At 45.1% G+C, this 72089-nt stretch overlaps 1 protein-coding gene across 2 annotated transcripts; it reads right to left on the bottom strand.

Annotated features, from left to right (window-relative positions):
* Nucleotides 1-25817: 25817 nt before the first annotated feature.
* dag1 (dystroglycan 1) lies at nucleotides 25818-61375 on the bottom strand. 2 transcript variants are annotated; one of them, XM_046385224.1, is made up of 5 exons: nucleotides 61052-61375; nucleotides 60669-60920; nucleotides 41264-42025; nucleotides 30067-30528; nucleotides 25818-29952 (listed from the first exon to the last, which is right to left on the bottom strand). In XM_046385224.1, exons 3-5 carry the CDS (start codon nucleotides 41684-41686, stop codon nucleotides 28126-28128), a joined length of 2712 nt encoding a protein of 903 aa, XP_046241180.1. In that variant the 5' UTR covers nucleotides 41687-42025; nucleotides 60669-60920; nucleotides 61052-61375; the 3' UTR covers nucleotides 25818-28125. The 2 variants fall into 2 exon arrangements, with proteins under 2 accessions (XP_046241180.1, XP_046241178.1); XM_046385222.1 differs by having other exon boundaries at nucleotides 60669-61375.
* Between the last annotated feature and the right edge of the window lie 10714 nt (nucleotides 61376-72089).

Genomic DNA, 72089 nt, shown 5'->3' with positions numbered 1-72089 from the left:
CTTATAAGATCATCAGTCTGCAAAAGTACACTTTCAAGTATACAACAAGTACAGTCATCTATATACAACTAGTGTATTACTTATATACTTCTAGTCCACATTTTAGTCTACTGAAGTATACTTAAAGTATATCACAAGTACACTCTTCTATATACTGCCATTGTACGAGGTTAAAAAAACTGAAACTGTTAATGCTGTCACGATTAAAACAAAATGTGCTGATGATGCTGTGTACATAACACCATTGCCAAACCCTTATGAAAGGGACTAGAACTTGATCAATAAAGTTAAGTCAAATGTTTCTCTGGTTTTCTGTATGTTTTTAAGGTACACAAAGATAATGCAATTGATCTCACTTACTAGTTACTGTGAATTTTAAAACTGCAGCACTATATCACACTGCCTTGAACATGTAAGTTTATAACAGGGGTAACACCTCAAAGCAAATGTGTGTAGTGAAAAACATTTTTATTCTGCTAACTTAAATGTAAGCATGAGTCAATGACTTGACTTTATTCTGTACTTGGATCAAGATATACTAAATATTAGTACTTTGTGGCAGAAAGAAGTAAAAAGTATGCTACAGTACAAGTATATGCTTTAGTATTAAAGTATAAGTTTAAGTATTAATGTACTTAGTCTTAGACTTTTCTTTATACTTATGAGTATAAGTCAAGTATACTTCACTATACTATTCTTAAGTATATAAAATATAGTATATAAAAAGTAAACTTCAAGTATACTGCGTCAGTTTGAGTATAAAAGAAGTATACTCGTACTACACTTGGATAAAGTACTTCTTGCTAAGGGATGTCCATGGGGTTGAGTTTTAATTCACTGTGAAACGTCAGAACGGCAGCCACACGTCTCTGAACTCTACAGCGGCTTTTAAATGGACTGTGTTTGCAACATTTCAAAACACATCTGCTGGACGATGATGATGATGATGATGATGATGACGATGGCGGCCTGGCTCCTGGACAACAGCACATACCAGTAGAAATATAATTCCAAGTTTTTCAGGTCTCAGCATCAGTCATCACAGCTTCGTTCTGAATTCACCGTGTAGTCATTTAACACAGATGCATTTACTTACTCCTTGGTGTCTTGAAAATAGTACAAATCAGTTCATCAAACCAGTTGGGAGCGTCTCAGCACCTGCCCGGCTACTGACAGGGTGCGTTTGTTTTTATCTCCTCGCCTCCACAGGCTGCTCTGGGAGATTCACTTGGATTAAAGGAAGAAAACGCTGGATTTCCAGGAAAAGCCAAGAGGACGTGACAAACAGAGTAAATCCATCCATCTTCTATTCCACTTTATCCATCAGGGTCACGGGCGTCTGGAGCCAATCCCAGCTGTCTATGGGCGAGAGGCGGGGTCACTCTGCGATGAAGAGCAGCCAGTTAACCTGATGTGCATGTGCAATTTCCTCATCTGTGATTCTGACCTTCATCAGAACCATAAAGTGCATCTTAATGCCTCTGTTGAAGCCTGTTAGGTCTATTGAATAGATTTGGCGATTTGGTGTTTATATGCATGAGGATGAAAGCTCCCGATGGCAGAGAAAGTTGTTCTCTATTTAACTCAGTGTTGATGCGTAGAAGGAAATGCTCCCAGCTGTTTGTCAGACCTGTCATATGGACTGATTATGCAGCTGTGGTCTCTCTGTGAACTGCTGTACATACACCAACAGGAGTCTGAAGGTTTGTTGAACGAACAACACATTAAACAAACACTGTGGGCGTCTTAAGCTTCTGTTGTTTAAGAGACACATTGTGCAGGCTCAGCTGCATCAAAGCACAAGGCTCTGTTTGTTACACATGCTGAGGCTCCAGGATGACTTCAGGGAAAGTGATCTTGTTCCTGGGAAGCACCAGAGCTCATATAAGAAGCGTAACTTCTCCTTCTCTGTCCCCCTTTGGCTTCTGGATGTGCCCACGTCCATCAACGAGAACCACGGGGGCTGTAAAAGATTTTCCGCTCTGTCTTTTTCTGCCCTCTTTCAAAGGGTGACAGCAAACACAGATGCTGTAAAGGCAGCAGAACAAGAGAAGGTGGTAGTTTAAAAGTGGAAAGAAAAGAGGTGCATGAGTTAAGAAAGGAAGGGGAGGAATAAAGAATCAATAACTAATAATAAGAAATGTGAAGGGAAAGGACGGACATGGAGGACACAGAAAGAAGGAATCTGCGGTATGAAGTAAAGGAGGACCATCTAGCACAGTAAATTGAACCCACTGAACACATGGTTTGGTGTTTTTATCCAAATCTGGAGCAGATGAATCGATGCTAAGGTGTTTATTCCTGGAAATCAGAGAGGACACCAGGAAACAATTTTCTGATCATTTTCTGGTGTTTGATCTTTGATCAAAAGCTGCTGAAGATAATCCTCGAAAATAGCAATAATCTCTGGAACTGATGCTGGCCTCACAGAAATGTTTCAGCAAAGGGTGATAGCAGCACAGCTTTACCAAACTGCAAGTCCAGCTAACTGAGTTCTGGATAAAAACTGCAATGCTGCCTGTGAAAACAAGCTTTGCATGCTTAGCACTGGCTCTTGACCAAACTGAGATTAAAAATACACTTTCAACCACAGAACATAATTTGCAAAGTTTGTTGTGTAAAAACAATTATGGGAAACAGCGAGCATGGCTCTGTCCAGCGGTAACAAAATCCCCAAAGCTCAGTAATGAACAAGTTTTATTTGATTCATTTCGTTCATGTACGCATGATGGGAAAATACAACAAAGCATTCCTGTAAGGTTTCACACTGACTGGTTTTTGCTTTTCACTGGTCCACTGGACTCCAGTGCAGTAACGAGAAACAGGTTGAATCTGATTGTCCAAATTGTCTTCCTTGCTCTTGACTGCTCAAATCAAATCGGCTAACACATGATGTCTGAGTCTTACAGTCTGTCAGCATAGGACAGGTCAGTTCAACACACACACACATTTGACCAGGTGTGAATCACATCAAGCATAATTTACATGATGGGTCAGTCGTATAATATTTTGTTTGTTACGACATTTTCTGCAAATAGTCAACAAAAATCAGCCTGAGCGAGCTGATGATACATGATGATACGAACACACACACAGGGAGTCCATGTGATGTTGTGGCTGCTCCTTGTGGTTTAGATTCATGTGTTTAATAGAAAATAATGTTAAATAGAAAACCTTATTTTAATGTTTGCATCCCTGAAGAAAACCCATGTGTTTGTGTTCTTATCAGTCACAACTCAAAACTCAACAGCTGCAACAGCTGAGAGAGTGTGGGTGGTTTGCAGCAGATACCAAGAGACACATGACAAAGACTGAGACACACAGACAGGTAGGCAGACAGACAGACAGGCAGGCAAACAGGCAGAGGGCGGTTTGGAGGCTGAACAAGAGAAAATGAGCGAACTATCTGCTCTGCAGCAGCTGTTTAACATCTGCTGTGTGCCAATCAGAGCCCTGGGAGCACGAGGGCTGTCAAGCTGAAAGTGGGAGAGGAGAAGAAGAAGAAGAATGCTTGAAGTTGCCTGATGAGAATGTGAGTGGGATGGAGAGATGAGGAGAGATGGAGAGAGACAGCAGAAGAGAGGAAGAGAGAGGAAGACAAGGTCGTGATACTGTGAATGAAGAGAGAAAAACATTACTGAGACAGTTGCAAAGGGGAGAGAAGACTTAAGATGAGAGAGAGATGAGAGAACAGAAGTCTCCTGAGCAGTAAACTTAATTAAAGACCACACTTTGGTGAATGAGAGCAGAAGAGGAGTGAAGTGAGGGGGAATGGGCAGGAGGCCCAGAAAGGCTTTTGAAAACTAAGAAAAAGAGATACAGAGCCAAAACAAAGTTAAAAAGACTGTGAAAAGTTCCATGGATTAAAGACACAACATCTGTACAGACTCAGGGAGCTCACGATGTTCACATCTGGTTTGAAATGCGTGAACAGGTAGGTGTGTGTGAGTCACCAGAGCTCAGACAGAACAAGGAGGGATTTCACATCAACGTCTATCTGAATCTGAAGTCATAATCACCTTCAGAATCATTAAAAAAACAGTCAAACTAATCAAGATTTTAACTTCATTTCATAAGTTTGTGCTGTCATTTGTCCATCTTTTCTGGAATTTATTTCAGACTGCATTCAGTTAGATTTAGAGTTTGGACTATCCAGTGATTCTTCTCACATAGCAAGTGCGGACCCTCATGAGCCACAACATCTGGGCGTTACAGGAGACACGTCCAGTAAGTTCACCCTCACCTGGAAGGCAGACAGATTCTCCACATTGTTGCAAATCCTGGAGGTGAAGAAGCTAACAGATTATCTGGAACTCAACTTTACATGCTGAGACTGCAGTGCAGAGGTGTGTTTTTCTGCACTCTGCGCACAGGAGGACTTTTGATGTTCTTATGGTAGTTCGCATAATGAAGTGGTCACCCTTTCAGCGGCTTCCCTCTGATCAGACAAGAAAAGAATGCTAAGATGTGTCTTGTCATTGAGGGAGAAAACAGTATGTACATCATGTTCTGATCTCTGTGGGTGGTGCATAAAGCAGGGTGACAAAAGTAAACATCCACCATCACACATCACCAGCCTCCTCCTGCCTGCCGTTCATCACACGCAGAGAAGACGTGGAAACAGTCGCCCACATGTTCTGTGATGCGTATCAACACAGGCCAGCAGTTTAACTGTAACAGGGCTGATGTTTCCTCACGGTGCCGCACAAGCTTTGCCCTCGTCCAACATTGGATGAGTGATCCAACAGGTTTTTACTGTTTCCCTAATAGTGTTTTCAGTGGTAACACACTGTTCCATCACTGCAGTTCGGAATAACATGAGGCACCTTTGAGATCAGTGGATTCAAAGTAGAATTGCTGGAAAAGAAGATACACTGACTGTAAACGATCACAGACAATCAGAAACGCAGCATTTGAGTCAGTTGAAATTTTTTAGGTGAATCACATATTCGTGTTTGTTCATGAGACAAAAGCCCACGTTGTTCCATTTAACATTAACAGTTAATCAGTTTGCTGCCTCAGATTAATTTACAACTTGTCATCATATTACACGTTTCTGATGATGCGTTAACTCAGCTTGTTGATAATCAGCTGGATAAATAAAATCCGATGATGCTGGCGAAGCTTCATTAGCTGAACTCACTTTCATTTAAAACAAACTGTCACATCCTGTTTGTACTTTGACAAAGCAGATGGCTGTCCACATTGAGTCAGGGTCTGCTCTGAGGTTTCTGCCTTCCAAAAGGCAGTCTTTCCCCCAGGTGCTTGCTTGTGGGGGAATGTTGGGTTCTCTGTATCACGAAATTTAATCAGACTTTGGTCTCGACCTGCTGTAATTGGAAAGTGTCATGAGAACTTTGTTGAGAATTGGCGCTATATAAATAAACTGAATTGAACTGAATTTAATCCGTTCAGTCAGCGTTGGTGAAGGATTTGTTGTTTCAGAGAAAACTGGAGCGTGAACCCAGGTGTTCCCATTTGCAGTGACGTATTAGCCCCGCCCACCTACCTGCAAGGCTACAAAGACGATCAGCAGTCTGTCTCCCGTCAGTGAAACCTCCTCAATTAACAACTCAACATATTTGTGTGTCAAGCACATCTGGAGAGAAACAAATCATAATTTCTTCTCAGCATAACAAGGTTTTAATGAACATATTTGCCAACTCACAAAATCTTCATGGAGGTCAGAATATGAATTACAGACTTGATGAAACTGAAGAGAATTTCTTTAATAAATGAGTTGCATCAAAAGAAGGAGCGCGTTTATGATATTTATGCAATCTTTTCTTGTAAAGAAGTTATATTTGAAATGCTTTAAGAGCCACGTGTGGAAATGTGGTGATGCAGCATCTGTTATGATTGTGAGGGCAGAACTTCTCCATAGTGATGGTCAGAATAAGGAAATTAACGTGTGCTCTGCTAGACTGCACAGGAAGAAGGATAAGGAAAATAAAATAAAAGCAGGTCATGAAGACCATGAGACACACTACCAGCTCAGTGAGTGCAGAGCTGAGCGGTGTTCAACAGGCTGCTCCATTGGTCTGTGACTGACAGACAAGTTTGACGGTGTCCTGTAGAGGACATTCTAACAGCACTTAGTGAGTGAATGAGAAGGAGGAGGACTCAAATGATTTAAGGTTTTAAATACAATACACAAATTTGGGAATAATCCAAAATTCTCAAAGGTCATTAACTGTTGCTGTTTCATCAGCCTGCCGCCAGTATGTAATGTAATAAGACACATGACACCTTCTGACCTCAGAAATGGGATTACAGGTGAGCGGTCTGCTGGATCGGTGATTCACTGCGCTACCTGGTCTTGTCTGTGCCATAGGAAAGACGAATGGATTGCAAAGTATACCAACAAAACGTGATGAAAACTCACTGTAGGAGCATCAGCTGGGCAGGAGTCAGTGTTTGCCCTGAGCCCAGACACGAGGAGCGCACGATGGTCCAGCTGTTTCCCCTCATTGTCTGCAGGTTGCGCAGCTGTAAGGAGCAACAGAGATCCACTCTGGGAAACACAACCCACCAAGTGCAGTTTTTTAACAAACATGTTCTGTGGTACGAAAAATGCCCTCCTTGACGTAACAGGCCATGTTGTGACGTCGCTGCCATGTTCTTTAAAGTATGTTCTGCTGTTAGGCTACAATATAGAGCAGAACTGAGTCTCTGTAATATTTAGTTGAGACAATATTACAGATCCCAGATGAAACTGACAGATGGGTGTGACTGAGAGGAAAAGGTAGACATTATCAAAAAGGATTTATCAGTATGCTGCACAGTTAGGCTGTTTCAGAGCTGATCCTAACTGCCACAAACCTCAGTCAGATGAAGGATCAGTGAGTCAGGACTAACATATTCAGTCCCTCTGCTCCAGCACTCTCTTTTGGTCACTCTCTTTCTTCAGCATTGTTTTCAGTCAATCTTCCTTACGTCTGTACTCCATTGTACTGAATTTAAAGTAACGAAGAAGAAGGGTGTCCACCTTCTGAGACGAGACTCTCCATCTGTGTGAGAAAAGTCTCTTACAACTTCATCACTTTTTGAAGATACACAGATGAAGCCCGACATCATTTCTGGGGGTTGAAATTATAGGCATTCAATCTGTTTTCCTTTCAAATTAGCTTTTAATGAGTATTAGAGCAAAAGGTATTTTCCTCTAAACCGGATAACCTGAATGAAACCATTTATCTGAATAACCATCTTGGTGACTCTGGGGGCACCAGCAGTTGCAAGACTGGCATGTTGTTGTTCTTAATTGAGGAAACTCCAGATTTTAATTAGGCAAAATTTTGCTGGGTTTGCACAATGTCTGCTCACCTGTGAGTCTAATTACATGATGTATCGCTCCAGGCAGTGTTCAACTTAAATACAGAAACACTGGGGGGTATATTAACAAATTCCATCAAGATTGTTCTATTTTGGTGTAGTACTTCATTAAAAGTATGTTTATGTCACAGTGCAAAGTCTGATAGGAGCAGGACAAGGATCAGTCAGAGAATCAGCTGTTTGTTCCTGTGCATGGATGTTCAGTGTCTCCATTCTGAGAATGAAGCAGGGTGAGGTTAAAAAAGGGACAGAAAAGAAGTTTCTAATGTCATTATTAAACTTCCCCTCCAAGTCCATTTGGAGTTTTTACCACATCACATGATTGTCACCAAATGGAGTGAGTCCAGTTGTACAAAAATGTAAATTTTCTGTTTTTTCACAGAGCACTTAAAATATGTTTCATCCATGATGGCTTAAAAGGCGAGATTTGGCAAAAGGTTAATTTAAATAAATCCAAAACTTTAGAATTGAATTGATTGAAGTGGCCACTCTGACTAAATGAGCTAAAAAAGAAAGCATAAAACAGTGTTTACTCTGTAAGCCATCAATGACATTTAAATGTCACTGTGAGATCTTAGAGATCTTCACTCTGCTCTGTGACCACTCCGTAAACAGACCTTTTCTACTGAGATATATTTGGTTTATTCTGCTGCAAACAGAGTCTCAGAATCCTTATTTACAGGCCGACCTTAAACTGTATTTCAGAACTGTTGCCAGAGATCTTTGAATGCGCAACAGGCACGTTTATGGACCACCACCACAAAACTAAAGGTGGAAACAATCTGCAATCTGCATCTGCAATCTGCATTGGCTTACTTAGCTTATTCTGAGTGCTTACACAGATGCACTTCATTAAAGTTCTCCTCATACTGATTTCCAAAGATTTAACTCAGGTGACTTGTGTGCTGCAGACTGATAACCTTTTCTTCCCATAAATGGCCACTTTCTGAAAGGATTTCTGCATACACGGCCATCCCAGAAACATCCTCAGAGAATATTAACACCAGCAGACTTCTCATTTCTATCAAGGTCAGAGTAGGGGAGAAACTTCGAGCCAAAGACAAACCCATGCGTTCCCTGAAGTTTTCTCCAACTGTTGTCGAGTTCCTCTAGAGCTACAGGCCTTTCAGAGTTTTTCAGCGACACATGCCAACATCTTTTGATGGCATGCCAGCATCGCTTAGCCCCAGCCTGGCTGTGACATTCCTCCTGGCAGAACAAGGCTGTGACTCTGGCGAGATTTTCAAACATTTCTCAAAGCCCCAATGAGCAAAATTATGGCTAATTAGTCACCAGACTGCCATGGTTTATTAGGAGTGACAATAGCACATCTCTAGCTGACAGCATGTCCCCCCCCCTCACTTCCCTGACTTTATCTGTCACTCACTGCCATCAGCAATGACATTACAGGAATGGAAGACATTATTGGAATAAATAATTCACCATCACATCTGTTATCCATTCATGGTAAACATTTCTCTCAGCACTGTGATGTGCAGTGCTCATCTGTCAGTGCTTTTGACAGTACGATCATTTCGCGCAGGGAAGCAGCCGTTCAGATGTGTAAGTTATTCTGTGCATTTCAAGTCTTTTCACAGCCGTTCAGCATGCTGTGCTCACCAGCAGCTTGGCCCCTTGGACAATTTGAGACTAGAATTTCTCTTATGAAGGGTGGGTAACAGCATTTACTTCAATTCACTTCCAACATTCTGGACTTTCTAATTTCTGGACTTTAAACTGTAATCACATCATTCTGGGGACCAAATGAACAACGGTAAACTAAGCCACAAAATGAAAGGTCTAACAGAAATCAATCAGTGTCAGAAAACTCCAGCTCCACCAGACAAATTCCTTTCCAGCAGAGACATCATGTGTTTCATAAAAGGAAATCCCACCTGCACACCACCCACGTCTTACTTCCATAGTTCTAATATAGTTACTCACTTCAGATGTCAAACTTTTGATTGTGAAGTACAGTCCAAATGTCAGGATGTGCACTGCCTTCATCTCTCTCTCTCTCTCTCTCTCTCTGCCTGTTTTTCTGTCCCTCCCTCACCCCATTCCTTTCTCCTCTAGGCACTTATAAAAACCATATTAGTTGGATGTGAGTTGCAGCAACGGCCTTTGGCGACATGCGTGGGGCTGAGGGACCTTAATTAAGAGGTCTATTTATATTTCTTCATGCTGGAATGGCAAAGCTGTGGCTTTCGGTTTTGACACAGCTCTGTCTGTCTATTTGAGTCATTGCCTGTCTATCCCCATCTGTCCTTCTGTCTCCATATTGTTCTGGAGGGCCTGACTGACCTTATGAGTAGCTGTAATGAGGAGGACAGCAGGACCGAGACTGGATGATATATTATGGCAGATTAAGTGTTACACTGAGAATTACGATCGAGATTCACGTGCCATTAAAAGTGTGGCAATGAGAATAGTCAAAATCACATCAGCAACAACAGGAAAGGGCTTCTAAAGTTTGTACAAAGTGTTCATGACTTTCATGTATTGTATTTACTATATGGCACTTTTAGGACATCATTCCAATTTTGTTGTACATGTGCAATGACATTAAAGACTACTCTATTCAATTCTATTCTATTCTATTTTATTGCATTCTATTTTATGGGGTTTTGGGCTTGATGGAAGTAAAGAACTGAATAAATACTTGGTTGTAGATTAGCTTGAATACTATGTTGCCATAGAATATAACAGCATCAGTGATGGTCCCCAGAGAAAGTATCCATGCAGCTCTGGTGATCCAGTGACTTCTTCAGTTTTGAGGGACATGTCTTGGAAAAAATTTCAGTTGATGCATTCCCTGTTATGCAGATGACACACAATTATATTTATGAATGAAACTGGATGAAGCCAATCAGCTAACCAAACTTCAGGTGTGTCTCAAAGACATAAAAACCTGGATGATTTGCAATTTTCTACTTCTAAGACAGACGAAACTGAAGTTATTTTGCTGGGCCCTAAACATCTTAGAAACAAAACAACTATTTAGTGCTACAGCTACCTTGGATGGCATGACCATCACCGTTTGTTCTTTTCCTTTTTCTTCTTCTTTGTATTTGTGAATTGCACCTGGGCAGGGTGTTCTCACCAACGCTGGTCTTTTTAAATGTCAGTGAGTGAGAAGGGACAGCATCGCAGACGGTGCAATATGCATTAAAAGACCTTTTCAATGACATGCACTCCTTAGCCTGTTCCAAAATCTATGTTCTCTAAATAACACAAAGGTGACTTGCTGAGCCTCTGGAAAACCTAACCTGGAAGAACCTGTGCTACCAAGGAATCCCAGCCTTTGAGAAGCAGCAGTGGTCATTGTTATCATGTGATCACGCTGTGCCCACATGACTGCAGTCTCTTCAACTGTCTCCATTGTCCTAGATCATGTTTACAGAACGTGCTGTGTGGTTGTGTCTATGTGTCTAGTGCTGATCAATCGCCACACTCCACCAACCAGACATATGACAACAACAGTACAAAAAGAGAATCCCACAACTTAGTTTTACTTCCAACACACAGTCAACTCAGGCGCATCTAATAAAAACAGAAGAGGTGCAAACAATTCATACATACAATACACTTGTGCGGTTTATAAACTGTGTTGCTCAGATTGGCTTGTGTGGTCTGTCACAGTGTATCCAGAAACACAAAAGAAAAATGTGAATATGAGATTTAATGAGATGCACAAAAAGTGTTTTTTGTGTTCACAGACTGCAAGAGACAAACAAAATATGAAAAACATAATTTCAGACATGAGAGTGCAGTATGGACTAAAGGAAAGTGAGAAACAGTTGGCGTATGCATCTATGTAATTCACCGTCACTTTCATGGGGCAGTGCCTGGTGTCCTCAGGCACTGACAGTACAAACTAAATGTACACGCATGACTGAGGATGTACACAATTAAACAAAAATGTCTACCCTAACCTTCTACAAATTAACATAAAATTGCTAATATACTTAAAGGAAAATTGCATAAAATTTCAGCATCTACATGTTTTATTAAGTGTGCCTTGGGGCCGTGCAGTTTGTTTATGTGGGCATGCATCACTGCTCCCCACAGGAACATAGAAACAGGCTGGGAAGAGCAGTGGAATCATTACATGCGCATGAGGTAAAGGCACAAGACCAAGGAAATCATGTAGAACTTTTCAAAACCTAAAGCTGTGTGGAGGATGTTCTCCCTGTGCCTGCGTGGGTTTTTTCCGGGTTCTCTGACTTCCTCCCACAGTCCCAGAAACATGCACATCAGGTTAACTGGCTGCTCTACATTGCCCTGAGTTGTGAGTGTGTGAGTGTCTGTCTTTGTGTGTTGGCCCTGCGATTGACTGGCGACCAGTCCAGGGTGAACCCGCCTCTCGCCCGTAGTTGGCTGGGATTGGCTCCAGGACCATGACCCCGATGGATAAGCGGGTATAGAAAATGGATGGATGGATGTTTGGTAAGAAATATATAATAATAAATATTTATAATAGATATTTAACCTCCCACAAAATAATGGAATTTGCACCATGTACAGTACATTGTTTGGGGTCTGTCCATCCATCCATCTTCTTCCGCTTTATCCGGGACCGGGTCGCGGGGGCAGCAGCTTGAGCAGGGATACCCAGACTTCCCTCTCCCCAGACACTTCCTCCAGCTCTTCCGGGTGGACCCCAAGGCGTTCCCAGGCCAGCTGAGTGACATAGTCCCTCCAGCGTGTCCTGGGTCTTCCTCGGGGCCTCCTCCCGGTGGGGCATGCCCGGAACACCTCTCCAGGAAGGCGTCCAGGGGGCATTCGGGACGAATGCCCGAGCCACCTCAACTGGCTCCTTTCGATGTGGAGGAGCAGCGGCTCTACTCCGAGCTCCTCCCAGGTAACGGAGCTCCTCACCCTATCCCTAAGGGAGCGCCTCGCCACCCTGCGGAGGGTGTTTCAGCCGCTTGTATCTGAGATCTCGTTCTTTCGGTCATGACCCAAAGTTCATGACCATAGGTGAGGGTAGGAACGTAGATCGACTGGTAAATTGAGAGCTTCACCTTGCGGCTCAGCTCTCTCTTCACCACGACGGGCCGGTACAATGACCGCATTACTGCTGTCGCTGCACCAATCCGCCTGTCAATCTCACGCTCCCATCTTCCCTCACTCGTGAACAAGACCCCGAGATACTTAAACTCCTCCACTTGAGGCAGGAACTCTCCTCCAACCTGAAGGGGACAGACCACCTTTTTCCGGTCGAGAACCATGGCCTCGGATTTAGAGGTGCTGATTCTCATCCCAGCTGCTTCGCACTCGGCTGCGAACCTCCCCAGCGCACGTTGAAGGTCCTGGCCTGAAGAAGCCAACAGGACAACATCATCCGCAAAAAGCAGAGATGAAATCCTGTGGTTCCCAAACCAGACACCCTCCGGCCCCTGGCTGCGCCTAGAAATCCTGTCCATAAAAATAATGAACAGGACCGGTGACTAAGGGCAGCCGTCTGTGAAGCGTTTGACCTGTGCAATTCAATTGATTTATTCATACACCAATTCACAACAAAAAAAATCACCTAATGACACTTCCCATGTCATGTTTGGTGTTTTTGCTATGCTTTGTCTTTTGGTTTTTGAGTCCTTGCGTCATGTTCCATGTGTGTCTTGTGTTTCCATGTATTACGTTCAAGGTTTTTGTCATGTTCTGTTTTATTTTGAAGGTGTCTCTTCCCCTGTGTGTCCTGTTTTCATGTAGCTTTGCTTTTGGTTTTCCTGATTGCTTTCTCCCTCCTAATGTGTGTCACCTGTGTCTCGTTGTCTTGTCTATTTAGTCCTCGTGTTCCCCGTCACTTTTGTCAGTGTGTTTTTGAAAGTCTTCTGTTCAGGCCAGGAAATGTTTTGTCTTGCTATGCCATGCAAGGAGTTTTTGCTACAGTTTTTCCTTAGATTCCTAGTCACAGTAAACGTGAGCCTGTTTTGTTTAGTTAAGCTTTTTGATTTTGCCTTGAGAAAATAAAGACCATTGTTCAGACCTCTGCCTCGCCTGCCTGCCATTTTGACTCTGCATCGGGGTTCAGCCTTTTTCTGCTTCAGCAACGACACCGTTTGTGACATTCCAATAGAGCAGGGGCCCGTTTCATGAAGCAGGTTATGTGGAAACTCTGAGTATGTTAAGCCTGAAATCAGCGAAACCCTGAGTTAAGCGTTTCAAGAAGCGAGGTAAGTTAACCCTGAGATCGGGGTAAGTTCAGGAGTAAGTTAAGCCCGTTTCATAAAGCGAGGTAACTCATACTCAGAGTCTGTTACCGCGGTAACTTAGTCTGTGAACATAACCTGGTCGGGAGCAGGTTTTATCCCAGAAACCCTGAGTTTGTCTCCGACTCCTCCCCTTTACGGAACATAAGCCTGAACCGTTTCCTTATTCAGCGAGTCTCCGTCGAACCTGCTAAGTTTACGAAAATCGAGTGTGTGTTTCTGGAGGAGCCCGTAGACGAAGAAGCAATACTGATTCACAGAGAAATGTGATTGCGTCGGGCGAGGATTTTCCGAACACGTCTGGGTAATTTTTCATCCTGTTCCGACTTTTTATATGAGCCTTATCGTTTTTCATTACAGTCACTGCAATTCATTCACAGCCTCATCCGTCCTCTCATCACTCACATCACCCACCGTGGCCATGCACTCACCACTGAACAGATACTTTGCGTTGCTCTACGTTTCCGCAAACGGGACAGTTTTATACAACACTGGAGATGCAGAGCACATAAGTAAAGCACCTGTTTGCAGAGCTGTCAGAAAGGTGAGCCTCGCTCTGAAACGGTTTCTCTCAGTTTGTCTTGTTTTTCCTGGCCACAAGCCTGTGAGAGCCATCAAATGAATAATAATTTTTCTGTTAACATGTTGCTGTGACCTCTGGGAGCAAAGATTTGAATGTCTTTTAGGATTTCCCAATGTGACTGGCTGCATTGATGGCACTCACATTCCTATCACTGCTCCTTCACAAAATGAATATTATGTGAACAGGAAGTCTCATTTTCTGTACTGTTAAAATCATTTGTGATGCAGCTCACATCATCACAAATGTGGAAGCCAAGTGGCCTGGGTCTGAGCATGACTCCTGTATATATCGAGGGTCTACTCTGAGCAACAGACTGGACTGTGGTAAGTGGTCTGAAACACTGCACTGGTGGCTGTTTGTCACTGTAAAGATCTTTGTCTAATGAAAAGATCTTTAAAAAATATCTGTACTAAATAAATGTGACTTTACTTGCAGGAGAGATTGAAGGCTTCCTTCTGGGTGACAGGAGTTACCCCTGCTAACCCACACTCATAACTCCTTACCCAGACCCTCAACCAGGCCCCCAGCAGCACTTGCAGGACAAGAGCCAGGGCAGAGATGACTGTAGGCCTGCTGAAAGCCTGTTTCCAGGGCTTACGTCATCTCAGAGTAACCCCTGAAAGAGCCTGTGACATAAGTGTGGCTTGTGTTATCCTCCATAATATTGCGACTATTAGAGGAGAGCAACACTCTGCCCTACAAACAGAAGACCATGAGGAAGACCCCATCCACCTCCCAGAAAACCAGGATGGAAGAGCAATCAGAGATCTCATATGCAATAATCATTTTCCAGGTTAAATCAATAAAAGCACAACCACACTGTCACACATTGATTTTATTTAGTCTTCCTTATATCCTACAGACAGAGAGAGACAAGAGAACATTTTTCTGTTAGTTTTTCATATTGTTCCAATAATAAATTAAATTTACCTGTGACTGCACACCCACCTCTAAGTTGTATTTAAGTATCTCGATTTCCAGATCTGCCTTTTGGATCTGGCGGTCCAAGTACACCATTTCCTTATCTGTTATATATTATTCTACATGTGCAATTGTACAGAATTAAACTGTGTTGTTTACTGAAACTCTCACTGCGTTCATTGGTGCTGCAGAGTTTGATGGACCCTCTTCATGCTGTCCAGTTACGCTCTGTTAACAAAGGATAACAATGTCAGCTTCCATGTCAATATAAATCCATACAAGAATGTCACATGTACATGTAAAGCTGATCTAATATGATGCCTCTGTAGGCCTTTCTGTGACAGCAGACACAGTGTCTTCATCTTCATTATCCTTTGAAGACAAGCATTTTATTCTATGAACTTTACACCACTATTGGTTATGAGTTTTGGTGTGTCGAGTTCCATACAACAGGTTGGAGTCTGGAGTCTACCCTCTTTCTGTTGGCCAGGCAGGAGTCAAATGTTAACTTCACCACATTAATTAATGAAACATTACAGAGAACAGAATGTGTGAAAACATCATGCGGGGATGAAAGAGTTGTACAGTTTTAAATCATTTAAATACATTTAAATAGTTTGACATGTCAAATGTTAGCAAAGTGAGATACAACCAGACATGTTATGTTTCAGCCTCACCTGACTGAATTATATATTTTTATTTCACCCGTTTTTCATCCCCTGGGTTGCACCTACATGAACAGAGGGTCAATACCATATTTTACATGCAATATTTTATTAGTGATTAAACAAAACTTACGCATTGACTCAAGCAGTGATTTTTTTTCCCCACGCGTTTTCGCTTTCCTTTTGCCGCAGGTGTTACTTTTTTCCGGATTATATACCGATATTCACCGTACGCCTCCATCAAAATTTCCAGCTCCAGCGGTGAAAAATATGCTGAGCGCTTTCTTTGCCCTCCGGCCTCCGTGGTGAATCAGTGAATCGGGGCTCCATTGATGAGGGCTTTTTGTAGAGTCGCGGTGCACGAGCTTGCCTCAACATACTCAGAGTTAACATACTCAGAGTCGACAAAACTAATGCGAATCCGCTTTGTTGAAACAGGAAACTCTGAGTTTTTCATCTCAGGGTTTGTCAACTCAGAGTTAACATACATACTCAGAGTTTGTTGAACCTGCTTCATGAAACGGACCCCAGGTCTGTTACAGAAATCAGTAACAGACTGATTTCTAGTCACTTCCATGAGACATGTTGTAAAGGAAATCCTCTAATGATAATTGTGGGATGGCACCTCAAATATAAATAAATAACACTTTCCAATTAGAGCAGGTCTAAACCAAACTTTTTAATTTGATTTTTAGAGAGATCCAACAGAAATGTAAGATAATTTATTATAAGATTACTAACCAGTAACTTCTGATTTTCTGCACAAACCAGCAGGAAACCCACCATCAGCTCTGAACAGAGTTAAGCCTCTAAGGGATTAATGGAAGTGAAATTAAACAAGTTCCACACCTGTGTGTGTGTGTGTGTGTGTGTGTGTGTGTGTGTGTGTGTGTGTGTGTGTGTGTGAGAGAGAGAGAGAGAGAGAGAGAGAGAGACTCTCAGCACTGTAGAGTCTCAAGAACTCAGGCATTTTAAGGAACCGTGCTTGACTGGGGGGTTCCTGGAGGAACCTCATTAAAAGGGTCCTTTTAAAAGATGAATTAATGAGGCAGTGAAAACAAAATGATCCTGGAACAATATTCAGCCAATTGAGAACTGCGCTGGCAATAGTTTATAAATAAACTTGTTTCAGCAATGAATTTTATACAGTGTGACTCACTACATTCGGCTTAAGTAAAATCTCTGTGAGAAAACATTTGTGAGATGTGAATAGCAATAATACTAATGTTAATAATAACATTCAGATTCAAATTCAGAATTGAACCCTAAACCTCACAAAGCGGCTTTTCAAAGAACCTTTTCGAACTGAAATGAGAATGGTGATGAATCATGAAATCTTTCTTGAGGTTTTTCTACTTCTGAGAGAGTGTGCAGTTTAAGGGAGTTTTCCTGCCTTCCTTACAGGGCAAAAGGTCGTTCTGGGGTCACAGTGGTACGGCAAGTGTACCAAACCTTGGGAGCTTTCGCAAACCACAGCTGTGTCTCCCTCAGATGCAGCTGTGGTTTGCTGATACTGAAGACCTTGAAAGGGGCAAGTGTTTGAGGCTCATGAGGGAGCTCTTCAACCTCTTGCATAAAATTTTAATGTTTATGGTTACCTGCCCATTATCTTAATCAAAGACTTTACCTAGAACAAGGTGTGAACCATCCCCAAATTGTATAGAGACTAGTATTGGGGAGCATCCCTTCAGAACTGAGGTGACATCACACACAGAACCCGCTTCGATGAATATTTTCAGCCTAAGACATCCAGACTTCCATTGCTGTTTTATTCTGCAGGAAACCCTCCACTGCCGTACTAAGATTTTCTCCCCAACATGCCACACAGTCACTACAGTCATCAATAAGCCATTTTCTCACCTCTCCAGTGTACTCTGTCTTGCCAGCTGAAGCCAATAGGAATCCATTATGTTGAGCTCCGTCCTGATTTCAGTTGGACAGTCAGCCTCTCAGTGCCTTGATAGTGACCAATTGAATGCTGAGATACAGTCTCTGCCATCCAATACAGTTCAAGTTCAATGGAGGTAAATCGAGATTCTTAATTGCTGATAGACTCACTAGCTGATTGTGTTCTCTATCTTTTGTCTATCTTTCCCCAAAGTTGCTCATATTCAATTCCAGACATTCCATACCAACATAACTGAACCATTTAGTTTGTTTGGCAGTGAGATAAAAGGTTTTAGGTTAAGCAAAAGTTCTACTCAGAGATGCAACAAAGTGGAACTCAGTAAAATTAAAGGCAAAGAGCCACAGCAGCAGTGGATTCACAGTACATCCTTAGCTGTCTGAAATCCTCTGAGAGTGCTGAGACTGAGACTCTAGAGACTCTAGTGCACTGCCATTGACTTCATCACAGCCCTAAGCTGAAATACTCCTGATGACCCACATTGGGCTCATTATGATGTTACACCAGTGCAAACAAGCATAAATCAACTGATATATACAGGACTATACCTGCAAGTCATTCCTGAGGGCACCAGAATCTTAGTTTGGGTAGTGGACCACTCTGAAATTCCTCTCTGAAATGGTTTTCAACTTAACGACTTTAACAACAGCATCAATACTTCAGTCATACAACATTTTTTTTTTATTTATTTGACCTTCATTTTACCAGTCTGTCCCATTGAGATTTACAAGAGAGACCTGGACAAGGTCGCAGCCATACAAAATTAGAAGATATTAGAATTAAGTACACATAATATGATATACAAGAGACAACAATGAAACAGCAACTATTCAAACCACATGCCCTCTTACCACATTTCTAATGATGCCCTTAAATTCACCAGTGGATAAGATGTTTATGCAGACATGACCGAGGTCCATCGTATGAAAAGGTAGTTTTCACCAAATTTGTCAAAGGTTAATTAAAAAGTATCCACTGTGAGGATTGCAGCTGACAAGGCCCAGAGCTGGGACAGAGGACAGAAGGAGTGGTCAGTAATGTCTTCGTCTTCGTCATCACAGCCATTCAGAGGTCCCACGGGTTTTTTCTCCATACGTTGACCAGAGACACCAGCAACAGCAGTGGCACATGCGAGTCTTTGTTTCCTGTGAACAAACCGCCATGCACATCTTATCATTCAAAAAGCACTTTAAAGTTTGTGCAATAATCAGTCTGTCTTAGAATTCATGTGCTCACTGATTGTTGCTGTCAAGTCTGGTTGGTGTTAAACAACTTTACAGAATTACCTCAGGTTCAGGTTCATGTAAAACCAGTCCAGTAAAGTGACAACTGTTGGGAAAGAAACTTTTATTTTCAGTGGCTCAGTGTGAGAAGTTGCACATTAAAAAGGAGCCCTGAGACTATGTGCAGGTTGCTTGAGCCAAGGAGATACTTGAACACATCTTCTTTGACCCATTCCATAATGAAAATCTCCAGCGCTTCATTTATGAAGTTCTGTCTTCAGATCTCTTGGCCTCGCTCACTGATGGAGCTGCTGCAGTTCTAACTAATGAATCAAGTCAGGCCCACAGGAGCCTGTAGGCTCTCCCCAGGCTTCTGTGCTTCGATGTTATTCGTGCTGTACACATCTCCCCATCGCTCTTGACCTTTAACACTCCAGCTGGGCTGAAGAAAACACTACCAAGCAGAAAATAACAGCCTGCCAAATATATTCTGGCTTATAGCACCATTAAGATCTGAAGAGGTTCTGTGGAACAATGTTTTCTATTGGTCCCTGAATTGCTGAGTGAGGTCTTGACAGTGTGAGATGATAAATATGATTTCATGTGATTTCTTCTGACTGTTGCTTTGCTGCTGCAGAGCTACTGTAAAGTGAGCAGTGCTGCGTCTGTTATGATATCCATATTTTAAATGTACTGACACTGTGTAATCAAACCACACAGCTGACTCAGGTAATCAAATTGCATCTGAAAAGTCCCCTGCTGTTCAAACGTAACTGTGACTTTCTGAAGGCGCCCACTTCACACCTGACTGACCAGGTGTGCAGAGAAGAAGAATGTAAGCAAGATTTAAAATTTTTTTGATTTAACGAATGAGTTTGAGGACAGACTCACAGCGTGCACAATTATTTCCCGTTTCGAACAAGACACATCACATGAGAGCAGGTTTTTCACTCTGCCTTCAGGTGTGACTGTTCATATGAGCTGTCAGCATCATACGTGAGCAGATAACACGTGCAGATCAATTTGAGAACAAATAATGTTGCTATCGACAGCAGCAGTAACTTTCGGGTTCCTTCAAACAACATAATCTAAGCATTAAAGTCCACCTCCTGGGTTTCAGTGCACATTCATTTTTATCAACTTCCTAAACACCAGTTAGCACGATGAACGCTGAACCCACGACACAGACGGTCCACAGTGGCGCGAGGGGGAGGTTTCAAAGTATAGAGAATACAACTGTCCTGTGCTGATAATACACAAGATCCACTGATGCTCCTTTGGTGTTTGAAGGAAAACAGCTCAGTTTTCCTTTGCATTTCCCCTGACTGCAGACTCTTTGTTTTATCTCCTCTTCTGCCATCTCTTCACCCACAACAGAGAAGGACAAATAGAAGGCAGCTTTACTCTGTTTTGTTCCTTGGCTGACATTCATTGTGGTTGTTTCTTATCTAACACTGATTCACAGTACGTTAGTCTTTCACGTCCTCGCCCTTCTTCCTCTGTTCTTCATTTCCCTCCTCCTCCCCGCTGCAATATGGCAAATCTTTCCCTCCACTAAAATCATTTCTCCTGTCCTCTCTTCTCCTGTGTTTGTCACATTTTGCTTTTTCCTGACTCGACCCCTCTGATCCTGAACCCACAGGGGACTAACACAACCTCTGATATCAGCTCCTCTCGGTTTGACGCGACTCCTTGGGGGATGAGTGTACCCAGACAGAAAAAGAAAGAGGAGGAGGAGGAGGAAGAAGATGATGAAGAAGAGGAAGAGGGACACAAAGATCTCACTGACACTTTAAACACTCCTGTCTTTGGACCAGATGACTTGGTCTGTCAGTGCCTGAGGCGAGAGGTGCAGCAACATGGCAGGACACACACAGTGGCAAGATGTGTTGAGAGAAGGCAGTAACAGAAATGCCAACATGACCCTGAACCCAAACCACAGAAAACTAAGGTCACTTGGCAAACTGAAGCAAACCGATAATCTGCTCATCCTTTCTGACATGCAGCCAACTGAAACCAGTACAGCCACAATGTTTTTAATGTTTCACCTCACCGGCTTCACTTATTTTGTAAGTCTGCATTTCAGGGGAGTTTGATGAAAGATAAAAAGCCACAACATTGGATCAGTTTTAGATATGGCATTATTGTTTCACAGTGTTATTTTACTGGTTCATTTGTTTCATATTTAAATGTTCTGGTTTTTCAGCCGGTGGAGTCAGCTGTCATCGGCCTCACCAGGTGGATACTTTAGGACAAAAGCTCTGATGGACCATCTGTATGAGGGCCGAGCACCAAACTGGATGTCATTATGCAGCTGTTAATAACAGCGAAGGGTGGAGCTACACTGTGCCTAAAACAGCATCACACCTGTCAGTCAGAGCTTTCAGGGCACACAGAAATGAGGAGAAGGTGTGTGGTGAGGAACCTTGTTCTGTTCACTGAGGGAGTTAACATCATCCAGATAAATGACAGGCCATGTTTCAGGGGGTCTGTTGTCATTCTGAAAAACAAACACATGCACATAAAATAGCCCAGTAAGAATGGTTTTAGTGATGAGAAAGATGAGCACATTTTGTTTTCACTACTGACATACTGACAGACCATCGCTGACAAATTAACTTGTCAGCTGGCTAGCAAAACGCAGCTTTAGCTAGCTGTTGGAGGAAAAGCAGCCACCTCAGTGTGGCTTTCCTGTACTTTGAGTGTCCGGTAAGCTCAACGTTACCCTCAAACTCATCATTCGTTCAGTTTTTTCCACTTCTAATCAGCAGCTACTAAAACTTTTGTTCGCTGACACAAAGAGACCACACGATACCAACGTCATCGTACTATTGGCTCACCAGCCTTGTTGGAAGCAACACCAAACACCAGATGTCCTATCAAAATCTTTTAAATGATTCATTTGCAGTCGTAAAATTTTATTTTAGGAAAAGTATCATTTCACACCTTTCTAAAGGCTCTGTGGATTTATTATTTTTCTAAATTATAAGTCTACATCAAAAAGTTATCAGCGACACCTTTAAAAAAGTCATAGAATAGTTGCAAGATGCTCACCAACACAAAAAGCGAGAACAGCTGAAACTGAAGTCTGAGTGATTCTTCATTAAAACAGCTAAGCTACTCGGAGCTTTGTTGTGAAAGATTGTGAAACTTAATTCCTGTCAGACATGAGCATTACCATCTTATCTGCTGTCGAGAGCAAACGTCGGCTTAATCCCTCACACACCTCACGGGACGAGAGAGGAAATACAGACCAGCACACAGGCAGGAAGAAACACAAACACAGTGAAATACAAGGTCACACACACACACACACACCCTGGCTGGCAAAGCATCGTGTTGCTTGGCATTCTGCAAATGTCAGTAGGATAGTGTTCACAGATTCAGCCAGGCACCTGGGAGATTACATTTTATCAACATACAAATGAGCCCTGCTTCATACTACACTGGGCACCGGGACAGAATACTAACCACGCCTGAGATGAGAGCAAAATGGCTGTGACACTGAATTGTGTGTGTGTGTGTGTGTGTATTAAAGCAGACATGTGGATGTCTGCTGCCCACAGTGTTGATGCAGCTGAATATGAAAGGAGAACAAACAGTGATGCTCAGCAGTGTTTGTTTTATCACAGCTCACATGGCTGTAGGACAACACAAGCTGATCTTAACACTTGAAAGACTGCAGCAAAGCCACAAAGCAAGTGTACCGTTTGTAAAACCAATGAAGTCAACACCTCTTCATCAACACCTCAAACATATGTGTTTGTTTGAATTAACTGGATGTCAAGCAGGATATTGTGGATGTAATCATGGAGGCCACAATATTTTCATACAATTGAGCTGTCAATTTTCAGTTTTCAGTTTGGTCGGTATGGATGTTCCAACCACTCATCTGTTACTTTTAGCTCATCATTTTCCTCTGCTGCTGACTGGTTTTCATGGAACTTAAACTGCGAAAACGGCTAAATTAATTCTTAAGGCTGCTGCAGGATGTGGATGTGTTTTTTAATGAAGTCATTGATTCAGTTTTACGCTCCTCTCCAAAGTCTGCACGTAGTCCCTCACAGTACAGTAGTACAGCCAGAGGACGTTGGTTTGCAGTAATGAAACAAACATGAAACCCAAACAGGGAGATGATGATGATGATGATGATGATGATGATGATGCGACGGAAGGAAACATAAGCCCAGCCTGTCCAGGTGCGTGACTTCAGGTGAGATGGCTCTGCCTCCTCTACCTGCAGGCAAAAAGAAAAGCACAAGACCCAGGAGGGAGGAGGAGGTAGTGAGAATTAGATTGAATCAGTGAAGAGTTCACTGACTGATGCTCAGAGATCCACACGGGCTGCACTGATCGAACAGACGAGATGCTGCAATATGCTTGTGTTGTTTCACAGGTAATACAGGACTTCTTCTTTTCCATCATTCGCTGTCTGTCTGGCACACAGAGCCTCTCCAGTGCAGCACAACCAGCATGCAGAGTGACATGAAGGGATGGAAACGAATCTCCCATCAAATCTGTGAGTGTGTGTGTGTGTGTGTGTGTATGACGATTAATGTTCATGTAAAACACAGGACTGATTATCAACACAGAAGAACCTCCAGTCCCGGACTCATCCCAACAGTCATGAACACATGCAACACATGCAAACATGTTCACACGTCTGCTCACATGTTGTGAAGAAGAGTCAGGAAAACCTTGACCTAACCTCAACACACACACACACACACACACACACACACACACACACACACAGAATGGTGGGTCTGACGAAGATCAGTGGAAATTTGTCAATATTTGCAGCATTCTGGATGAGCAAAGAGAAAAAGGAACATTTCAGTAAAAGCAGCCAAGAACTTATGATGTGGTTTACAGAAGCAGTGGAGAGCTGTGTCTGCTGCTGAGGGGAGACTCTATTCACTCCCCTCTGTTGGAAGACGCCGGGTGGAGAACACTCAGCGTGACGAGATGAGCGATGGGAGGGGAGTTCAAAGCAGAATCCATCAACAGGTGGGAATCAGACGAGGGTGGAGGACAGATGGACGGATGGACAAACAGCTACAGGCACACAGATCAGGTCGGTCACAGCTGTTCTACGCTGCTCACTGTAATGAAGCAGTATTTCACTGCTCCTCGTGGTTGTGCAGATAATAGCCAGGCTGCAGGAGAGCAGCTCAGTTGTGTTCTAAATGACTTTTAATTTATTTATTTGAAATTTAAACAACACAGTTTGCTCAGACTCCATGTTGCCCTCTTTTAGATGCACAGCCAGTTCACTCCAACACGTCAAGGGTTTTAATAAAGCCTCCCTGTAGGACAGGGAAGCCTTTGTGTCTGTGGCAGACAAAGCACTGCACAGCTTTCTAAAGGTACGGTCCTGGACCTCTCTGTTCAATCATCTCATAAAGTCCGTCACAACTCAGGGAGGACAAATCACCTATCGGACGGCTGACACACAGTATATAATACATTCAGGATGAAACTGTTTGTCTTTGCAGTGTCTGTCGCCCTTTGTAGCATCCACAGCCGACTCCTAACAAGCAGGACAAGGAAGCCGCTCAGTCAGAACTATTCAACAGCACTTCAGTTCAGTGTGTCTGCATGTATTTTGACTTTTTCTTCTTTCCTTCAAGGAGATTCAGTCATCCACTCTGTTTTTAATGACTAAAATGAAAACTCCAACATAATCTTATTGTACACACCAGTTCAAAGCTCCTCTTTCAAGTCTCTTTAGACATTTTCTTAAGTATCTAAGAATAGGAACCCTGAGCTTTGGCCACCCAGGGAACATGGAGTCATACTGTGTTCAGCCATGCAGTCTGACAATTGATCCGAGTCTGTCAAGTACTCTTACTCCGGTATTTATCCATCTGGTGTTCTCAGAGGATTTGTAAAGTACCAACCTCTTCATCACAAGTGTTCTTCATAGACCATGTGATTTTTAACTGTAACAAACAGCTGTCAGCCCTTCAGCCCTTGTGATGAGCTGGACTATTTGTAGTGTCTGTTCTGGAAAAAGAAAGAAAGCTGCCTCTCTGCGATACTGCATGACTGCAGGATGCAGACCAAACGGCACTACACATCACTCAGCAACTTCCTGCTGAGCTGAGATTGAGCTTGTCTGCAGTTTTGAAGGCGACTGATTAGGTCCTATAAAATGCAAACTCAGCACATGTGAAATCTTCCAGAATCCCCAATCAGATTTTCAGAAATCTGTCTATGGAAAGTGACAGAGTTCTGCTCCACAGGGCAGAAAAATATAATGAATATAAAGTATGAAATCACGGTTAGTTTTCATAAAGTCTGAGAGACCAAAGAGGTGTTGATTAAACCCTCTCTGAAATGAGCAGATTACTGACTTAAGAGAGATTAAGACCTTGTCACAGTGCATTCATCTACTTCACGTTCTCTCAATCAAATCAAAAATCAATCATTAATCATCCATAAATCTATGAGTCACTGATCCATTTTAACAAACAGCAATGTCTTCCACTTCCAAATAAAACACACCGTCATGACTTGCCACATAGGTGCAGGAGAGCTGGCAAATTGTTTACGTCTTATCAATATTCTGAGAAATAAATGCAAATTATCTGTATGCAGTGCGCAGAGAGACGGGAGCTGAGAGTGTGACAGCACAGCCTTTTCAACAGGCAGAGCTTTCACACTGAACTGTTCTGCTAGTCATTCAATAGCAGAATAATTTAGTAGAAAAAGGATGACTGTTCCACTGAGTCCAAAAACCAGAAGTAGTTGCCAGGCAGTGTGTCGTAGAGGGAGGAGAAACCTCGTGTAGACCTTCAGACAGATTGATTTCTCAATTCAAGGCTCAGTGGATGCAGTAGAAAAGTGACAGTGATCAACAACCTCATCCATAAACATCGGTCAGGTTCTGAGCGGGGAATATGACGGGAGGTGGAAAGCTCCGACAGAACCAGTGAGGTAAATCAGACCACCCACGAATAAGAAGGGTTTTATCGTACCAGTTGGTTTTATTATGACAATGCACACTTGAAAAGCAAAAAAAGCCTTGGCATCCTGCAAAAACCAACAGAGTTCTGGCGATACGAGTCACTCGCTTTAACCTGCATCGACCAGTCGCTGAGCGGACTGAGACTTACATTATTATTGCAAAGGGTCACTTTCAGTTGAAACTCATTAGCAAACATAAAGGACATAAAAATAAAATTTGTGATTACATAAAATATCGCTCATTCCGTCTCTGTATAGTGGGGATACATTTTCATATGCATACACACACGCTAGAATAGAACAATATGCGACCCATGACAAAAAGAAGAGTGTACATAACTGAATCATGACTGAACTTCTAGGCTAAGATTTTACAAATCACAGGATCATTAATCATCTCTTAATCAAACAATTTGAGGTTGTATCAAAAACTTTGTAAAAAACAAAAACTAGAAGGAGGTTTTCCTTGACGATTTTTCAGTGAGCTAATTACTGCAAACTCTCTGTCAGTGTCTCTGTGTCAGCCACATTCGTTTTCGAAAAGGTGAATCTCTGCACAATCCCATCCTGGCACACACAGTTTGTCCTCTGACCGGAGAACAGAAGTGCCACCTTTACACAATAAAACAAATAATTGTCCCTGATCCAAAATAAACTGAAGGGCTCCTCTTCCTGTTTACCACTGTACTGGAGGAACTGTATGTATGCAGAGAAAGTCGGAAATGACATCCTCCTGAATTTTTAACGTCAAGTAACAGGGTCACTAAACTGAGGTCAAATTGCATGAAATCTTCTTAAAACTTTACTAAAATGTTGCCACTGTACGTTTCTGCAAATCACGGATATGTTAGTTTTATACATTTCATATCATGTGTTTTATCACGTTCTGATTGGTTGACTGGTGGGACATTTTGCAGCTCGTCCTCGGGGCACCGACAGCGGATACTTTGAAGTGCACACCGAGAGAGTCTCTTCTTACTGGCATCAAAACCAGGTATTTTAAGGCAAAACATGATCATGATCTTTTCCTAACCCTAAGCCAGTGGTTTTAGTGCCTAAACCTAACCAGACCTTAAGTACATTGTTGACACAATGTAAAACTGAAAATGAAACCATTAGGTTTTAACATAATCCATGGTTTGCACCACGGTACCGTGCCACCATTTGTTCTGGGTTGTAAAATGACACAATTTGCATTCAAATCCACACTAAAATCTGCATTTACAAGTTAGATAATCTCTTTCATAATAAAAACAGTAGTTCATTTTTCCTCACATTAACCTCACTCCACCCAATTTTCTCATTGCTTACACACCTGTTGGATCTGCTGAGAGGAAGTCTGATCGACTGTAACTAACACTTTGTCATATTAAAACAGGAATCAAGAGCTCCTGAAGGTTATTTTAGCAAGGCAGTCTTCCTGCTTTCTTCCACCACCAAAAAAAATAGAACACACTCTATCAGAACATCTTCCAGATATACAGTGAATTTAAAAACCAATAAAACAAACAAATTACTTATTATTCATCTCTAAATCTTTTTTAGGCTACCTTGTTATTCTCATCTTTACTAGACAGTGTGAATAAGGATAGAAACATACAACTAGTGTTAAAAGGCAAACCGTATTGAATCTGAACACTCACACTCACACTCACACACACACACACACACACACACACACACACACACACACCGCTTGTCCTCCTGTTCTCTTGTGTCATCTGCAGGCCTGATATGAGATCCGAGATCCTTATGACAGGTTGTTTCATATTCAGACAATCTCACTCCTTGTTAAAAACACGAGTTGCAGCCTGAAGTGGTCAGATTTCAGTTCACTGTCTTCTCATGAGAAGACAAAAAAAGCAGTTAGGCATTCAGTCCAGAAACAAAAAAAAGAATTATAACTTTGGGGTAATGAAGGAAAAAAGAACTACATAAAAGCCAGTATTTAAATCAAGAGAGGAAACAAAATGGGACGTGAGAACACATCTCCCACTAGTTGCTTCTGACCAACTGGTTGATCCAAAAGCCAACGGGACGAGAATTTGTTTGTCTTAGGCCACTGTAGTAGCTGGGCTACCACTAAAACAGTAGTCCCTCCCAGCTGTTTCAACCAATCATCCCACGTGTCAACTGTAAAAGCCCACCCGACTGATTTCTCCCCCTCCCAAAGTCCCTTGTATCTGTTGTGTTCTTTAGCACCTCTTGTCGTCGCTCCCTGTAAATGTCCAGACAGACATACACCAGAATGGAAACCGTTACAGTTTCTCAGGTCCCTCCACCCTACGAGGTGAGGGATGAACAAGTTTTAGGGCGGCACGTAGGGAGGTGGAGATCTGTAGGGTGTCATGTTCTTTGGACGGGAGCCCTTGCCCTCCATGGGAGTGGTGAAGGGAGGTGGTGGCTGGTAGGGTGGTGCATTAGGGTCCTCATCCCGCAGAGCTGTGTACTCCCCCAGCATCTCCTGGTTGAGGGGAGTGGTCTCTGGTGTGGCCATGTTAGGGTACTCAGGGGGTGGAAGCGGGGGCTTCTCTTCCTGGAGAATCAAGGGCATACTGGAGGACGGAGGTGGCTTAGAGTCGTCAAGTTCATCGGCAAAGATGATTGGCACACCTTTTTTTATGAAGGTGGCCTGGTCCTCAATGGTCAGCTTTCCCTTTCGTTTCTTCCTGTAGCAGATCATTGCAATAATACCTGCTATTAACAAGATGGCTGCCACCACCACAGCAGGGATGACCGTGTGGAGATAGACATCATCAGTGCTCTGCCGGCCAGCTCCCAAAGCAGGAGTGACTGCTGGAGGTTCTAGTATTTCAATCTCTTCTGGTGGGATGAAGGAATATGTTCTGCAGCTTGCCCTTCCCTTAACCTTGACATCCAGAGGTCTGAATTCAGGCTCCATGGAGTACCTGAAGGTCTGCGAGGGTTTTCCATCAGCACTGGCAAGCGTCCTGCTCATGGCTGTGAGCTGTTCCTTTGGACATGGATGCTGTGGGAGGCTGGTGTTTGTCCACTCCACCACAATGGAGCCTTTAGTGATATTTCTCAGACTGACTGTGCTGCTGTTGCGGTCCCCGAGTGCATATGCCAACTTCTTGACAAGAAGAATCTTCTTGTGGATGTCGTTTGCTACTGACCGTGGCTCACCGTCAAATCGGGCAGTGAATATCACAGGGGTCTTGTCATTGGCAGGCCAGCGATTCACACGGACCTCAAAAGCATCAATTGCATTCAGGCCACCTTTGTCAGTTGCCTGCATGAAGTATTCATGTTTTCCCACATGTTGGACATCAGGAAGGCCATAGAGGAGCTGGCTGGTGGTGTTGAACTGGATCCAAGAGCCCTCTCCCACCACTTCGTTATGGTTCTGCCTCAAAGTAAGACGCAGCTTGTCTGTTGGGCCATCCTCTTTATCAAAGAATGTATCAGATGGGATCTTGACTTCAAAATAGGTGCCCACCAATGCAATGACCTGATCAATGGGGTTACGCAAGTCAGGCTTTTCATTGTACGGATCCGGGATGACAACAGGCGATAATGTGGTGTGCCTGGATGGCTTAGCTGTGGATGTCTTTGGCTCCCTGGGCGCTGGTGTGGTTTTAGGTCTTTTAGGTTTCTTCACAGGTTTTCTTGTAGGTGTGGATGGTGTTGCAGTGGCCTCCACATAAGTAGGCCTGCTCGTGGTTGGCTGAATAGCCATGATGCTGGTGGTCTCCATTACCCTCGTTGGTTGAGGAGGCCCCTGAGTTGGGGTGTGGGCAGTAGGGTCACGGAATCTGATTGTCGGCTTGCCTGGTAGAGGAACAGGGCCTCTTACAGGTGGAGCAGAGCTTTCAGTTGGGGCAGCAATAGAGGGGGAAGAGAGGGTAGGAATAATCCTCACTGGAGGCTCCACTACAGTTGTTGGGGGAAGCACTGCCAAAACAGGTGTTGGAGTGTTGTTTAACTGGCGCCTCACCCGCTTAGGGACATGGGGTTTCTTGTTGGCAATGTGCCATCCCACCACAGGGTAGCCCAGCTTGGCTGACATTGTGCCCTCCTTTGCAGGACCCTGGACACTGTTGATATCTGGCACTGTGCTTTGCTCCAGGGAGCAGCCGAGCTTCCAGGACAACAGAACTCCATTCTCCACCACCTAGAGAGAAATTGACGATCTAATTATCCATCTCAGGATATGATGTGTTAAATGATTAATGACAAACATGCTCAACAGCATTCATTTTCCTTTGTCACTTGCATATTCACTCACCTTTTTTGCATTGCCTGGCCCAGCCATGAATGCAGACATGTCAAACAGCCTGTTGTTGACCACAGGAAGTATCTTCATGTGCTGGAGCCCCACCCCAGAGAAGCTCCTCATGTTGTCCAGGAGCTCCACCCTCTGTTCCGAGCTCATCTTGGTCAAATCGGCATCTAGGATCACAGTCAGCACTGTGACTGGATCCTCGTTGCCACACATGAATGACTGGACATCATTTTCGTCAGTGGCTTGGTTGGATGCCAACTGGGCCGAATCTGCATCCAAGTGATCTTCAGGGTGTACCTCAATGGAAAACACCTCTGAAGAAGAGGAGGCAGATTTTGTGTGGAGATGAGATACAGAGATGTAATGGACACCTTTGTCCTCCTCTAAAGGGAGACCCTGCAGGGTTCTGCTACTGGCATCCCAGTGCAGCCAGGCAGGGAGCGAGTCTTTACCCAACTCTGTGATCTGAAAGAAAACAGAAAGCGGATGTTTAATACCAGGAGAGATGACTCATCAGTAATGACTTAAGGATAATCACAAATGAAGGGAAGTTATTTGATTTAATGAATGTTGAAATTTATCTGTAAATAACATTTAGAACAATAAGAAAAATGTTAGAAATGATCTGTACGCAAATGGTTTTAAAATTCAACCATCTGCGTGACATTAAAACTGAAGCTAAAAGATTGTGCTTTATTATGAAACAGATAATGTAATTCCTGGCCAACCCCACAAAAAAAAACAACATAGTAAAACTTCATAGTAAAAAGATGAAATAAAAGGAGAAGCAGAGGTTGAATCTTTTTGTCCATTACACAAGAATTTAAATGCACCATATAAACCCTTGCAGTTTGCATTTCAGGTCAGGAGAGGTGAAATAAACAGTTGAGGAACAGAATTTACTGCTGTGGATAATCAACATGGTATTCAATACAGACACAGTGAAAAGCAACACTATGAAGTGTAATTTTAAAATTAAAATAACTTGGCCAATTACATGATCAGGGATGTCCCGGTGGCAGGAGGCTGATGGAGAGAAATGGATCACAAGGGAGTGATGAAGCATCCACACACACACATAAATCCCAAGACAAGAACAAATGCATCCTGTGCTCCCAAGCCCCAACAAGTTAATTCTGCAGCTAATAAATCCTGCTTGATAAATTATGTAGAAGCAGTGCTCCCTCGATACATCATTAATGCTCTAACCAGCACACAGGCAGCGCCGGGGGAAAACACACACACACACACACACTCACTCACACTCTCTCTCTCTCTCTCTAAAACATGGAGACATATACAAAAACAGACACACACACAAGGCCTACGAGTCCGCACAAGGCTACACACAGGAAGCTCCGTGTGCATTTTCTCTCAATTTCCCTGTCCAATCCCCTCATGGACAATTCCTTTAAAAAGCTTCCCCCCTGGACAAGCGTCCACACGTCTTTTCCCCAGTAACACTTGGATTTCCTCCTGTTTTCCAAAAGCAGAGGAAAGAGGGAAGGGACATTGTGGAAATAAGCTCCTGCCTCCCGTTGTGATCCTCTGACACTTCACCCCTCCTGTAACCCTGCTTTCCCCTTTTCTGCTGTCGTTACTTCAAAAGGTCATTATCAGAATCCGGGAGTCCTTGTCACTGGCAGATAAAAGCTCATTTCTGATGTGGTGATGTAGACAGATGTCATGAGTCTTGGCCACTACTGCAGGGAACACAAATATTATTTACAGCTCAAGCCACTGGGATAATTGTGGCTTAGAGGAAAACGTGCACACAGTTTCCACAACATCAATCACGTCTATTTTCTCTCCAACAGGACAGCATGTCTGCTGTTGGAAGACAATGAAACCCAGAATATCTCTGAAAGTGTTGAAAAAACACAAGAAATACAATTGCTCAAATGTACACTCCTCAAAGAGTCTTTGATTTCATTTGTCACACAGCCTCAGAACAAACCAACTGCCTCTTGACACAGCAAATGAAAACGCAACGAGACGACGAAGGACAAACGAGACGCCAGGCAGTAGTCATAACTGTCATAACTGCCCCGTAAATCGCTCAGCCGTGTCCTGATGGTCGCTTCCTTATCGGCTGCCAATGAAATACGGGTAAAGTATCCATCTAAAGTGTCTATTCTTTCTAGATACTCTAAGGAGTGAAATTATCACAACAAACAAAATCAGCTGCGACACTTTTGACTCACAGGGGAAACAGAGAAACAAACTGGACTCATTATGAACTGGACAACACAGGAAGACTATGAGATTCTGTCGGCTCCTCAAATCGACGGACTGAAGGCAACGCAATCGTGCCTTTAAAAACTACAAAAACTCAGCAGAGAGCTTGTTTCCTGCCGCCCTAAAAAAACATGAAAAATACATCAAATCCCCCGAAATGTCAAGAAAAATGTTTCATATCTCTTCATGGCATGAGGCTTCAGCACGAGAGAGCTTGATGTCTGGCCCTCATCGTATGCTCTCACAGACTCCTGCCTCCTTTTACCTCCCACCACACACACACACACACAGGCACACACACAAACACTCACACGCACACAGACACACACACAGGCAGCCATTAAGCCAGTGTGATTATCAGCTTCGTAAGCTGTAGTGACGGCCACTGTGGTGCAACAAAGTGTATCTGAAGTCTAAATGAGCATCAGGCATGAAACACTGAGAGACATCATCTCATATCAGAGGCTCATCCTCACGTCACTCTGCAGAGCTCCTCCCTCTGCCTCCACCGCTCAGGAGGAGCTGCTGAGGCTCCAGCAGATACCCAGATGGAATTTTACTTCTGCAGCGTGTACTAAGCAACAAATTCCGAGCACTTTGCTTCAGTTTGGTGTGACGAATGTGCCTTGACACCAGAGCTGGAGTGCGACTGAGTACATTTACTCAAGCAATTCTATTAAGGTATTATTACTATTAAAGTATTACTTTGGGTCCTCATTTATAAAACTCTTATTAGATTCATATTTGACCTTAAGTTTATGTATGACCCTTTGCTTACGTTCGATTCATTTAACATATGCACAAAAAACTTTGCTAACTACGCACTCTTGATCTCGAATCTCGAATTAGCTTTAACTGAAGGCAACTGCCCTATGATTTCCTCTCATTTAATGTGAGCACAGATGAGGGTTTGCTCAGGAATTCCCATGGAGCAAAAGAGAAAATCAAAGTTTGTGAAAGCCAGGATCACAGGGGACACATCGTTCAGGTGACGAACCACACAGCTTGGGAGTGTGTGCATGTTAAAGCTGCTAAAGAATTCAGTATGAAAAGGTGAAGTGATGCAATGTGTCCAAAAATACTGAGCACAGGTGTGATTCCTCACACAAAGAGAGAAAACAGCAGTCTGGTTGCTAACAGGTTGCTAACTGGTGACAGAATCGTGACTGGATGGGCTGAGGCTGAGGTTCACCACATTATGTGGTGTATTACGCTGCAGAAAAGTGCTTTTTCTGTGAATGTTTGATTGTGTTTTTATTTCACATAGTGTCCAAATGTTTTTAGAATCAGGGTTGTAAGAAACTTTTTCCATAACTGAATCTGTCCAGCAGTCAGGTCTGCTACAACATTAAAATCCTTCTTGCACACTAATGCAACACTCAGCCTCCTCCGTGATGCTGCATAATGAGCACCTCAGCCTGGACTGAAGTCAAACTCTGAGCGAGTGACACCTACCACAAAGTTGAACGAAAATGTGTGAAATGTGTCGTCACTGAACTCATCCTATACTGGCCCAGCACTTGAAACAGAACCGATTTCAAATGTGTTCTCAGGTTTCTGTAAAAAGTCACCGTCTGGTTCTGTCCAGTTTGAAGAGCTGCTCCGGCACCGCTTATTTAATCTAAAGTCTATGCAGAAAATGACTTGGACTATTTCTCATCACTAATCTTTATGGTTTTGAATCACTGCCACAACCAAAGCAGACCATGTAAGATCTGAAAACATCTGCTCATACTGCATGCTGCCTTCATCAAAGACACGATTTTCCTCCACAAACACGTCTCACCAGGGGAGACGCACAGAAAGACATATGAGGGGCGATGACAGAAAAACATCGAGATATTACAAGAAGGAAAGAAAGCAGCTCATTGTTGCAGCAGGAGGCGGACGTGAAGAAAGGAGGCCATTGTTGCCCGGCTGACAGTTCGACAGATAAGCCTCATATTGTGGAGGAGGAGAAGGAGGAGGTGCAGCCTGGGCTTGCCGTTGTGATACGATGACCTGAGGGGAAATGAAACCCTGCGTGTCGAAGGAAAGAGTGGAATGTGGCGAGGAAGAGGAAAGGAGGATGCATGGAAGCAGAGGTGGGGAGGGAGGGAAGAGAAGAGAATGATGGAGGAAGTGGGAGATAATCTGAAAAGGGATGAGAAGCGGAGCGAGACGAAGAGCAACCCAGCACAGCAAGTGAGGGAGAGGGGAGGCGAGAAGGAAAACCTACAGAGAGGCATGGAGGGAACTGCTGGCATAGTCAGAGTGTTTCCAGTGGAAAATATGAGGAGGGACGGACGGATGGAAGAGCTATAGAAAGAGTGGGGTGGGGGGCTTCCAGGCAGGCGGATGTTTACGAGGGAAAACCCATCTTACAGCCCATTTTCTCTGGTTAAAAATTCATTTGGGGCTCAGGTCCACAGCAGGCACATTGACACGTGGTACAAAACACTGAGCCCACTGACTCTGAGACCAGGGATCAGCTAAAGGACCAGTTCACCCTAAAAACAAACCCTCTGCCTCACCTCACCTGTTCAGACAGAGAACCTTCTTAATGACTCGTTTAGGGGAGCAACGTTTAAACGACTGGTCCGACTCATCCCTCTTTCTGATGCCTCGCATAAGACTGGACGGTTAGATTGCACTGAGCAGCCAAGTGATGAAAATGCTTTGCCATTTTAGCCCTTCAGAGAGCAACAGGAGCTGACACGTCAAATTCGACCTAAACAACAGCGTGAACGATCCTCGAGCTTCCACCTGGCGCTGAGCCCTGCAGCGGTTACACAGCTGGAAAGCATCAGTTCACCAGGCTCCGCGACCACCGAGCCCTCAGCACGAGACGGTCAGCGGAAACTGAATACATCTACTGATTCTGTGAAGAGACTCTGCTGTAGGACATGAGACATCTGCAGAGACATGGCGAGGACACACACACACACACACACACACACCCCTATTACACAGTCATTAAAGTATAACAATGGAGAGGGTTCTGAGCTGTAAAACTAAAGTAGGCTCTCTCCCTCTCCCTCTCTCACACACACACACACACACACACACAGTAGAGCTCATAAAGTTCTCCCTCATTCTGTCTCTGTGTCTCTCCACCTCTCTCTCTCTCTCTCTCTCTCTGTCTGAATGGCTTCTGTGAAAACTGAACCGTGAAACCGATCACAGTCTTTCTCATTTCAGTGTCGTTACAAACTACAAACATTCAACTGGACTTCTGCTTCAAACTGCACCTCTGACAGCTGTGTCACTGCCAACAACCAATACTCATTCACAAAGATCTAACCACCCTTTTAATTTGATCTTTTGGACTGGAACACCGATGATGTCACTCGGTCAGATTTAAAGTACGTATTTAAAGCGTTAATCACTCCCGATCGATCCGGACCTGAAATCGATAGCTGATGTGGATTGATTTTTAACTGAACGCACACACGCTGAGCTGAAATCCTGTGTGTGCACTCAGCGTCGACTGTCACCTTCCTTTCATTTCTTCTTCTGCTTCTTCTTCGGACATGAGGTTACAAAGTGATCTGAGTCTCGCAGTTTGACAGACTGTCTTCACTGACTGTAACCTGAACCGTTTCTGCTCGTCATGTCACGCCTTGTGTTCTGTCTTCTGATTCCTGGTCCATGTGTCGTGTTTCATGTGTGTCTTTTCATGTGTTTCCATGTATTATGTTCCGGGTTTTTGTCATGTCCTGTTTTATTTTGAAAATGTCACTTCCCCTGTGTGTGTGTGCCTGTTTCATGTAACTTTACTTTGGTTTATCCTGATTGCTTTCTCCTCCCTTAATGTGTTTCACCTGTCTCTTGTTATGTTGTCTATGTAGTCCTCGTCTTCCCCGTAACTCTTTGTCAGGTTGTTTGTTTGTCTCCATGTTTCCAAGCCAGGATTTCCTTGTCTCGTCTCATGATTTTTCCACAGCTGTTTGTAGTTTTTTTTGTTGATCCTTCGCCACAGAAGTGTGTGCCTGTTTAGAGCTCTTTGATTTGAATAAAAGAATATTGTTTTGGACCTCCGCCTGCCTGCCCTTTCTGACTCTGCATCGGGGTTCAGCTCTCACTTGTTGAGACGTCAGGCTTGTCCGTCAGTCAGCAGTTATCATCCCGTCTTTCTTTGATGCCATCTTCACACGCTGCTGTGGGATAATGAGAGACATGACACAGACACGCCTTTGTAGAAGTGGGGGGGCGCAGGGCGATGGAGATGAGACGATCATCTGAGCAGTGAGGATCAGCGTGTGGCTCCGCTTAAAGCTGCCTTAACAGGCCAATCGCAGCATCTAAATATAACCTCCACACACCAAACATGGCCCCGCTCACTAGGCCTGGAAGACCAATGAGAGCGGCCCACTGCGCTGCAACTCCACTTCCTCTCTGGGTGACGATCCAGCAGGCCGCAGGCCACCAGCCAGGCCAAAACCTGTGGCTGCTAGGCTACGAGAACACACAGCATGACAACATGAGGAGAACAAATGCACAAAGCACCGAACAACTCTCTTTGGAAACTTCAGCTGCCTAATTGGCTCCTTTTTCTCTTTCTTACTTTTCTTTCGGAGGTTAGCAGTGAATTATGTGCGCTAAAGGTCAAATGAAAATTACACCCTGAAATCCAACACTGACATGAAGGCATCAGCCTGAGTCACAGCGAAGGAGCCTCTGAGCGTGGACAGAAACACCAAGTCATGAATGAATCTATGGGAGTGTATAATTTGGAACATGTGAATCAGGAAGCTTCGCCTGCTGTACGTTTAATTACATAGCAACATGGCCACCACCACTCCGGTGCCAGCAAACCGACGGCGGCGTGCGAGCTCACAGCCAGGGTGACTCATATGTTCTGCTGTGTGTTTTTATCTTTGGGCTGCCTCCTCCCCTCCTGCTCTCTTAATAGCAGTTTTCCACCGCCGCCCTGCCAGCTACAGGGTGAGCCCTCTTAATGCAGGACAGCAGAGTGACAGCCACGCTTTTAACGTTAAGAGACCGTCAGGGTTTCTCTGGAAGCTAAACGGCAAAGTGAACGGAAAGAGGAAGAAACAGAAAGAAAGCTGCGGTTTGAAAGGAGAAAACTACAGCTAAGAGCAAGGGACAGACACAAATGGCAGAAGCGGAAAAGAAAGGAAGAACAACTAGAAAAAGAATGGATTGAAAGGAGAGCAGAGCACGCAGCCAAGAGAAAGTTAGCTTTCCCACCAAAATGTTTCGGAGGGGTCAACAGCAAGCTACTGTCTCCATTCATCAGGAGGGGGAGACTCACACAGCTCGTCGATGTGCTCTGACACACGTGTGTGTGAGTGTGTGTGTGTGTGTTGTAAATGAACTGTTTGTTATCCGGCTTGGCGCTTTGGGCTGATTTTACATGCAGAGAGACAAAGACTCAGAGCGTAATTACAAGCCCGTGAGCTGCTAGCTCCCTTTAATCTGCACACAGATATTCACATAGGAATACACAACGTATGCTTTCAGGCACACATGTAAAAACACACACACACACACACACACACACACACACACTCTGAACCCAACGCTGCCGGACTTTGGATCCTCTTTTCCTGAGAGTGGAAGTACAAAAGAAATGTCAGCTAGTGTCAGTTCTTTCCTGGAATTTAAGAGGAGCCAGGCAGTCCGTCAGCCAATCAGCTAATTACTCTGCAAATTGTAATAAGTAATGAGCCTATGGAGAGTGCTCATCTGTTGGCCATGTCCATTAATAACAGCCGCAGGAGTGCAGGATCTTTGAGTCCCAGCAGCACCTGAACGGACGCTGCAGCAGCTCATGGAGAACCCTTGTCCAGTCCTCAGATCTGCTGCGACAGGAAAAAGCAGCAGAAATCAAGTGAGAAAACCTTTCTCCTTCAACGAAATACAGAATGATTTATCTGAACGGCTTCAGTAAAGAATTCAGGCAACAAACACGCTTTAAAATGAACACAGCGTTCACTGTGGGCTCATATACAGTGTGTCAGAACGGACATGAGCATGAATGGTTCTGTCATCTTCATCGCTGAGTAACACAAACTGAAGGGCCAATCAGCTGGAGCTTAGACACACGACAGCCGATCACACTTTTTCACATTTTCCTTCATAACTCACAGACTGACTCTCGGTATGATCACCAGATATACTCACACTAAATAATACAAGTGATATTAAAGGACAAGACTACAATATCACATTTAACGGAAGAAGTCTGTGTGTGCTGAGTCATATCGACCTGGTGAACCACGGAGTAATCAGATTACTGCTGTGGTATCTAATAAAGTTACTTTGTACTGCATGCGAGTTAAACTTTTAGATGTGTTGTATGCAAACTCTACTTCTGTTTTACTTTGGACTTTAAACTATTCCAGGGTAACTAGATTAGATGAAGCATCACAGATCCATCACCCAAAGCAGATCGTTTAATGTATATTCATCCAGCGTATCACTCATCAAGCCCTAAAGCATGAAATAAAATAACACGTATCTGCGACCTCTTTACAAGCTCGATGTGCTTCTCTCAGGCTGACGTCCTGCCCACCCGGCTGAGACTCCACAGCTCTATGCACTACGAATGGGTAATCACTGCTGTATTCACTGATGGGGCCCAGGCTGCTCAGCTAAAGGTGAATGGGCCGGCGAGCTGTCATGGAGCGAGAGCGCTCTCAAACTCTGGCAGATTTTCATAAGAAAAGCCCATTAGTATGAGTGCAACGCCAAGCACAAAAATTGATTTGGCCTTTCGCTCCACAACCTTGATCGCCGACCTTCGAAATACCGCAGGGGGACTCGGATCTAAAGAGAAGGGGAGGAGGAAGATGAAGGGCAAAGTGTTGAAATTTGTAATGGAGGAGAGAGCAGCTGTAGAGCCAAAATTAGAAATAGACGGGGAAGTAAACAAACTCTCTGAAGGTGTAGATATCAGGCCGACAGTCCAAAAGCAAAGGCGGCGGAAGTCTTTCTGGAAGACACCTCGACAGGACTGTGCATGGTAGATTTTCCTAAAAGGTGATCCTGCAGCCTCTCTGCTCATGGTCTCGCTTGCTGCTTCCTTTCCCGTCGTCCGTCCTTTGTCTCCTCACTGTTTCCTCCACCTTGCCCATTTTTTGGCTTTTTTGCCCACACTGTCAACTCCTGTTGACGCTAATAGGAAGCCCCAAGCTTACAGCGTGACAGATTAAATCAGGTTTGGAAGAACAGCTTCAGCTCATGGGAAAAATGGAGAGGAGAGGGAGGAGAGACAGAGGAAGTGGTGGAAACAGTGATGGAGGGAGTGAGAGGAAGATGAGAAGAAAAAGGAGGAGGAGGAACTGAAGGGTATGGTTGCAGGAAAAGAAGAAACCGCTTCAGTCGGATCAGGAAAAAAATGGTGCAGAAAAAGGGAAAAAGGACGAGAATGATGACAAAAGAAGAAAAGAGAGGAAAGGAGATGTGAAGAGAGTACAGAAGAAAGTGGACGAGAAGAAGAAACATGATGATTTTGTATCTGTAGCTACCACACAAACTGTGCAGTGCAGGCAAAGCACATGGATCAGCCTCCATGAGTCCTGGTCCCTGTTCAGTCCTGGTCCCTGTCCACTCTTCAGTTAAGAGCATCATAAAAACTGAACAGAAATCTGAATCACTTCCGTCCATTCAAATGTTGCTGCAGGTGTTTAGTTGCTGTAAGCGCTCTCCTCATGTGTGACGTTTTGCTCCACCCTCCCTGTCTTTGTCCCTGTGTTAGTTTGACCTGTCCCTGATTATCCTCTCCTGTGTTCAGTCCATGTGTTTCCCCTCTTTCAGGTCCTCTGGGTTTTCTGCGTCTTGTGGTTTCTTTCTTCTTTCTTCTGCATTTCTTTTTTCTTGTCTCTTTGTCTCTGCTCTCGCTGGGATTATTCTTTGTTGGACTGTTTTTACCTCGACTTCCAGCCGCCTGCTGCTGTTACCACTTTGAGTAAGTTTACTGAAGTTACCTTTTGTTCATTTTCCCTTCCCGTGTGTCCCGTGCCTGCATTCGCGTCCTTTGAAGTGAACTTGACAGCAGGTTTCATTAGGGAAGTTAAAAGTGTGAGAATATTTTCATGCTGCTCATCACTGGAGAACTTGATTGATATGATGTGGTGTGATGTGACTGGGGTGGAGGAGCAGGTGTGGAGGGAGAATTAGGACTTAAAAGCAAAAGAGAGACGGAGGCAGGGGAGGAGAGGACGCAAGAGGAGGAATTGGAAATGGAGGGCCATAAAGGAAGAGAGATGGACACATGGGAGGTGAAAACAAGGATGGAGGGAAGGTGAAGGACAAGAGTGAAATAAAGACGAAAAAGAGGAAAAGGAATCGATGAGTATTAGCAATGACTGGACAATGGAGATGATGTGATGAAGGTGAAGGACAGACAGGAAAGGAGTGTACAATATTAAAGGTTTAGTCCGAAGGAGTGAGAGAGAAAGAAGTAAAGAAAGGACAGGAGGATGGAGCTCAAAGTGACAACTAAGTGTGGAAGTGGGTGTATGTAGACAGAGTGAGCCATTAGGCAGGGTGGAGGCAAAGAGATGGAGAAGGATGGGATCAATCTGTTATGGCTTGAGGTGAAGTCTGAGGAGAAGAAGAGGAAGAGCAGGACGAATAGGTGGGAAAAGACTGAGGAAGAAAGAGTAGAAGAGATGGAGGACGAAGAGTGGGAGGAGAGTCAGATATGAGGCTACATGTATCATAGAAGACTGGCCATCACGGAAAATGTGGAGCAATTGAAAAAGGGCACATTGTTCTGAATGACTTCAAATGAATGAGTGCTATTGGGCATTACTTCTGTCAGTAAAAAGAATATATATTTTGGTATGTGTTCCTGTTGGGACAGCTATGGAAAGAGGAGGAGGTTAGACCTCTGTGGGTCTAAACCCCAAACAATGAGGAACACAGTTTCAGCAGAACACAAGACATGGACAAACATAGTCAAATTAACTAAAAAAGAAAGAATGAACACACTGCTGATGTTGGGACTCACCTTGACAATATCACTCAGGATAACATCCTCCACCTTGTTTGGCACCTTCATCTGGAAGATACGACCCACCACCGCTGAGGAGTCCGGGAAGGCAGTGGGTGCAGCTGTGCCCTCCTGGGTCTCACCAGTCACGGCTGCAGCCATGGCCCGGATACCTTCTGTTGCTTCCTGGAACTCCTGAAGGAACGAGGAGTGCATGGAGGCCTCCAGCTCGCCTCTTTTGCCTACCTTCTCACCTTCTCCACCTGCTTCCATGAGCACCATGTCGCCCAACACATCAATCTCCACCTCTGCACTGACTGGTGGAGGGAGCCAGGCCACTGTGGTGAGAAGCAAGCCCAGTAGTATGGCTCTAGTCCTGGGTAGTCTCAAATCGAGGCCCCTGCTCACCCTGAGGCCTCCCAAACTTAGTTTATTGCTCATTCTTGTCAGTCTGTCTGATGCAGAAAAAAAAAAATAAATAAAAAGGAGAATGTCCACACAGGAGGGGGGGGGGGGCTTATGGGTGGAGGATGCACCCCCCTGGCAAATAGAGCAAATCCTTCCCTTCGAATCTCCCTCCCTCTCACTCCTTTTCCGCCCACTCTCCTGCTCGCCTGGTGCCGGGCAACAATCTTCCCCACTTCTTCTGTTGCAGCTCCTCCTCGTCCTCTTTTGTCTTCTTCTTCCCCTCCCTTGGCTTTATTCTTCCTCTTCCTTTCTCTCCTTTGTGCTCGCCCCTCAAAGGTTTAGGAGTCCCATTGTGCCGAGCACCTTGGAGATCTGTAGGGAGACACACAAGAGAGACAAAGACATGGTTAGCTCAGTCGCTTCCAGAGCAGCCTCTAACCACTCCATACTCAGTCTCGTCACAACCAAAACACCTGAGCTTAAAGCAACGCACACCCAATCAAAAGTCAATCCCCTTGATAAGTTCAGCCCTTTAAACTGTTTCATGCACCACAAATCTCATTGTCGGCAAAAATCCATCACGAAGGAGGGAAGGAGGGGGATAATATTATCAGTGCTGTGGAGTAATCTGATTAGTTCTTCCAACAACTCTGGCCTCCTCTCACAAGCTCACACGTCTTTTTACAAATTGCTCATTGGTGGGTTATCCAGTTACAACGGAGCGAAAGAGCAGGAAGGAAGGGATGGAGTGAGAGAAGATGGAGGGGAGAGTGAAGGTGATATACGATGGGACCTTGGATTAGCCAACAATGCCAAACCAGTCAAAGCTTTCTTGGAACCATTAATGAATGCATACCTTCTCTATTGTGAGAAGGGTCAAACTGAGTGTGTGTGTGAAGGGCTGAACTCAGAGGTTTGTTATTCATACAGAAGACGATCCCCTCCTGTGTGTGTGTGTGTGTGTGTGTGTGCCACAACACAAATGATTTCCCCGGAGGCTTTCGTTACAAAGAAAGCGATAGACAGAAAGAATGAAAGGGAATAGGAAAGAGGCAGAGGGAGGGAGAGACCCCCACTGTGACTCCATTCTGCCCTGCAGCAGATGCCCGCTGAAGAAAGTGAAATCACTGCAGGAATTCCTGCACAACAACAACACGAGGCCTCCTCGGTAGTTTCTGACCAACTAGAAAGACTCTTTGTTGTTGCTACCTCGCCCTTGCCGTGCATCGGCTTTGGACAAAACTTTGGTTTTAATCTGTCACGTTTCCCTGCTGTTACAACTTTCATCCAAAGAGTCAACTTCAGGAAGCAGAGGAGAGAAAGATTCACCTTGAACTCTTCTTTCCTCACTCTAGTTTAGATTTTTTTCTGAGCTTCCGGAAAGATTTTGACTCTGAATTTCTCTTAGACGCCACCTTGAAATTATTTCCAAACACTATCTGGAGCATTAAAGTTTTACCTTTGGAAAGTAGATGGTTGCCAGGGATAAACTGCATCCCTTTCAAGTCCGCTACCTTCAACTGCATTGCTGGGGGCAACATCCCTCCTATTTCCCCTTCCTCCGTCTTCATTGTTGTTCACTCTATCACGTCTTTTATTTTAATGCTTCTGTTTATTCTTTCACTGCTTCTCTCCGTCTCAGGATGTCTTCAAGTTTCACTTTTTCTGGCTTGCACAGCTTTCTTTGCTGTTCTTGCTTCCTCCTGTCCTCTCTTTCCTCCTACTTCCTCCAGAGGCTTAAGGTGCGCCACACCTTCTCTCTGAAATCTCCAAAGCCTCCAAGGCCCCTTATTTCCCTCCTCCTCACTCACCTCATCAAAAACACAGCCTGGCTATTCATCGGCTGACAATAGAGCTGACGACGGCGGGGGAGCGTCGCTATGAAAGAGCACAGAGCTGCCGATGCTGCTGGATAAAGAAGAAATGTCAACACAGAGAATGGAGAGGTAAGAGAGAGACAAGAGATATACTCCTCCAAAAGGGACAGACAGCTGTCAACACCTCCGACAACACTCCCAAACACCCACCTCCTCTCACACAGACAGAGAGACTGTTGAGGAAGGAGGCAGAGGACATCTCAGACAGGAGGAGAGGAAAAGAGAGGGAGGGTGAGAGGTCGAAGACTGGAGAGGAAGTGCCAGACAGAAAGAAGAAAAAGAAGATGACAGGTTTCCAGATCCAGAAACAGAAGGAGAAAGAAAACAAGGCAAATCACCTGCCCCTCCAGCTGCCTCCTGATTGGCTGAAAACATCAAAGAACCACCACTCTGAGATGCTGTTACACATGCTTGACATGGCGAGTTACCACATGTGTGTGTGTGTCTGGCTCTGGGGAGAATCGCTAACATCGCTCACAGCTAACAGATCACCAGTTAGCTCAGGGCCAGCCGGGACCAGCCGGGGCCATCCGGGGCCAGCCGGGACCAGCTGCTGACAGTGTGAGTATTTGAGCGTGTCGGCTGAAACTCATTGACCAGGTGCCATGACGACACCTTTGTTCTGAACAGAAATGTTTCACCTTGTGTGTGTGTGTGCGTGTGTGTGTGTGCGACTCTTCCTATCGGCCTTTCAGAGCCTCTTACTGCCCTGAAATTACTTAACCAGTGAGTGTCGAGCTTTATGGCGCCGGAGGAGTGAGAGTCCAGAAGACGATCCCACATGCTGATCACATTTCAGCTGTGTGGGCTGGACGATGAGCAGGGAAACTGACAAGCACTCAAATCTTGGCTTTGACTTTGCTTTGCACCAAAGAATTTGAAAAGAAAAGAATTTACTCTGACTCAAACTGAAGGAGGAGAAAAAGAAATGCAGGGAAGCTGAGCAGCATGTTCAAAAGCAACCTTTTAGTAATTGGCTTCATGTTGTATTTGCTTCACAGAACCAGGGATAATTAAAAGGGTGTACTCGTCAGACTAATAGACTGGGATTCTGATTAAATACAAAGGTAGTTTCCTCTGCCCAGAGCCTGAACGAAGCTGAATACAAAATGAAGTTAATCCTCAATACTTCTGCAGCAGGGTTTTGTAAATTAAAAAGTCAAGGATACGTCAAAGCCTTGTTTTTCACTGTGTTTTAATGTAAGCTGATGATTTGCTAGGAAAAAAAGGAGAAATAAAAGGATCCGGGAGGTTAATTTATTTTTTCTAAAACCACAGCTGCGCCGCTAAAACAAATGAGGCACCGCAGTGCAAAACAAGCCCAACGTAACACAAGTGCAATGACAACAACAACAAGACGTCACATCAAATCCGCTTCAAGAAGGGACCGAATCCCAGACTGCCATCCAGAAAAGCTTCAGGACTTCCTACAAGCTTCAGCTATGCCGGTTAAATGCAGTCTGCCAGTGGCTGTTAATCAAAGGGTTTGATTTACAGAATATTAAAGCAGAAAAAACATTTTGCTTTGTTTGTTTTCTTTGTAAATGTGACTGTTCTCCAGTAATGAAGATAAATATAGCAGCAGAACATCACCACCTCCACCATCAGGCCTCCGGGACGTCTCTATAAATAAGCAGCTGGACACTCCCTCTCTTCCTCCACTGCAGGGTGACAAGTGGACTTGGCTGGGGAAATGGGGGAGAGGGCACAGGAGAGACGATGTGGGAGATCATCTGTTGTCAGTTACAGTACATAATGTGAAATCTAAAGTTAGCAAAGTGCAGATGCATTTCCTATTTTGGATTAATAGCAGGCAGGAAGCTGCGTGTTGAAGCTGAAGTGTTTTATGAAGCGGGCACTTTGAGGTGTTTCCATGGAGTCCAATAATTCCTGACTATGGACACATCGAAGGACATGTTTCCTCGGTAACACCTCAGGGTTTGACTAATACCCGCAACCACTGTTCCCATCCCATAAGGCTCCAGTGCAGTGGAACACCTGTTCTCCGGTAAATATGACGAGTCTGAGATACAACAGGAGACATTTGTAGTCCGCTCAGCTGTTCGATTCAGCTGAACTGATGCCAACACATTTAGAGTCAGTAACAAACAATAAATATAATCCAACAGGATGTTTAACAACAAGACTATCAGCTATCCCCGGTTACTGTCCCCGGATCAGTGTGAAGATTTTCACTAAGAGATGGTGGTCCATGTGTGCTGTTGGCTCAGCCTGGAGCAGAGAGCTGAACAGTGACTGACACCCCGCAGCCAATCAGAATCCAGTATTCACCCAAACCAGTAAAAGACTTGTTGCCCTCACAAAAGATCTTCACAAAAGTCAGGAGTGACAGCAGAATCGTCTGTGAGAATCGTATGCTGAGCTCCTCACCAACTCTCAGAGATATAAATACAAGAAAATAATCAGTCAACCTGCAGCCGCTTCATGAAGGACATCTGCTGCAGAGCGAAAGCGATTTCACTTTAATTAAACTCAGCACAACATTTCAACATTGTACCAAGTAAAACTGCTTCCAGAAGCTGTGATCATTCAGCTGCAGGACGCTCTCGACAAAACACAGTCAAACACCACACTGCAGCCTCCTCTGCAAAGTGCTGACAGCCGTCTTTAGTTTGGCTGGTGGAGACAGAGACATCATGAGACTGCTGTCTCTGCGGCGTGATGAAAAGGAGGTGACGGGGTGGAGGACGCGGAAGGATGAGGGAGCTCTTGATGCAGCAAAGGCACAGTTTCCAGGAAGTCTTTGATTCACTCCCATGGGAGGAAAGATGTCGCTGAGGAGTGAGGAAATCCACATTTCAACCTGAAACCTCAACACAGGTCACCTGAAGACCACAGACAGACAGAGGACGACATCCTGCAAACCAGTTCAGTGAAGCTTAAATATGTTTACACGCCTGACAAACATCCCAAATGACTTAAATAATGAGATCATTTGTTTCTGTTTTCAGCCTCTCAGTAATGAGAAGATTTGAGGACATCACCTTGAACGATTAACAGACAAAAAATAAGATCTGACACTAAAGTGGTCTTCATGTTACGTAATGAAAGACTGAACTGAACCACTGTTTACTTTTATTTCTCCTGTAGATTACAGCCATTATTTGGTGTCAGCTTGTAGTGGCTTAATAGTTTGCTGTGGACATAAAGCTTCAGTCAGTGTCAGTGGTGTGGACTGGACTGGACTGGTGTGATTGTTGCAGAACGTTGTGGACATCAACACATGAAACACTGCAACAGACAGACATTAATGATGGCCAATCAGAGAGAGCTTTCCAAGGATGAAACGCTGCAGTGGTCCCTGTCACCCTTTAGTCCCCCACGGTCACAGGACACAGAACAGGACACAGAGATGATGTTAGAAGTCTGCGTTGTTCTTTTACAGTCTGTGTGTGTGTGTTTCTTTGTGGTCATTTACATAACATTGCTGGCTGCAGCAGCTTAAACTGTGACGTGAAATAGCACTCAAATGAGAATTAAATGTTCATGGGGGATACATTCACTCACCGATCCACCCAAATCTGAATTAAAGGCAAATTAACTTCTTAATTCCACAAAGAACAAGCAAGGGGAATGCAGTGTTGACTCGCGATGGCAGGTAGGTCACAGAACCAAAGGGCGGAGTGGTGGGAGTCAACAGGAGAACCTGAGAGCTCCAGCCTGCAGCTGCCAGACGTCCAGACGCTCCTCACTCGCACCGGCTGCGATGAAGAACTTTCTGAAACGTGTGCGTGACAGACGGTTGGAAGCAGATGTGAACCTGACTCATAAAACACGCCATCTCGAAACTAAGAACACGCATCAGGGTGGACGTGCAGGATGAGGCACAGATGAAGAAGAAATGTGAGCCTGTGAAAGGGACGGCAGTCATCACTTCTGAGACTAATATTGACCTACAGAGATTGTAGCATGAGACCGAGCAGGCGTGGCTGCCATTTTCAGCTCCAGATGTTCAAAGTGTGACCTGGCATACTGCAGGATGGCTTTTGCGGACCTCCCAGTGTTCCCTAAACACATCGGGAAGGTTTGTTTTCTCGAGTTACACAGGAACCTGCGGCGACTGGGATGCTTTTATTGTCTCCAAAAATAAGATCCTTATCCGCCAAATAATCCTTCCATCCAAAACAAGACTGTTCTACCACTAAATCACCATCCAGCAGCTTGTCCACATGACACCTGTACATTACAAACATCCGCTTCTCTGTTGCTTCAACTGTGATAAAACGTGAACTTGACTGAGTTGAAAGAAACAGAACAACATCCTGCCGCCTGAAAACACACTTCATATCACTGCGTGTTCCTCCTGTTCACACAGACTTTTTGTCCCCCGCAGGACTCCGTGTGCTTTAAGTTCCTCGAAATGAGGATTTAATTTGAGGCGAGGCAGAGAAATAAATAAATAAAAATGAAACCAGCGGGGCAGGATCATGGGAATTGCGGTTCTTTTGCGAACGCAGCCAAACACACGTCCACTTTGATTAGAATCCTGTTTTGGAAGGTCTGAGCATCAGCGCTTTCGCTCACTCGCTTATAAGGATCATAGGCCTTGGGAGAGAGTGTGTGTGTGTCTGTGTGAGTGTGTGAGAGTGTGTATGAAGGCTAACAGCTCATAAGGGGAAAGTGCCGCGATGCTTCGCGCATCTCAGTAGGCTAATTATAACACTGCAACTGAGGCAAAAATGAAACATGAAAGATTTAACAATCAGAGAGCGTGAGAGAGAGATGGGGTGATGGGAGAGACAGAAGGAGAGAAAAAAGAGGAGGAGAAAACACAATTATTGTTAAAGTATGTGTAGGGAGCACGAGTTATCACATTTGAGTCCAGTCACGCTGCTGAACTTGTGTTTTCTGTCTGTCCTCCTCAGGCTGTTTCTGGTGTGATAGCAGCTGATTCAAGGCGTGGGTATGTGTTACTCATGTTGTGGGGACATACGCCTGTTCACACACTCACGTAGTGGGGACATACACTCACGTTGTGGGGACATACGCCTGTTCACACACTCACGTTGTGGGGACATACGCCTGTTCACACACTCACGTTGTGGGGACATACACTCACGTAGTGGGGACTCTCCACTGTGTGGGGCAAATCATGAATTTAGAAAGGAGATTTGGTTTAAGGTTAGTTTAGGCTCCAGGAGCTAAATGTAAGTCTGTGTAATGGAAACACAACTGTGTGTGTGTGGCCTCCAGTCCTATAACTGGGACCACCAACCATGGCCTGACACACACCAGCAGCTGGGAGCAGCTGGTCACGTGTGTGTGTGTGTGTGTGTGTGTGTGTGTGTGAGAGAGAGAGAGAGAGAGAGAGAGAAAGTCAGACAGCTGGGGACAGTTGCTGTTGTGACAGAAACTGACAGCCAGGCAACATGAGACCTTCTATATGCTCCACCACACACACACACACACACACGCACACACACACACACACACACACACACACACAGGTAATCTGTACCCTCTTGCTCTGTCAGGGGTAACTAACCTGGGTTAAAATTAAGTAAAGATCTTCACACAATAAATTAATTCTAAATAAAGCTGTGCTGTTTAGGGTGACGGGCGCTTCAGTTATTTTTGTCACATGAGTAATCTTTATGTCATGACTTGGTTTACAGATGGGGACAGGTGTCTCGTTTCAGCGTTACAGCTGTGTAGAGCAGCCATGAACTCTGAGTCTGTCCGCTGGGTGGAACAATCTGCAGGAAGCTGACTTTCCCTCCACAGATTCATTTAACTGGTGATGTTCATGAATTTCATTTAACTAATAAATAAACAGATGGATGGAGTCACAAAGTGCAAATCACATGCACTGAGATGATGTGAGAACAGCATCAACAGGGTGAAACTCAAACATATTGTGGGGTTTCTCTTCCAGGAGCACTCAGGTGTTCGGAGTTTGATTTAGCTTCCTGCCAGGTCACATTTAGCTGCACAACTCAAACAGCTCTGTCCTCTCCTCACAGATAAACAGGACTGATCTGGGTGAGCCATGTACAGGTTCACTTCTGATCATACAGTACCGCAGTGACCTGGATGCTGCAACACCCACAAGCTACACCCACAGCTCCCACATTACACAAATTTATGTATGTGACGGGTTTGCAGTGATAGCCGTCTCCTCTCGTCCCCTGCTGATGCAGATCATCAATTCTCATCTCTGCGTCTGCTATCTGGCTTGCACCACTGAGTTATAAATACACAACCAGCCAGCGAGATGTGCTGATCAGTCAGGACGTCCACCTGAACAGCAGCCTCCACTTCTTTAAACTTATATACAGGCTTGTAGCGGCGACGCGACGTGTTAGACATCCCAGAGACGCTTTCCTCAGGCACAGTCAGCTGCTCATCTTCATACACACAAGATGCAGCTGCACGCTACAGCCAAGCTAGCAGTGTGGCATCTGAGCTGTTTGTCTGGACACGACTCCACCCGGATGAACCAATGAAGATGGATGGACGGATGGAGGGACGGACGGACTCATTTTAACTCATTTGATGTACTTATTTTAATTCAAATTGTGATTGTTTTTTCATGAAGCTAACCAAACTATAACCACTTCACTTTAACAATATGACGTCCAACATGTGGTCAGGTATGAGGACGTGTTGTCCAAGAAATGGTGAGTTTTAGGTTTAGTCATGTCAAAGGTTAGTATTAATTTCTGACATTGATACTATTAGCTATCGTCTTAGATTTATTACTTCTATATTTATTTTTACAAGAGCATTGCTTTAATTCAGACAGTCAGATTATTCGCAGCCTGTAAGTGGGGGATTCATCAGTCCAGTCTGTTGTTCTGTCTGTGACACATCCAGACAGCAAGCTGTTCACTCCCACAGTATTTCACTTCCTTTGCCACTAAGTGACTCCATCCAGCCGCTCACTCAGCTGTCAGTATCTACCTTCACCCCACCTCCCTGTCCCTCCACCACGGTCAGATGTCTCAGCTCTGAGGCTCGATTCGTTATCTCAATGATAATAGCAGGCCAAGCCTGAAAGCCTGACAGGCTGAGCAATGTGACCTCCAGCTTCCTGGCAGGGTTTTAAAGGTAGCACAGCCTGGATTTCTCAACAGGCTAAAGACATCCTCAGCCTGCTAAATTTATCACAGTCACATCAACTGAGGCAGTGAGCATCACATTTAATTTTTTCACCTCCATGCAGAGTCTTACTTCAGGCTCTGTTGTAAAGGATTAAACTAAATGTCACGAGAAATCAAACTTGAAACCCCTCTAAATCGTTGCAAATGAAAACACAAGAAAGAAGATTGGGGTTAGTGCCTGTTAGAGTGTCTGACTTTATCTTTGCTGGTGATAGAAACACACCACAAGCAGTTACATGGAACCAACTGTGCTCTTAACAATGGTCTGGAAGATAAGAGGAGCGACAAATAAATAATATCACAGCTTATTTGTCTCTAACAGAACAAAGAAAATGAGAAAACAGAAGCAGAGAAACATCACGTGGAAAAGATCTTACACTTCAGTGTCAGCCTCCATCTTTCCGTGAAGTGCAAAACTGCCTCTTTGATGCTAACTGGTCAATTAAAAAGAAACTTTCTCTGCAGACTGTTTGGATTGTTTGTGCAGCAGAAAGTTGTGTCAAGGCAACACTGCCCTGATGCCAATAAAGTCAAAGAAACTGATGAAGTGATCAAGTGCAGAGATGGAGGGAGAAACTAAGCATGTCAGTGATCAAAATGTTGAAGAATTAAGGACACATTCTACCACAAACACAATGCAGGCCTATGGAACAACTTCCTTACAGCATCACAGTTAATGAACCCTAACCCCAGTCCTTTCCTGTGGCAGGAAAGACAGAAGGAATGAGTGGGAAAAGGTGACAGAGGCAAAGCAGAAAGGACAAGACTGATGCTAATGTGAGCATGCTAACATGCAGCTACCCTGTTGAGCAGCTTAGCATGTGAAGAAGAACAATGAATAATACTGTTGTCATCATTTGTCCATCAGCAACACAGTTCTTTTAAAAAGCAGGTCTAAGGGATCCACATCCATGTTTAGCTTTTCTTTACTGATATCTGCCTCAACCATTCCATCCAGCTAGGCTGTCATGATGCATTTGCTAACCCAGAGCCAGAGAGACATTCAGAGACAGTGAAGGACATTCAGAGACATTCAGAGGGACGTGCTGGTGTTTCCAGTTAATCTGCAGCACAGGGACAGAAGCTGAGGGGTTCAAAGTGTCCTGCAGGCTTAACCATAACAATGGCATTTAGCATCATGTAAAGCAGTGAGCCTGACGCACAGCCCTGCACACACACACACAGCACACGTGCACACGCATGTGCAGCGAACACGCACCCACACTCCGTTTGTCTCGTGTCTTGAGGGATTTCAAACACGCTGCTGCACTGCGCGATAGCTCGCTCGCTCTGTCGCCCTGCCGACTTCCTGCCTCCTCTCTCGGGTAAGTGGTGACAGGCTTTTTAAGTGCAGTCCTGTAGCTTCTGATAGCACGCGGCAAACAATTAATGCATCGGCTACGCTGCCGAATTTGCTCGTGTCTCAGAACAACAAGGCGGCAGGGGGAGGACACTTTAAGGGACAACTCAAAGGAGACTTTCGTTCTCTCTCCAAAACAAGAAGAACAATCAGATTCTACTCTGTTCAGGACACGTTTGCCAGCAGGAGGAGGGCTCACACTTTACTTTGTTCAACTTCACTCTCATGCCTCAGTCATGATGCAGAGCAACTGCGATTTCCGTGTTGTAAAACACAGATAATATTTGATTGGAACTTCCCCCATTTGGTCAGAGCATTCAGATCAATTCGCTCTTTGTGGTACACTCCACTGCACAGCACTGCTGGTTTCAGCCTCGTCCCCAGCGTTCAGACAGAATTCACATCATTCCTGGCGAGAAGCACTGATTACAGGCTGCGCTCTGCAGAGGCTAAACACCTGGTTTGAGGTGAACTTTAAGAGAAACTCTGCAGCAAATCCACCTGATGTCTCATGACTTAAACACAGAGCAGATGATGGAAAAATGCCTTCTGCTGCTCTGTTCCTACTCTCTGATTTTAGAGGTTCTGAAATGTCTCACTTCTGGTATTTTGAGGGTTTTAGTGACCATTTTTCTGCTGTTAGAAGTTGTGGTAAATTCACTTCCACCATATTGTCTTAGTGGTCTAGTGGTCATACTTTAATGTTTAATGGACCAAAACCCAGAAAATAGCCATGAATGTGAATATCCTGAAACGCATTAGATACAAAGAAATTCAGAAGTCAGAAAATCACTACAGAACTGCATGAATGTCTTCATGAAGGTGAAACGCGTACCATATGAAAGATTCACTCTGCACAAGGTCGTCTGAAAGGAAATCAAAGGCAGGTATCTCGCAGGAAAAGGCAGACAGCCGATTAATCGACCAGTGCCAAAGCTCACTATATCTTTGTTAGAAATTGGATAACAGAAGCTTTTTAAGGTGTTATTTTCCCTGGAGGAAGCTGCACAGCCACTGGCCACATTCAGAGCTGAGCTCCAGTCCTGTTGTCCCTGATTTATCAGCCAAACCAATGAATCAGTCAGCCTTTATTCTCTACAAACTGCAGTAAAGCGCCTCTTTACGAAATGAGGTGCTCACCTTTTAATGAAGAGACACAACACTGTTGTCATTTCTACTCAGGCACAAGCAGTTTTTGCAGACACGCTGCTATGTCATCAACAGCTGCTGAGATAACTGACGCCACAGAACAGAAGATCGCTTCACTGACATTTTGAAAATGACTGAATAAGTTATTTTCATGATAGATTAATACACTGATCACTTTCATAAGAATTCCTCAGATTCCTTCCGTTGTTCAACCAACAGTCTATGCCAACAGTCACGCCCAAAACGCCACCCCAGGAAGGCGTCCAGAGGGCATCCGAAACAGATGCCCGAGCCACCTCAACTGGCTCCTCTCGTTGTGGAGGAGCAGCGGCTCTACTCCGAGCTCCTCACCCTATCTCTAAGGGAGCGCCTCGCCACCCTGCGGAGGAAGCTCATTTCGGCCACTTGTATCCGAGATCTCGTTCTTTCGGTCATGACTCAAAATTCATGACCATAGGTGAGGGTAGGAATGTAGACTGACTGGTAAATCGAGATCTTCACCTTTCAGCTCAGCTCCTTCATCACGACGGACTGATACATCGCCGCTGCACCACTAATAACCGACTCAACCAAAAATAATGTCAAATGAAAGGGTCTACAGAAAGGGTTTCACACGCTGCTCACAAAGGAAACGTTGGTTTAAATGCATCTCATCGTAAACTGGACAGCTCAGCGAGATGTGAGCCTTCCATACGAGTTGTGTTGCTCTGCTCTGAACACTTTGCCCTTGAACATTACAGCTTTATTAAATTCTAATGCGCCGTGGAGCTGTAAACACCCTCCACCCACCCCCACCCCTCACAGGTCCAGAGCTGCAAATGGAGGTCAAAGTGAACACCTGAAGGATGTCGTCGTGTCACTCCGACCTTTGCTCACCTGTCGTCCTCTGCTTTCTGTAGTCTCAGCCCCTCCCCTCCTTCTCACCTTCTCTGTCCAATCATCTCACCACTCTTGCTCCTGAATCCCCCCCCCCCCCCCCGTCCCCCTCCCTGCACACACACACACACACACACACACACACACACACACACTGCAGACGTGAATCATCGGCTGGCAGTCGACAGCTATCGTCCCTTTTTGAATGACTGCCCGCCATAAAAGACAAGCTGACGGATGAATGTGTGGGGTGAAGAAATGACTTGATGGGTGGATGAGTGCGTGGATGAATAAGGGGATAAATGGGAGGGTGAATAACTGGGCGAATGGGTGACTCACGACATCCTGATCCAACACACAATAGCAAAAAGGCTTCGGAGATGAGCACTCATGACACATTTCTCCGAGTGTTTACTTCCTGCTGCACCAAGTGCACTCAGCTACGTTTTTATTTCAGGCTGCGAGTCGTCCACACGTTTCAGTGTCACTTCATTTAACTGACCTGGGAACCATACATTATCATCAACAGATAGAAGCACCAGTAATTTGGAGATTAGAATGTTGAACAATTAGGCTGATCAATAATATTGATGAACTGATGAATGGTTACTGGTTTCAGTTACTCTGAGGAGAAGATCTGCTACTTTTCTCTTTCTCTGCTCTGAATAAGTTCAAGTCTCGACGCTGTTGGTCAGAGATCAGCTGGAAAGCTGTGACCCAGTTTTTCAGAGTCCAGTTTATCAACTTACTGATTAGCTGATTGAGTGGTGGCCAAAACAAAACACCCCAATCTATTTAATCACAATCCAAATGTCCAATATCAGACTGCTCATCCAACCATCAGAATGACTCAGCGGGTAAAGACACACGGTCACATGACCTCACCGCACTGTGAAGCTGTAGGAGAGGGCTGCTGCTGACTCACCTCCACCTGTACAGGATGTGTGCGTGTGTTAATGTGCACCACCTCGTGTACATGTGTAAGCCCCTGCTTGTGTGACTGTGTGTATTTGACTCCATGCCACAAACATTTCACACACACACACACACACACACAGGGCTGGTGTGAAGTCAACCTGCTGGTGTTTGACTGTTACATTTAACATGTCAGCTCCTCTCAAGTCTCATTTCCTCAGCCTGCTGTATTTGTCTCCCACCAACGCTTTAAAAGCTCCTGGCCAGGTGGAAAGGCCAAGCTGTTTGTTCACACACACACACAGATGAAACAAAGTGCTTCTAAAAGAGCAACACAGTAAACACTTTGCATGTCGTCCGGGCTGGCTGCTCAAGTGTCGTCATTCATTTTTGATCACAAAGTGTGCAAACAGAGTTGAAGCAGCAAGTGTCGGATTGGATTTTTCCTCGCATGTTAACATGATGAGCCAAGCACTCAGCATTTTAAACTGAGCTGTGACTGAAGAAAACGCAGATCCAACTTCTCTGCTGAACATACTTGTTGAGAGGCCACCACCCCCACTCACAAACCACACGTCTCCATGGTGACGTCCTCTGGCTGTTTGTGGTGCGGCAGAATTCCTCCACGGACGGGCGAGCTGCACGCCTCGACATGCGCGTGTGTTCAGAAAGCAGAATCATCACAAGGCAAAGTGAGGATGGAAATTCTGCTCTCAGGGCATACCAGGATCAGGCTGCAGCGAGGGCCGAGTCCACATCCCGCCTCTGTGAGGAGTGAGTGCAACTGAAACACATCTGCTCACGGCACTGAGGCTCGCGGCGCTGAGGCTCGCGGCCCGGTCGGGGAATTCCTCCATGGCTGACCGGGCGACTCAGAGGGCCGTCTGGCTCCGTGTCCAGCAGGCTGAGCAGCCAAAACAACAGGGCTAATAAAACTGTCCACAGATAAGCAGTTAATGGCCCAGAACTAATGACTGCAGTGCCACACATACACACACACACACACACACACACACACAACAACAACAACAACAACAGGACAGGAGGAGGAGCAAACACGAGCAGAAACAGGAAGTGCGGGAACTCAGACTGTGACATGAGACCTGACTCTACCAAGTCGAACAAAGACTTGCTCGAGAATACTTCCATTAGTTGTTCGGAGCTGCTACAAATTTAAAGGAACAAAGTTTTAAATGAAAGCACAAAGATCCTGAATGTTCATCAGAAGGAGAAGTGAAAGCTCGTCACCAGATTAAATCGTCTGGAGTTCAAACAGCCAGAGGACGAACTCAGCGTACTGGCAGGCGGTCCTGTGTCCTGGTAGTTTTCAAACTGATGTGGTCGACCCAACATTTATAACATTTTTTGTACATGGAGGATCCAGGGAATAGTTTGGCCTTTGACCATGAACACTTTGTTATATCTTTAAACCTAAAAATGAAAAAAAAAATACTACAAAAGGGATTTGTTCAAATCTTTTCATTCTGGCCTCCATAGGGCGGACGTCCAGGCCTGACTGCTGCACCGCCACCCGGCTCCATCAGCTGCTGTTATACAGCAAACTGCCACAGAGCTATAGCAAAAGTCAGACGAGCATCCGCGTCGGCTGACTGTTGCCAGAGGCAAGACGACGGAGGCAGCTGACGTTTGCCTGCTCCTGCTGTGTGGTTTTAATCTGGCACACTGATGAGCTCCAGGCCGTCACTTTGCCAGTACTCAACAGTTCATCTAAAGTGGCTGAAAAACATCTTCTTCATGTGAAAGAAGGTTATTTCTTAATCTGAGCTCTTGAAGTGAAGGGCTGAATGAAGGATCAGAATTTCACAACTGGCAAATCACTAAAAACTTCTGCCAAGCCCACGTAGGGAGGATTAATCCTGCTGCTGGGAGGGAACTGTAACAAACAAGGACCTGGATGAATCCTAAACAAATGATTCTGTGCAGACCAAGCATCTGTGCATCAGGACTCTTAAGACGCTGTTGACTCTGCAGCCTCGTTTGGTCAGAAGCTCCGACGGGTTGTCAGGCTCTGAGAACCGCAACCCACAGGGGACGTACGATGAGGAATTACAGCAACCAGGAAAGAGCAGCACCACCTGAGCGGTCAGCAAACTACGTGAAGGTGCAGCAAAGCAAGATGAACCTGCAGACGCTGGTTTTCTCCACCTAAATCTTAATGAAACCGTGACAACAGTCAAACCTCAGCGCTCTGTCCCACATGCACTCAGACCCTTTGCATGTACCCACCAACGTCACTGACCGGAGCGCCGCCTTCTGATTCTGGAATAGCAGCAGGACCAGCCCAGTCCTCACCTTTAACAGCTCTTCAAACACCCTATGACTGTTTTATTTTCAGACAAATCTGTTGCATGCACATGGACACTCACTGCGAGAGCGTGACTCATAGCGACTGAATCGTGGCCAACTGTAGGCTGCACATCTCCTATTTTAGTCCAGAAGGGCAGGAGGCAGAGAGAAAGTGCGTAAAGGATCTGAATCGCGATAAAGCAGGCTCACTGCACAACATGCACACTTAGCCCCTGAAATAAGAAAGAAATAAACCGTCCTGATCTCTGAGCATAAAGGAGACTACAGTTTGAAGAGAAGGGAGCCAAACACGAGACTCATCGGTGGAGGAAACACAAAGTGGAACGCAGTCCTGCTTTGGATGCTACTGGTTTCTGAAAAAGGAGCAGCTCAGACAGAAGATACACCCTCAGAGGGAGGAGTCGGGGGTGGAGGGGAGGCGGAGGTGGAGGTGGAGGGGGAGGAGGAGGAGGGGAGACGTGGGAGGCGTGTGCCTGAGGACTCTGCCCATACCTTTTGATGATAATCTGCTTTGTTAAGAAGAAAGTCAAACCAAATCTGATGTTGGATTTAAAACACAAACAAATAAAAAACAAAATTTCAAGCCTCGTTAGCACAGTGAAACGTGAGTGCAAACATTTGATTTATTTGTGGAACACAAAGCAGCCACATACGAGCTGGTGGTTCAGGAGTGATGAGAGTTCAGTATGAAGCCGCCACTGATCTTCTCAGGGTCACCTCGGGTCACAGTCTCACATTACATAAACTTCAGCTGAAGACAAAAAGCCGAGTGGCATTCCAGGGTTTCCTAAAAGAACCACAAACAGACCTGCCGACTGTGTTTCTGTCCTCCAACACACTGAACGCTCGCTGTGAGTGTGTGTCACCACGTGTTGCATCTGCTGCAGCAGCTTCACAACCTGTTCACACGACCGTTACCTGCAACTTCGTCGCCTCTCCGGGTAAGGTAAACATCTTAGGCTTAAAAACAACCTTTTACTGAAGACTGAGGAGGCTTTCAGAGGGGAGCTCTACACACACACACACACACACACACACACACAGTTTAACACAATGAGAACTGGACGTCTTCTCACTCAAAGCAGCTCAGACCTCTCAGCGCAGGACCTAAACCCAGACAAGTGATTCCAGTGTGTGTGTGTGTGTGTGTGTGTGTGTCCTCATCAAAAGAAAACAAGATGAACTTATTCACTGTAACAGCCTGGGACACTAATATGTTTTTAAATCCTTTAGTTCATTTGAGAGAAAGTCAACTAAACATGAGCCCTTTTCAGAACCCAACAGGACCAGCAGCCCGTTGGACCAGCAGCTCGTTGGACCAGCAGCCCGTTGGACCAGCAGCCCGTTGGACCAGCAGCTCGTTGGACCAGCAGCTCGTGTCCTCCCACAGCCGTCTGTGTGTCCTCACTGAGTTTATTTCAGCGGCTCAATCTGACTGACTGTTTCATTTATTTTAATTCTTGCTAATTTTGACGCCAGCAAACAACAAACAGATGAGGATGAGGGTATTAATTCGTGTTGGGAGATGTTGGGTTTCCATGTGTAGAAAATGTTGAAAATGATTTTAATCCACACTGAAACGTATTCCTCACCTCAGTTTTAATTAAGCACTTCCCAGACTTTGAGACTTTGTACAGACCGCTTGGGAAACTTTGACCGAGGTGCTCACAACCACACTGATCCTCGCACAAAATGTCTACACACACACACACACACACACACACACACACACACACACACATACTGACCAGACGAACACACTGGAAGAGGATCCAGAGTGGTGTACTATTGATTTACGTCCACTGGGGGCAGCAGGAAAAGAGGTGGAGCTCGAGGCCTCCCGGCAGCCTTCACTCTGGCAACAAGGACCCCCGTGGGACCACTCAGAACCTCCACGCTGCCCATCACAGGACACCCGAGTCCTGAGGGGGGGAGCAGCCGACGATTTCTGAACAATCAGATGACATTCAGAGACAAGACTACAACAATGCTGTTCAATATCGACTAATTTCTATTGTTAAACAAAACTGGGTCTACAGTGACATCTTTCATTTCCTCTTTTGTCCGATCAACAGTCCAAAACCCAAAGACCCTTCAGTTAAAGCAAAGAAAAGAAGCAAAACCCTGACATTAAGAAGCAGCAACTGACAAATGACTGAAACAATTCATCAGTTTATTACCAACTGACTGACTCTGGATCTATCTCAGGATCTGGATCTGGATCTGGAAGATGTAATGCTATGACCAGGAGGAGGACTGAATCTGTGCCAGGATCTCACAGGTCAAACTGCAACAGGGCACAGGCCTCCCACACAGCAGACAAACTGGTCCCAGTACAGCTCCCCTTTTCTGGGACCAGTACGGTGTCATGTACTGAGACCAGTAAGGCTCCTGTGGGGACAGGAGGTCACTTCATAAGCTGTGCTCACTGTAATGCAGACTGTGTCCTCAGCTCCTCACATAGTAGCCCCTCTCTGTGTCTCTCTCCGTCTGTCTCTGTCCTGTCCCTCGGTCAAAGGACACATCCCCAGACCGCGGCAGGCTGTCAAACGTCTCCATGGCAAAGCAGACGTGAGAGGAATCACGACTTCCTCCGGCGGCTCCTGCTCTCAGCGCGGATGTCTTTTATTTCTTAACTGTTTACCGCGCAGCTCTCGGGGTTCTTGTCCCCGGCTCATCAGGAGGTGTGAGTCCAGCCGACACGCTTCCTCCACCCGGTAAACAACTTCACCCGGACTGGCGCGCGCGCGCATCTCGCGCGCAACAGCACGAGCGGCAACAGAGAGGGAAAATAGAACAATGAGGTCAGACTCCGTGCTGGCTCTCACTAGGAGCGCACATTCCGGGGACTTCTCTCGGATTTCAGGTCTCGGGGGACAGACTGCCAAATATAGACCCAGAAATACAGTCGGTCCGCATCATAAAGAGGCCCTGCTGGACTACAGCCTGTCCGGGCCTGGCTCTAAAATGCACCTGTTCGGGTCCGAAGCCAGAAGAGCGAGCCTGGTGGGCTTCAGCTGTGCAAACGCAAGACAGAAGAGAACAAGGAAAGGAGGCAAGGGGAGGAGGGAGCAGGGCGCAGAGCGGTAGCTGGGATAAGCAGCCCAGCAAGCCAGCTAATAACACAGCGACTGCCTAAAAATATCCCCGACCACAGCGCCGAGCTGCCCGAGCCCCGCCGGCGAGCGGATCCGGATGTCATACCGAACGCCCCGAATTTCACGCAGTCGAGACAAGCCGCTACGGTGTCCCCGACTCGGTTTGTTCTCTCCTCGAATGTCTGCGCCTGTCGGACTTTCCAGAAACACACCGACCGAGCCGAGCACAAACACACACCGACACACACACACACACACACAAGAGCCGCGATTTCAACAGAAACTGACCGTCAAGTCTCCTCCACGGTTATTCCCCTCCCCGTTAGTCAGCCTAAATCCTCCTCTCGTCCTCCGAGCGCTGGAACAGGGAGCCCGGCGGCCGAGGAGGCGACAGGAGGGCTCGCTTTTCCTCCTTCCTGTCCTCAGAGCCAAGCGGACAAATATGGGCTCTGCGGCTCGGTGTCAGATCTCGTTTCCCCCCGTGACTGGCGACAGGCTGTCTCCGCTGGTCCAAAGTTAGTCACAGCGGAAGGTGGAAGCCTGGTTCACAACGAAAAAATAGTGCCCGGACTTTTAATGAAAACGCCAGCACAATCCTACAGAACAGTAGGAAAACTGTGTTGAAACAAGAAAGAAAGAAAGCAATGTTGGATTAAAAAAGAGAAAATCACAGAACGTCGTGCTGAATCCCAGCTGCTCGCTCCCTGCGGCCAGAACACCCAGCGACGGGACGGGAGACTCTGCTGCTGCTGCCGGACCTCAAACCCCCACGAGTGGACACGTCCCACAGCCGCCAGGTCCTGCACACAAATGTCCGCTACTGAGCCTGAAGGATGAATTTCCACCCGGAGGAGGAGTGGAGAGAGGGAGGAGGAGGGAGGGGGGAGGGCAGTGCCTCGCATTCTCTGAATTACTCCACCCCCAAACTGCCTCCCCCCTCTCCCGTTTCTTCAGCGCCTCCACCTCTCTGCCTCTCTTTTCATTCATCTGTCCCTCATGTTTCTCCTCTCTTGTCTTCCTCCGTCTTTCAGTGTCCCCCTGCAGCCTGTTGGGTGACGGCGGTCCATCTCTGAAGACATGAGTCCTAATCACCAGCAGATAAATCAATAAGTTTACTCAGCGCCTTCCCCCGCGGAGTCGTGATGATGGCATTGATCGGCGTGTGAATGAGCATCATGTAGGCTTTTATCAGCATGTGAGCTGGACGCAGTGGATCAGATGAATGATGAGGCTGCACTCATCAGTAACACGCGATTTCACACAAATGTTAGCATTTTCTCTCTCCAAATAAAAAGAATATAATTGAGCTGCTTTTTGTGTTACCAAAACGTAGAGGAAAATAGCCTTTCTGATGTGTGTGTCAGCAGGGTAAAAGCCTCCTCGTTTGTTTGTCCGAGCGCTCATACAGACTGCATGGACACACACACAGACCCTGGAGCGGTTCAGCACTGTGTGAAATAAGGCTTGATTGGATATAAAAGCTCAGCTGAGTGTTCTGTGAATTCATAAAATCCTACTTTGTCTGCTGTAAAAGCCTCATGTTTTCGTCATGTGGTGGCTGCCCAGTCCGGTTCAGGTGTACCTCACGGTACTGAGTCATACGGTGTCTGGACTGATCCAAAGGGGGCTCAGGCTCCAGCCGTTTCGCCTCCCGGAGAGGAAGTGACCTTTTTCTGTTTTCCTTTTTCCCTGAATAAATAGCAGGCTCAATACATTTCTGTCTGACCATGATGATGGAATATCAGGTGAGGACGCGGTTCTCCCGGGCGATGCCCTCCACCCGAGCACCGGGTGGGACCAGGCCTGTGGTGGCTTTCATGCTGCTACTGTGCGACATGTCAGTGTTCAGCGTCATGAGTGTCTCTGCAGTAAAAATGACTGTTTGTTGCAGTTAGCGAGATCCATCCATCCATCCATTTTCTATACCGCTCATCCGTCAGGGTCGCAGGGGAGCTGGAGCCTATCCCAGCTGACCACGGGCGAGAGGCGGGGTTCACCCTGGACTGAGATATCCAGGATATCTCACTAATGTTGTTGTGAGGCCTGTCAGTGACTTCTTCTACCTGTGACATTGATGTGTGTGAAGCGGCGTACCTGCGAGTGGCAGACAGGTGAGGGGAGGCCTGTTTGGTGTGTTATATCACACAGTAAAGCAGACAGCTTTTGTTGTTTAATGTTGTGTACTACTCGCTAATAACCTGCAGCTGACGTCCTGCTGGCTTCTTACTGAGGGACGTTACATCCGCTTTGCAGACGGGGTTTTCCTACGCCTTTCGCCGGCTCCACACTCCAGTTTGAATGTTGTCTTACTGGCCAAAGGACATCTGAGTTTTGCTAACATGTGAAGAGAATTCACTGAATTCATGAGAATTGTTGTTTGTTAACTGCCCTGTAGCCGTGTGTGACCTCTGAAGTGGCACCGTCTGGACGAGGTGCTGAGGGATGTGACAGGAAGTGACGTCCTGACGTCTCTCACCTGGGCCTCCACCAAGGGGTGGTTGGTTCCTTGGTTCCTCTGCCACAGATGCTGGTGGCCCAGACTGGTCACCAGAATAAATGAGGTTGTGTTGAAACTTTATGTTTCTTTACATTTTAATTTTCAGTTGTATGTTGTGCCTGTGGGCGGCCCGGTGGTGCAGTGGTTAACACGGTCCCCTCGCAGCCAGAGGGTTCCAGGTTCAAATCCCAGTCTGGGCCCTTCTGTGTGGAGTTTGCATGTTCTCCCTGTGCCTGCGTGGGTTTTCTCCCAGTTCTCTGGCTTCCCCCCACAATACCAAAAACATGCACATCAGGTTAACTGGCTGCTCTACATTGTCCCGAGGTGTGAGTGTGAGAGTGTGTGGTTGTCTGTCTTTGTGTGTTGGCCCTGCGATTGACTGGCGACCAGTCCAGGATGAACCCGCCTATTGGCTCCAGGACCATGACCCTGATGGATAAGTGGTATAGAAAATGGATAATGGATGGATGTTGTGCATGTGTTGGGCTCACGGTCCGCTTAGGTTCTGGCACTACAACACTTATTAGGCAACAGGAAAAGATGACATTTTGCCTCTGCTGACCCCTGCGCCTCCTGATGAAGAAACAGGAACAGCATGACATGACAGCTATTGTCAGCTATTGTGTGAATGCTGCTGTGAGAAGCACACAAAATTAACATATCTGTGGTTTGCAGAAACATTTGACTATGCTGGGACGAGTGGCCACATGCAGAAGCGAAAACTTGATTTTAACTCAGTAAGTTTATCAGTAGTTGTGGCCAAGCATGATATTTAACAAGTTGTTGGTGCTCATAGCACATGGCATATCCACTTTGGTTTCGCTCCATTAGCGAAGCGCCTGTCCAGCTGCCTAGAAGAGCTTTGATGGCAGGTGGTCTGAGAATGAAACACACTCTTCCCTCCACCAACAGGTGCTGTGCAGGTGCTTACCAGCGAGGCACTAAACATGCAGTTGTTCTGACGATGGTGGAGAGCCTGAGAGTGAAGCGGGGCGATGGTAAATGGACACGGACTGCGTTTGCACAGCGCCTTTACCCCAAATGCACTGCAAAGCACTTTACAACGTTGCGTGTTCACCCTCGCACACAAACTGAGATTCATTCACAGATGGCAGCAGAGGCGCCGACCTGCTCGCTGCAGCGGTTTGGGGCTTCACGTCTGGATCGAGGACTCTTCAGCCTGATGTTAACAGGAGTCAAGTCAAGTCAAGTCAAGTCAACTTTATTTGTATAGCCCATTTTTACAAGCAGTTTGTCTCAAAGGGCTTAACATAACATCAGCAACATCCTCTGCCCTTCGACCCTCACATCGACTAAGGAAAAACTCCCAGAAAAACCTTTAACAGGAAAAAATGGAAGAAACCTCAGGGTGAGCAACAGAGGAGGGATCCCTCACCCAGGACGGGCAGACGTGCAATGGATGTTGTACAGGCAGGAAAGCAATTAACAACATGAGAAATGACATTACTAAAAAGATAAGCAAAACAAAATCTGAACTGTTTAGTTTCACTTTTGCTACCACCTCAATATGATTTTAACATTTCACAAGTTATAAGAAAATTATAGTAATGAAAATTATAATGAACTGCTGTAACATTCATGTATTCTTTTTTTTTTATGTGATGTTGAGAATCACTATCATATCAGTTCGATTTCGGCCCGTAGGGAGAACCACCCCGCCCATAGTCGGTACATAGAGGAATGACAGGCAGATGTCAACAATACACATTGGGTTGGTCATAGAGCCGGCTACAGTTCAACTTGAAGATCTGGATGGAGAGATACCTGCAGAAAGATACAGAGAGAGAGAGAGAGAGAGAGAGGGAGGGAGGGAGAGACACAAGACTACGAGGAGCACTGGACACACAGTTAGTGACATAAAATAATGAACTGCATGTTAATCTGACGAGGGGAGAGGATAGAAGAGGAAAAGGAGGAGGGGAAACTGCTTGGTGGATCATGTTTGTGTCCCCCGGCAGCGTAGGCCTATAGCAGCTTAGCTATGATAGAGATTTAAAGATTAACAGTTAGTCAGACCTATTCTACCTGTGGCTATATATCATGAGGTGAGTGAAACTATGCCTACCAGCCCTACACACTTTATTTGGTGCTAACTATATGCTTTACTAAACAGAAAGGTTTTAAGTTTAGTCTTAAAAGTGGAGGTGGTGTCTGCCTGTCGAACCCAGATTGGCAACTGGTTCCACAGCAGGGGTGCCTGATAGCTAAAGGCTCGTCCTCCCGTTCTACTTTTATAAATTCTGGGAACTGTAAGTAAACCTGCACTCTGTGATCTGAGTGATCTATTGGGAGTATATGGGACTATTAGATCCTGCAGGTATGATGGGGCTAGTCCATTTAGGGCCTTATATGTAAGTAGGAGAATTTTAAAGTCTATTCTGAATTTTACCGGAAGCCAGTGAAGAGAAGCTAAGATGGGGGAGATGTGATCCCTTTTACTGATTCCTGTTAAAACTCTAGCTGCTGCATTTTGGATCAGCTGCAGGTTATTAATAGAATAATTTGGACATCCTGACAACAGTGAGTTGCAGTAGTCCAGCCTAGAAGTAACAAAAGCATGAACAAGTTTTTCAGCATCACTCTGAGAGAGGACGCTCCTAATCTTAGCAATATTACGGAGGTGAAAGAAGGCGGTCATAGAGGTCTGTTTAATGTGATGAATAAATGACACATCTTGATCAAAGATAACGCCGAGGTTCCTTGCAGTCGTACTGGAGGCCAAAGTAATGCCGTCCAGAGAGAGTATATTATCAGCTATTCTATTTCTAAGGTGTTTGGGGCCTAGAATAATGATCTCAGTTTTGTCTGAGTTTAATAATAAAAAATTGGAGGTCATCCAGTCCTTTATGTCCTTAAGACATGCCTGGAGTCTGGCTAACGGCTCTGTTTCTTCAGGCTTTAAGGATAAGTACAGCTGAGTGTCATCAGCATAACAATGAAAGTTTATGTCATGTTTCTGAATAATATTTCCTAGAGGGAGCATGTATAAGGTGAACAGGATCGGCCCAAGCACTGAACCTTGTGGAACACCGAGGCTAACCCTTATATATGAAGAGGAAACATTATTAACTTGAGCAAAGTGAAATCTATCTGTTAAATATGATTTGAACCAGCATAGCGCAGTCCCTGTGATCCTAGTCTCATGTTCTAATCTGTGTAATAAAATGCTGTGATCTACAGTGTCGAAAGCAGCACTGAGATCTAGCAAAACAAGTATGGAGACAAGCCCCCGGTCTGATGCCATGAGGAGGTCATTTGTGACTTTAACCAGTGCTGTTTCTGTGCTGTGATGGGCTCTAAAACCAGACTGAAACATCTCAAAGAGACTGTACCTGTGTAGGTGATCAATCAACTGATTTGCAACCACTCTTTCGAGTATTTTAGATAGGAACGGGAGGTTGGATATCGGCCTATAGTTTGCTAAGATGTCTGGGTCAAGTGAAGGTTTTTTAAGTAAAGGTCTAATAACAGCGGTTTTAAACGCCTGTGGTACATAACCTGTTGTTAAGGATAAGTTTATCTGATCTAAGAGGGAAACGCTAATCAAGGGAAAGACGTCCTTGAGGAGCTTAGTTGGGATGGGGTCTAAGAGACATGTAGTTGGGTTAGATTTGTTAATGCTGGAGGTCAGCTCGGGGAGGTCTATGGGCAGGAACCTGTCCAGGGATGGAGTAGGATTAAAAGAGATTACTGGAGATGGCACTATATTGGCTATTCTGGGAAGATCTTTATTGATTTTTTCTCTAATGTTATTGATTTTATTGGTGAAGAAACTCATGAAGTCTTCACTGCTAAGAGCTGCAGGAATACAAGGTTCAACAGAGCTGTGACTCTTGGTCAGCCTGGCTACAGTGTTAAAGAGAAAACGTGGGTTGTTCTTGTTTTTCTCTATTAATGTTGAATAATAGGCAGTTCTGGCTTCACGAAGGGCCTTTTTGTATGCCAATAGACTATCTTTCCAGGCTCTCTGGGATTCAGCTGATTTGGTGGGGTACCACTTCCTCTCCATCCGTCTTGATGTTTGTTTAAGTTTTCGTAAATTTGAATTATACCAAGGAGCTCGCCTCCTATGATTTCTAACCTTCTTTCTCAGTGGGGCAACCATATCTAAAACTGTGTGCAACGTGGCTGCAGTGATGTTGACAAAGGAATCAATTACTGCAGGAGTAACGTTTAAATCAGTACGGTCTGTTGTACTGGTACATGGAGCTGAGGGGAGCTGTGATGGGATTGCATCCCTAAATCTGTCTACACTATCTTCAGAGAGGCATCTGCTGTAATAGACCTTTTTGTTGTGTGCTGTAAAGTCTTCTAGAGTTAGTTCAAAAACTACAAGCGAATGGTCTGAAAGGAGAGGGTTTTGAGGGGCAACTGACAGGTTCTTAGTTTCTAGGCCATAGGTGAGAACCAGATCGAGTGTGTGATTGTGGCAGTGTGTTGGTTCATTCACTCTCTGAAGGAAACCTATTGAATCTAAGAGTGAACTAAAGGCTGTCTTAAGACTGTCAGAGTCAACATCCATATGAATGTTGAAGTCACCTGCTATAATGACTTTATCTGTGCTGAGCACTAAACAAGATAAGAAGTCAGAAAACTCAGACAGGAACTCTGAGTAAGCAGCAGCAGGTGGGCGATACACAACAACTAATAAAACTGGCTTTTCTGACTTCCAGTTTTGGTGAGACAGACTGAGAGTGAGACTCTCAAATGAGCTATAGATGGATTTAGGTTTGGGGTTAATCTGAAGACTGGAGTGGTAGATTGCTGCCACTCCTCCTCCTCGGCCTGTGCCTCGAGGAACATGATAGTTAATATAACCAGATGGAGTTGATTCATTTAAACTAACATATTCTTCATCCCGTAACCAAGTCTCAGTGAGGCAGAATATATCAGACTGATGATCAATAATTAGATCACTGACTAGGAGGGATTTAGAGTGGAGGGATCGTATATTTAACAATCCACATCTGACTGTCCTATTTTTTGGCTCTAAATATTTGCTAGTTTGTATTTTTATGAGGTTATTATGATTAACACTTCTTAAATTTTGTGCTGGTTGGACTATGGGAGGACGAGGCACTGACACTATTTCTATGGGATTATTAATCTTAGTATTACTGTGTGCATTTATATTTTTATTTATTCTAATTTTAGCGGAGGGCGGCAGTCCTACAGAAGCAGCAGAGAAGTGTGTAAGACAGCGACTCTGCTTCCTGGCCTCGACCCTGGGTTGTCAGGGTGTTGGTTGTCTAATAAACTTGGCCATATTGGTAGAAATAAGAGCCGCACCACCCCAAGTGGGATGAACGCCGTCTCTGCTAATGAGGCCAGGTTTTCCCCAGAAAGTCTCCCAGTTATCTATAAAGGCCACGTTGTTTTCTGGACACCACCGTGACAGCCAGCGACGGAGCGATGACATGCGGCTAAACATGTCATCACTGGTCAGATTCGGGAGGGGACCAGAGAATACTACGGAGTCCGACATGGTTTTTGCCAAATTACACACCGACTCAATATTGACTTTGGTGACCTCCGACTGGCGTAGTCGAGTGTCATTAGCGCCGACGTGAATTATAATCTTACCATATTTACTCTTATCTCTCGCCAGCAGCTTTAAATTGCCCTCTATGTCGCCCGCTCTGGCCCCCGGGATGCATTTGACTATGGTCGCTGGTGTCGGCTTCACATACCGCAAAACAGAATCGCCAATAACCAGGGTCGGTTTCTCAGCGGGTGTGTCGCTGAGTGGGGAAAAGCGGTTAGACACATGAAGCGGTTGGTGGTGAACCACGGGCCTTTGTTTTGGACTACGCTTCTTTCGAACCGCCACCCAACCTCCCTGACTTCCCGGCTGCTCGGGGGCTGCCGGGGGGCGGCTGACATCAGCTAAAGTAGCTAAAATAGGCCGGTCCGCACAGGCTAACTGCTGCTGGCTAGCTGTCGGGACTAATGGACTGTGATCTACAGTGCGAAGCCGGGCCTCTAACTCACTTAGCCTCGCCTCCAAGGCTATGAATAAGCTACACTTTCTACACATCTCACTCTCACTAAAGGAGGCAGAGGAATAGCTAAACATTTCACACACCTTACAGAAGACGGGAGAGGGAGAGGCAGAGGGAGAGTGAGTGGAAGAAGCCATGTTAGCACTAAGCTAAGCCTAACGACAAACAGGACGGGGATCGGAAAAGGAAAGAATCTAGATGATCGTGCGGTTAATAAACTTTTCCTAAAGTGCTTGTGTACTTATTTGTAAGAACCAACCACAGTAAAAGCTAACACAAAATATGTCGACTCAAGTACACCAATACCACCGAACACCAAACGCTAGCAAGTGAATGAGTAGTGCGAGAACAGGAAGTGACGCAATACGCAATACGTTACCCAACGCAGGAGGAGCCTGAGGGGAGAAATGTGTTCTCCACACGCTAAATGAATAATGAAGCTGAGAAATGTGCAGGGAATCCAACCAGAAGCCCGAGAATGGAAAGCATTTCTCCATTTCTGTCCAAGCCATTAACAGCCTTTATCTCTGGTGACTGTTTTACAGTTTACATGCCAGCTGGATCTTCTGCTTCCTCTATAAACTGCCTTCTCTGAATTTGGACTCCTGGTCGCTCTAACGCGACTGCTTGACCCTGAACTAAAACAGAACCTCAGAGGCTGACTGAGCCCGTTTTTGTGAAAACTGCTTTAATTTGACTCGGCTTTGGTCTCTTGTCAAATCTTCTGTACGAGACGAGTGTAAGTGTCACTTTAAAGTGATGTATGTCTCATTTAGGAATGACTGAAATGTGAACCCGCAATTCAATTTGTCTCTTTTCATTTATGTTTAATTGGCAGTTGAGTCGCTGTAGATCAAACAAACAGGAGTGAACAGACTGAGTGTCTGTGATGACTCAACCATCTGACATATGAAAGAAGAGCGAAAGGAAAAGCAGAGTGGAATAGAGACGTGCAAGGTGAATGGATATTCTTAGTAGGAAGTAGGAAAGGAAGTCCGGTTTTGTCAGTGTACAGAATCTCTGTCATGCCGCTGAGGGAGCCACTGAACTGGAGTGGAGTGATACGACTGAGGGGGAAGAGGAGTGAAACGTCTTGCAAAAGTTGGTGTTTTGTCACAGAACGAGGCCACGTTCAAGAGTGTTATTGTAACTGACAGCAGACATTGTCTGTACTGTGTAGGAAAAATGTTCTATGAAACTGTGGCCCAGTCAGATAATTGAAAATGTTGCGTTAAATGTCACAAATGAAAAAGACAAAATTGGACGATTGACCACTTTGCCCTGATTTTTTGGAAAACAAAGCCCAGACTTTCTGTGGCAGCAGAAGGTTTCTGTGGGACACTGGTGTTACAGCTTGGTCGTACTAACTGGGTTGAACAGGACGAAGAGCTTGTCTTTTCTTAAAGTATTTACATGTGCAAAGAAAAATATTACAACTGAGATAAAGCGAAAGAGTCAACTTTTGCATCTGCATGGGGAGACTAAAATTGTTCTATTGAGCTTGTGTGGTCCCAGCAGGTGCTGGCCGAGGGCTCGGCTCTGCAGGGGGGCGTCTGAGGTGGAGGCCGCCAGGAGGCTCGACTCATCTGGTGGAAGGTGGAGTTGAGTCTATGGTGGGCGTCTGCACCATGAGAGAAGCACAGAGAAGTCACGTTGGTTTGTGGCAGCAGCTCAGGCAGTGATTGGCTGGCTGTGACAATGTGGTTGGTCGAAGAACATGTAGAATGGCAGATGTAACGATGACCACGACCAAGTGCCAGGAAACGTTCAAAAGTCAGTGCAGCTGCTCTGTGTTGATGAAACAGACGTTATCACTAAAGCTGCATGAACCACAGCCGATACTTTAAAACACATTAACTATAACTAGACTAAATGAAACTGAGAAAATACTACATTTTACCCAGATTCTGATATAAACTGACATTAGCATCAAAGACAAAATGTCCCACTGACTGAGGCCAGCGCTCTGTTGGCGAACTCCAACTGTGCCCAACATAATGGACTGCAAGACTCAAACACCGCAGCGCAGGGCGAAGACGAGCTGCCGGAGTCGTTCGTCCCTCCTAACATCTTCAGACAGGCCAGGCCTCGCTGAGGGGGGTGCTGTTTCAATATTCATGACGGTACATGACAGAAGCGTCGATGAGAGAAGAAGTCGGAGTAAACCGACGCCACAGAGAGAGACAGGAGAGCCAGCAGAGAGGGAGGGCGGAGCTGAGAGGAGGTGGAGGAGATATATTCAGTCTGACAGAGAGAGAAAGTGTGCAGGCTGGAGAGCGAGAGGCCGAGGAAGAAGGTGTGATACCACTACAACCTGCCAAAAATACACAAAGTCACATGACACAAGAATGGAGCTGAGCAGTGGAGGCAGCAGCAGCTGGTCGCACAAGGATTTTCTCACTATAAGGTCACACTTTTGTTTTAATGCTTATCATAAAAAGAGGATGGCACAGGGTTCATTTTCATGAGTTGTCAGGATGGAGAAAAAATGTTTCACTGTTGCACCAAAATCCAGAACCGAAAGCAAACTGATTTACTGCAAAGAAGAACATTCATTTGACATTTTAAACACAACATTTTCTGCCAGGAGAGGCTGTCTGAAGATTTGTCTCCACCTTTAGCTCCTCTCACCGCCATCAAGCCCACCTTCAGGTGTGGCCGTTAAGAAAAGCATAGCAGTTTTTCTAGCCTAACTCAACACGTAAGGTTCACGTTCGTACCAACGGGACATGTTATCTCCTGATGTCTGTAACCCGTCACTGGACAGAATTGTGAGGTTTGGAAACATCTAAAAAGAGCAAGGGAGAGATTTTGTCATGCCTGGTGTTTTGGTTATGCTTTGTTTTTTGATTTTGGTAGTCCACGTGCCTTGTTCCATCTTTGTCTCTCATGTGTTTTCATGTTTTATGTTCAGGTTGTGGTCACGTCTTGGTTTTCTGTCCTTTTGTTTTTGAATCCATGTGTCATGTTTCTGCGAGGTCTGCGTCCCTGCCTTTTGACTCTGCATCGGGGTTCAGCCTTTTTAGCATCAGCCATGACGTTCAATTTCTGACAGATTTAAGAACTTAATTAATTTGAATTTTAAGCTTGATGATCAGACAAGTTGTTATGACCACATTTGAACCTTTGCCTTTTCACAAAAAACCCAGATATTTTCTCATGCATCTTTTGTACTGATGAGCATGAAAC

Source organism: Scatophagus argus, chromosome 3 (assembly GCF_020382885.2).
Source record: "Scatophagus argus isolate fScaArg1 chromosome 3, fScaArg1.pri, whole genome shotgun sequence".
Lineage (NCBI taxonomy): Eukaryota > Metazoa > Chordata > Actinopteri > Scatophagidae > Scatophagus > Scatophagus argus.
This window is presented reverse-complemented; position numbering and strand designations above follow the sequence as displayed.

Bases quoted from the DNA above. Each gene is read 5' to 3' on its own strand.
- dag1 (XM_046385222.1), bottom strand. From the start codon at position 41,686: ATGAGCAATAAACTAAGTTTGGGAGGCCTCAGGGTGAGCAGGGGCCTC. The intron at 30,529-41,263 runs GTGAGTCCCAAC...GTTTTCTTTCAG, and splicing joins TCCTGAGTGATATTGTCAAG to ATCACAGAGTTGGGTAAAGA. The intron at 29,953-30,066 runs GTGAGTGAATAT...ATTTCTCTCTAG, and splicing joins GGCCAGGCAATGCAAAAAAG to GTGGTGGAGAATGGAGTTCT.